The 72,089-nt window shown below is 34.7% G+C and overlaps 1 protein-coding gene across 3 annotated transcripts; it reads right to left on the bottom strand.

Moving 5' to 3' along the window:
• Nucleotides 1-15,544: 15,544 nt before the first annotated feature.
• Nucleotides 15,545-58,474, bottom strand: LOC149578303 (uncharacterized). Of its 3 annotated transcripts, XR_016364273.1 has the most exons (13): nucleotides 58,050-58,450; nucleotides 51,033-51,492; nucleotides 50,609-50,775; nucleotides 47,425-47,562; nucleotides 47,239-47,328; nucleotides 35,505-35,588; nucleotides 35,062-35,124; nucleotides 33,990-34,025; nucleotides 33,138-33,212; nucleotides 32,945-33,022; nucleotides 16,925-16,984; nucleotides 16,531-16,805; nucleotides 15,545-15,918 (listed from the first exon to the last, which is right to left on the bottom strand). XR_016364273.1 is itself a non-coding variant. In XM_089828158.1 (12 exons), exons 2-12 carry the CDS (start codon nucleotides 51,445-51,447, stop codon nucleotides 16,596-16,598), a joined length of 1,416 nt encoding a protein of 471 aa, XP_089684284.1. In that variant the 5' UTR covers nucleotides 51,448-51,492; nucleotides 58,050-58,474; the 3' UTR covers nucleotides 15,545-16,595. The 3 variants fall into 3 exon arrangements, 2 of the variants coding, with proteins under 2 accessions (XP_089684284.1, XP_089684291.1); XM_089828158.1 differs by having other exon boundaries at nucleotides 15,545-16,805; nucleotides 58,050-58,474; XM_089828165.1 differs by lacking the exon at nucleotides 58,050-58,450 and having other exon boundaries at nucleotides 15,545-16,805; nucleotides 50,609-50,777; nucleotides 51,034-51,246.
• Between the last annotated feature and the right edge of the window lie 13,615 nt (nucleotides 58,475-72,089).

The following is a 72,089-nucleotide window of genomic DNA, read 5'->3' as shown; positions in this document are numbered from 1 at the left end:
TTTGGTGATTGGATTCGATACTCCTCGATGAGAGCTTTTCGATGAGCTATCACTCGCATTATTCGGAGTCCGATTGCTAATACATTTTAATGCCTGAAGTTTTATTAAAGTAACGTCTAATTTAATTGTAAAATATTAAAGTGTTACTTTAATATTTATTTTATGGTGATGTGTACCCAAGGGAGACATAAGGGGTATTTTAATATATGTTTTATATTACACATCTTTTATCCCACATTGCCCATATGAGTTGAGCGGACCCGTGGGAATAGAATAAAAGGAAGCATTTGTGGCTTCATTAGACAGGTGGAATATAAGAAGAAATTGGTGTGTGAGTTGCAGCTTTGTTCTTGGCATTTGAGGACGTCTATCCTCTCTTGTAACATTCTAGACGTCATTCCCTTGGGGTTTGGCCTTTGGAATTCTTTCTTGTTGGCTTCATTATCAAACAGTTTAGTTGCATTTCCGGCTACAGGCAGATTTGATATTTTGCTCATATCTTCTTCACTACTTGTCTGACGCTTATGCCGCTTGGAGGGAATGGTATTATGAAGGTAGTGGACTGATTGGAGGACAAAGTATTGTAGCAGCAAGTTCGTAAGCATGGGCTGGAGTATTATGACAATATTTCTGAAGTAATTAGTGAGTTGATAAATCTGCCATGTATTTGGTTTTATGAATTCTGAAAATAACATTTTATTAGCAGCAGTTCATTTCCACTTTGCATATTATGTAGTTTCTTTCTTGTTTATGTTGTATGATACCAATTCCATGCACGAAACACAACAAACAAATAAACGTTTGATTTCCGGAGTTATAAGGGGTTTTAAGAAGTTGAATGCAAACTGTTTGACATAATTCCTTTCAGCAATTTGGTTTAGTTTTTGGGACATCCAGGGGTGCCCATTACATAATATCACGACTCAAATAAAGATTGTGTTAGCATGTTGCATACTACACAATTTCATTACAATAGAGGATGGTGTTCCACCTGATGTGAAAATTGAAGAGGATTAATCGTGATGGGATAAATGTTCCAAATCTTGAGACTTTTGGGATGACTCAACAAGATAGAGATGATTGGAAAAAATTTCGAGATGAAATAGTAGAGAGGATGTGGGAGGACTATAGATCTCGACATTAGTTGTTCATTTTACTCGTATTGACACTTTCTACTTCAATTTTGAATATCTAGAATACTACATTGAAACTTTATATATAATGTTCATTCATTCTGATATATGATTCGATTATTTTTGGATTAAGTAAATTGTTGACTGTAGTTTTGAATTTTGTATTATGCATATTGGATTATCTCCATCCATTATGTTTTTCATCAGTTTTTCTTATTTTGATCACTGTTATAGACCTGTCATGTTTTAGGAGATCAATTCTACTGTATTTTTATTAGTTTGCAAGTTTATGTTTATCTTCATTCTTATCTCACTGCTTATGGCCTTAAAATTATTCTTAATAGACTATCATATTTGTCCATGTCACTTTGTAGATCACCTTTTAAAAGTTCAAGTTATCCCTTCCAAGGCTGCCAAATATTGTCTCGATCAAACATTCAACATAATAGGGTGGCTAGTGGTAGCTTAGTATTATACAAATACGAGTAAAAATGCATGACTAGTTGCTACACCTATCTTGGCATCTCATGGTCAAAATTCTACTTTCTTAAGGCCCTCCTTTTTGGCTTGTTCTTCATTCACAATCTGAAGTACATTTTCAATCTGATCAACCTTACCAAGCTTCAAAAAAAAAAAAACTCTTTCCCACATCGAGATTCTCCATAGACTTATAGTAAGGTCTGATGTGGGTCTTAAAGAGGCCCAGCAGAGCATCATTGGCAGCCTCAATATCAGGCAGGAGTAAATGACTGCTTCCTCTTACAGGTTTGTTTGAAAGCAATTTATTGAGGGAGGAATTAAGATTGCTCGTAAAATCATGTAGCAAGGTAGGAATACTTCCTATAGTCTGGTCCAGAAAGTTCTTAGAACCCTTGGGAATTAGTGCAGGCAAATCAAATTCTTTTGACCATGGGATCCTGGGCCTTTTCTACTATCTATGGTGGGGAATTAGTGAGTTTTTAATGGAACTTATGAATGATCCAATCATGTCCTGTGTTGCTTCTGAAACAAGCATATGTCAGGTTGGTCCCTTGTAGCGGATTTTGGAATAGTAGCAGTATATTGTGTTTGCGTTTCTGGCTATGGAGGAATTGGGTGTGTTCTTGTTGTGAATCAGATTGGACACACCAATTGAATGAGAAGAATGGAGAAATGATGATGTTGTTTCCGATGGTTGAATTATTGAACACAAGTTACTCACTGATAATCACATGTCAACTGTCATAGGTTTTTCCACATCAACTTTCTATAAATCATTTCCAATTAGATGACATCCTGGGGTCATTAATTCGGTCAAACGGATTCATATCTGCATCTAAATATCACTGGAGTGCATCCTAATTCTTCACGGGCAAACATGACAGGTCTCTGCTCATGGAAAAGGGGCTTTATACCTGCCACTTATATTTTTCCCTCATAAGATGATGTCTCTCACGTTTTGAAATCTGCAACAACGTCCACATCATCCATACTTCTATCCATCAACCACTTTGGAGTTACTTAGAATCTTGATGATACACGGTGTAGAAGTATTGGAGACTATAACACTATATTTAAGCGAAGCATTCAAACAAACAATTGCCCTGCAACTTTGCTCTGTTTTCACACTATATTGAAACCTCCCATTTTGTCCCGAGGCTTCTCAAGGCACATACATCTTCAACCATATACATTATTTTAAGCTTCCTTAGGTTACCAATATATACATTTCATAGCAATCTAGAATTTTGTTTCATTTGAATGATTATAACATGTTTGGAGGCAATCAACATTTTCAGAGCTTGACGATACTTGGTCAATCATCTCATGCGCCCACTGTTGATCATACCTGTCCGCGCAGAGCATCCACTCTGTCTTTTACGAGGAAATATGCGCATCATTGTTTGATATTTTATTAACACAAAATCTTAGCCACCTTTAATCTTACAATATGAATTCATAAAGTGCTAATCTGGTTGCTTGCGCAACCCTTTCTCTATGTCATTTCCAGTTTGGCATTCTGTCAAACAATTGTTACACAACCTCGGATGGCATTTGGATTAACATTTCATGTTTTATCTCTGTACAAGGGAAATAAAATTTTCCCTTCCATGTTGTTTTTCTAGATAAGAAAACAAGCAGCGTCCTTTCGAAACATCTATCAGCCTCTCTGCTTTGTGTTGTAGGTATCTAGCCTACTCCGATTTTAAAATGTATGTTATCTCAAATGCATACACAGAACGTATGCTGATGAAGACCATCAAATTATCCTTGCAAATCGCACTCCCCGAATTTCATGCTTCACCACGGCATTTCCTTGTGGCATTTGACCAAATGGTTTACTTGCATAGTCTATAGCATTTTGTTAAATAAATTACAAGCCATCTTTGTTCTTCCACATTTTCTATGTAGATCGGTTTGTGCCTCTATAATTTGATGTGTATGGTTGTATTAAATGATTCCCATACTTTGTTCGAGGCGCCAACATCTTGAAACATTTTGTATTCCCAAATTGAGAGGTATAAGGGTAGGCCATTAAGCACTCCTAGGACAGGAAGAACATCAATCTAAGAAAAGAATTTGTTCAGTCGTCAGACATGTAACTGGGAAGTCAAGGAAGGTGTAAAGTTTTCCCTTATTGTTTTTGAAAACACCATTGCATTGGCCCACACCCTAACCCTGTTCAATATCTTTGAATTAACCGAGAATCAACATATTTTCTGTTGTTGCCTGCAAAAACAATGATTCGGCATTTTGTAAAACCGTGACAGTGGATATGTATTCTACTGAATTACATCTAATTCATCCCACTTTGATGGAATAGGTGACCCCTCCATTGTCATTTATTTGCCAGCGCTTTGATTGTTGACATCTTGATCACCATTTCCCCATTTCCACTAGTGCAATTCATTATTTCTGATGTTCTGCACCTTTTTATTTGATCAATACCATATTTGATTTTGTTTGTAATGTTGCGATGGATTCCCATAGGGAACACATTTCTTTTAGCCACAATGACAAATGATTCCCATAGTGTTAGTGTTTCATATATTTAGTATGGTACAATATTTTTAGTTCCTATCAACAATATTTACTATGCACTTTTATTTATTGGAAGTTTTCCAGCAATATGTCTTTCACAAATCTTTTGACGAGCATAGATGAGGAGGCTAATATGCCCCCCATTGCTAACCCCATTGCTACACATGTTGCTACTCCTACTACTTCTTCTAGAAATCCAAAAGTAGTATGGACTAGAGAAATGGAGAGAAAACTCCTAGATTTGCTCCTTGAGAAAATCAATCTGAGGAAAGGTGAAGGAGGTTTTCAGAGAGAAGCATGGCCTGTTATTGAGAGGAGATACAATCCAAAGTTGAAATGGAACCTTGGAAAGGAAATTTTCAAAAACAAGTTGAAAATGTGGAAGATGGGGTATAGAATAATGGAGTTACAAAATACAAGTGGATTTGCTTGAAATGAGATAACTCAATGTGTGGATGCTTAGGACAGCGTATCGAATGAACTTTTGAAGGTAATGTCCTCTTCAAAGTTTTTTTCAATACTAATGTCAGAAAAATATCTAATTATTAAATTTTAGCAACGTGTAGAGAAAATAATTTAGGACCGCAAAAGTGTATAGGAGGTAGTCATTCAACTATTTTAATGATCTAGTAGTCATTGTGGGGAATGACACCACGAGATGTTGAAGATGGTAACCTTTTTAATGAGGTTGTTGATCTGGATGATGATGATGATTTGAATACACCTGTGAACAGTGTTGTTGATTTGGATGAAGATTTCTTTTAGTCAAATCAGTCCACTGCATCCACTAGAAACAATCCTTCAACACCAACGATAAGGAGGCCAAAGAAGAGGAAGGCAAGCATGGTTGCTTCTTTGGATGTAATATCTGAAAGCATCCATGAGATATGGGAGGGAATCAATAAGTCGCACACCATCAAATTTGATAAAGAGGATACTAAGAAAGATGCTGCAAATTTATTTGCTGTCTTGAAAGTTATCCTTGGAATCAGTTGAGAGACTATGACTATCGCATCTGATAATTTTATGCAAGAACCAACCAGAGTTATTTGGTTCTTAAAGATGGATGACTCGGGGAGGGAAGATTATATTAGATATAAATCTAGAGGATTGTAATGGTTATATTCGAAACAAACATTTAAATGTTAGTTTTTTCCTCTTTCAAGTTGAAAGACGTTGTCATACTTTTGTATTGAACTGCTGATCCAAATAGGATATTGTAATTTATTTTTGAAATCTATTTATGTTTCATGTCATTTTGATATTGTAATAGTTGTGTCAAACTGCTATGATGAACTGTGAAATCAAATGGCTTCATTTATGTAGATGTTGAACATATGTATGGCATTGTCCATTGTCCAAAAACAAAGCAACAACACTAACCTACAGTATCTTGTAGCTTACCCTGTATAATCATAACAACACTACAAATGAACTCACATTTATGCTTGAATTGTAAAGGCATCTCAATAGTAGAGTAGTATGATATTTTTATTTAATCTTTCAGATTATGCGAACAACTTTATTAGGTGTATTGTATTAAACTAGACTGTTCAAACTTATATATCATTTATCCTCTCGCTGGATGGACTTTGTATATTTTTGGGGAATGTATGATGGCCAGTATTTTCTATTGCTTCTAATACTTATTGTCTTTATTTTTGATCTATTCCTTTGACCCCGACTAGAAAATAGTATGGATTCCATTAAGAGGGGTGCCTTTCTTGTGATGTCTGTTGAAATATAGAAAAACACGATAAAACCAAAAGTCCGTCATTTTCGCCAGTTAGTCCTCAATTTCCAACTGCTAGAGAACATAGACACAATATTATAAGTGTGTGATGTTTAAGGGTGGCCCATCACTACACTGTCATGGAGCTTCAAAGATTTGAGATTGAGAGACCTTAGATGAATTTAATGATTCATTTATGATATTGATATTTGGATCTTCTGATTTCTCTCCAAGTATGGTAGGCTATATGATAGATATTAAACATGGAATATCTAAAATCTTTTCCACATCTTTGAGTTCTGGATCACTAGCCATGCATGGAAGGGTGGAATGTACCAAAGGAAACACTTGAAGAAGATTTGGTATGAAGTGACATTGCACGCAATAGGTAATATACAAGAACATAAAGTAATAATTGAAGTGGTCCTTAACAACATATTAACAGTTAGCATTTTCAAATTTGGAGCATTATCATAGTGCCACTTTAAAGATGTAGTTTACCATTGAGTATCACAGATACAATAATAATAGTCTATGTCATTACAAAATTATTAACACTCATACCATGATGACTATGGATGCACCTTCATAATGCTAGATTTAGTAGATCATAGGGCTTATAGTCACCCAATATTTGTTGATAGACGTAAGAGATATGGAGTGTACATAACCAATTTCTTGATCTCCCATAATTTATTTGCTTCATGACTCTAAGCTCAAAAGAAAATCACAAGTTGTTTTATTATTTTTGTCACCCCATGAAGCCTTGATGTATCTACAGTAAGAATTTAAGCCTGGAGTGGGGTCATGGCTCCAAGGTTGCTTTATGTCCTCTACATGAAATTTCAGCACACTTATCATCTAAATTCTCCCTTATTTTTTTCTCCTTTTTAAAGTTTGAATACAATCCTCTCTAGCTCAATGGTTTATGTTTCAACAAGAAATTTACAAGGAAAATGTAGGAAGCCTTCACCAACTCACACACTTTGGTTGTCTCATTTTTCAATTTAGGGCATGATAGGTCTATTAACAATGAACAACACTACCCTATAGAGTCATAACAACACTACCTTGTAGCTTACAAGAGTGACCAAAATTGTAAAATGAAATGCTTGAAATCATTAGAGACAAACAGTAGATGTCAACTCAACACTTGTTAGAATCAGAATAGCATCAAAGCCTAGAGTATTTACTACTAAACTATAACACACTAGGAAAACTTCAAATGATCATATAAAAGATTTAGTTGATTTCATTATCATTTTATAAATTGAATTCTTCTATAATGAATATATATAAAATAATATATCTTGCTAATTGAATGTTTCATTTTATTTGTATTTGTTCATATTTTATATAGGGTTCGCGCACAACAAATAATCCAAAACGTAAAAAAAATTATTGTCCAAATGGAAGAAAGGTTATTACTAAGTTTTGTTGTATGTTTAAATTTTTTGTATCAACTAATTGTTGTGGACACTACTAATTTAGATTTCGTATTGCAAAGGGATAGTGGTTGTAATTTCTTTCAGTGGGTCGATAATGTCCCACCCACATCTACTGTAGCTAAATCCTTAGCACATGAAAGTACTGATTGCAAGTTGTGCAGGGTCCGAGAGAGTGGAAACATATTTCTTTGAGACGTGTTGGGAATTATAATTGTTTCAATCTTACTAGTCTTTTGGGACCATATACATAAATGCAGTTAAAAGTCAAAGCAACTATTGTATATTGTAATGTATTTTATGATTTTGAATAGAAATTGTGGACATATTTAATAATGATTTATCTATTTTGTTATTTGGAACTTGCTTCTTATCATATTGTGGTGACTATTTCTATTAAAATGATGAATAAATTATAGTAGCTTCATTACTATTTCAATTGATTGTGTCTAACTTATTTATTTTTAAATTACAAAATTTAACTTCACTCTAAAAAATGAAAAATGAAAAAATAATCTATAAAAGTAATCCAACTCATTCAAATGTATAATGAAAAAAAATTAAATAATAATAAAAAATAATCTTATTCCAATTCCACTTTTGCACAACCAAACAAAGACTATACATATTTCCTATCAAATTTTGAGTGAACCAAACAAAAAAGAAGAATATGTATTCCAATTTTGTATTCCCGGAATAACAAACCCATAATAAATATTCATATTCTTGTATTCCTATTCTACTTGCCAAACAGGCCTAACTAAAATATATTAAATATTAATTTTATTTAAATTAAATTTTAAAAAGAAAACAAAATAAATGGATAAGAACATAACAGGATAAAAAATAAAAGACAAAATACAAGTTTTACATGTTTCAAATCTAAGGATTAAAAAATATAAGAGTTGCATGTTTAAAATTAAAATTAAAAAATAGCATAATTATATGAGTAAGCAATTCAAGTCATTGTCTATACTAATAAAAAAAAAATAATGTCGATGATGGAAAGTGGAGATGTTGAAACAATTATATTTATTTATATTTTTTAGTGTATTATAACAAAGAACTGGGGTGATCGGTTCTACTTTTGTTTGTTGTATCTTTGTTTCTGATTTATTGAATATCTTTAGTCTTGTACAGGGTTCCACGCACCCTTCAAAATCTATTTATCTAATAAAAAACAAATAGTTTGTTATAATCATTGGAAAATACTTTTATTAATCTGAAATTTGAAACATTTAAAAATAATAGTCTTTTGTGAAAAAAATGTTAGTATTGATTATACAAGTAGTTGTATTTTTTTACTTTCATTTTTATCGAACAAATATGAAACCAACATCAACTAAATATCTACAACATAGCTATGTCATTCTACAACATCACTAGTAAGATCCAAAAAAAGGAAAAAAATACATAAAAATTTCTTCACTTTATTTTCCACATGATAACTTATTAGAAGAAAAAAAGGTTAGGCATATTGATTTTGATATAATATTATAAAATAAAATTTTATATTATAAAAAATATATCTAAATACTCTTTAATTGTTATAAATACTTATGATAGTTATATTTGTTAATTAAATTTTATTATATAGTATAGCTTTTTAGATACATTTCAAAATAGAATACTATAAAATCTAAGTTTAATTTAAAAATTTACATATATGTTTAATTTATATATAAAATACTCATTTATGAAAACCTATATAAGGTAATTGAATTTTATTATATAGTATAGCTTATTAGATACATTTCAAAATAGAATACTATAAAATCTAAGCTTACTTAAAAAATTTGCATATATATTTCATTTATAAAATCTATAAGGTCTAGGTTTAAGATTCAAAGGGAGCATTGAGGTTGAAGGTTCAAATCTTATAACTCCTAATTACTTGGACCTTTGGTCTATTTGTGAAGTTGAATGGTTCCCAAATTAGCTTATGGAGGATGAAGTCTTGTTGAGTGCAAAGGCTTTGACATCATAAGAGTTGAGGTCAAGATCATACATCAACAAATTTTGATAGAATGATTACTAAGGTAATGATGGCGAGGATGATGGAGAAGCTTTTTGGATAGGGCTTTTTGTGGATCTAGCTTTTTGGTTGTTGGGTCTTTTGTGTTTTTGGAGATTGCAGTTTAGCATGTGGTCAGTTTGAGGTTGGACTCTATGATGTAGGGGACTTTATGTGCAAGTAGAAGAAGGTATTTCTTCTGTTGGGACATCAAGTGGAGCAAGGTTATTTTGTGTTGCATGACACCATTATTTTGAGGTCCCCCGCTCGATGATGGAGCTAAGGTGTCATGCAACGTGTTTGGAAGGTTTCTTTGCACCTTGTATTTCCTCTCAACCCACATTGGATATAGTGCATCTATTATAATGTGTGTGACTATTGTGGCTTGTACTAGATGAGAGGTTGGGGCTATGTATTGGGTTCTCTTGGAAAGGTGTTTTCTCATAAGGATTTGGTTGTTCAAGTTTGAGCTTCTATTGTAGAACCATGTTGTGGGGTCTTTTTTGAGCTGCTATGTTGGGATTAATGGTGTATTTTTGGAGAACTTTCTATCTTTTTCCAAGCCCTTTTAGGATCCATTTTATTTCTTGTGATTTCATGATGGTTTGTTTTAGGCTTATGTTTGCTATCTCTCTTCCGTCCCTCAATTGAATCCTATAAAGGTGGAGTCCTCTCCTATTGAGGGTAGTTTTCTTTTGATTGTGGGCAAGGCTCGACTCTCAGTTCTTCTTTCCCTTTCTTCTACTTTTCCAATTGCGGTGGATGCTTCTACTTTAGTTGAGGTGGAGGTATGGTGTTGGAGAGGTTGAAAGTATTTATTTGAGGCCTTTGCTCTTCCTTGGTTACTTGATTTGGGGGTGGGTTTATTCTTTCTCGATGTATATGTCTCCTTAGCCCCTTTAAGGTGAGTATTTTTTCTTTTGAGGTGGAGAGGACTTTTGTATGAGTGTTCAGGATGTAAAAATAAAGAACCTTTGTTGACAACCTTCTTTTGGTTTTGGATACCAATTCAAAATCCAATCTTATGGTTAAGGGATCCTTCCAAAACCTCGATGTAAATTCTTTGTTAATGATTCTAGCAAATGTTAATACTATCATTTGGAGGTTGGTGAGACTAGGTTATGGGAGTCTAAACAAAACCCATATGGCAAAACGGGGGATTATGTCAAAACCCCAAGATCCTCTTCTCAATTATTATTTATTAGAAGATTTGGCTTGGTTTCGACATCCCCTCATGGTTGATGATTATGCTCTACACGTAGTTTTTTAAGGTTAGGGGAGCTTGCCAAAACCCCTTACGGTTTCGCTCAGGTTATGGGTGTTTGGTTAAACCCATAGTTTGTTGTTTTGTAAGGTTTAGGAAGCCTTAGAAAACCTTGTTTGATGATTAGTTAGGCTTAGACATATATTTTAGCTGGTGTTTTTTTGTTGATATCAATTTAGGGTTTTTTTTTTTGGTTGATGTTCAATTGATGTTATGAAATGTAATATCTGAAACAATTGTTGGATTTTGGTGAATTCCATATCCCTCTCAAAATTTGGTTCTTAATGGGTCTTAGGGTTACATGAAAATATGTTTTTGTCCTTGGTATTATTAAATGCAAGATGTAATGACTAATTTTGATTTCTAGATTATACTATATAATCATTATATTTCTTACCAATAAAAGAAGAGGAAATTACGAATAGAATATGTAGTCAATTGCACCCATCAATAGGTGAAAGCTGATTTTCATTCTAATCTAAAAGAAGAGGTGAAGTGGATGGAACCCAAAGAAGTATGGATAAAGACCAATTTCAATAGGGCTTTAGGAAGGAATGTACACCCAAGTGGATGGTTAGAGATCATAGGAAAAATAAACTATTTGTAAGATTTTGATGGTTCTCCTCATGCTTAGGAAAATCAAACTTCCAACATAATCCTCCATAAGGATGATGATATCCTATGCCATCTCTAGTGTGTTGGAATGGAGGATTTATAGGGACCTTGATAGTTCTATTTTTTCCCATTATCTTCAATACAAGCCTATATCTCAATTTCTAGGTTAAATTATATACAAATGTTGGGTCATTTCATTATATTTTCAAAGTTAATTCCTAAACAACAAAATGCAATGGAATGAGAACAATATGAAGTGAAAGAATCCATCATCTAACATGTGATTTTTATAAATATAGCTGATAAGAAATCCAATCATGTGTAAAGTTACAAAACAATAGCTCCTATAAATTCAACGAAAAAACATATCCAACAATTTCCAATTATAATAATGCGAGAAATAAACACATTGGTTTCACTAAAATAAATTGAATAGATTTGGAATATGATCTAATTGTGTAAATTAAATATCAAATATACTCCTATTCCACTTTATTCCACTTTCATTAGGGAGGTTGGCATTTGATTCAACTTCTAGCCAATGAAGGTAGGAAAGAGTTGAATAGAAAGTGGTTTAGGAGGATATACCCACTTTTTTGTTTATTTGAAATGATTTATTAAACCTATGAAAATTGGCAATGATCAAAATAAAAAATGACTTATAGGTCTGTTGGAATAACATAGAATGTGGATCTAAAAGAGAGAGTAATTGAAAATCCATCACTAAAATGTGGGCTCAAAATCAATGGACTAAAGTTCCTAGTAGCATCACCTTAATCAACCTAAAAATGATATCATTTGCAAATTTGAAACAAGAACATTTTCCTGATGCACCCATTGAACTAATTCTATAAGAACAAAATATGATGCACCCACTTAACTAATTCTATAAGAACAAAATATGATGCACCCGCTGAACTAATTCTATAAGAACAAAATATGTGTGGAATATGAGAAGTGTTCCAATCTATGTTAGTCGTAGCCTACCATTTCCTAATCAATAACGCTTTACCCTTGGATATCTAAACTTACACGAGAGAAAAAATGGTGTTTCTATTGTATAGGGCCTGAACTCAAACAAATCTAGGGAGGATTCAACCTTCCAACAATGATGGTGATAAAAAAAAGATTGAAGAACAATAATGAATAGCACAAGATTATACCTCAATCTTGATGATATTTTTTAATTTTAATGGTGTCTTGAGAAGAACTCCAAGTGTTGACGCTACAATGACACCTCAAAACAAGATTGAATATAAAAATTCCTTAACATGAAGCATATTGAAACTTCTTGTTCCTTAATTTTTAAATTTAGAGTGCTTATTCTAGGAGGCTAGTGTGTGAATGAGGATATTTGAAAATACATGAGAGGATGCTCTTTTATAGAGTTACCAATATATTTCAAAAAGTAAGCCACTCTTCCAATGGTCATATATAAATATTGAGATCAAGCTACAACTAGCAAGAACCAACACATTACCATGTTTAAATGTGGGCTCATTTTGGGCCAACTATGGTGCATAGTGCTTTCATTCACAAATGGGTTGAAAACATAAAACGTGAAAAGGATTAGTCCTGCAATTTGATATCCAAATTGTATAGAAAATAGTTTGACGATGGAGGTACTAGAAATAAGCTTTAAAAGACCAAGGAGGAGACATATTGGCCCGTGGCTATACAGCCACGAAAATGCACTTCCTTTACATTGTTTTTTCTAACTTTTTAAAAAATTAACTAAGTCCTCTCCTTCGTATGGAAGTGCATTTTCGTGACTGTATAGACGTTGCCAACATATTGAGGCATGGGCACAAAAAGCGGAGTGAAAATAATAAAGGGTTAAAATTTACAATACTACGAATGAGGGGAAAAACAAAACTAAAGTATAAATATTTTAATATTGCTATTGACACTCATAGAGGATATATATTTAATAAGGGAATAATAGATTCACATATGACAAATTACAATGACAAGAAATGATATAAGAGGACATGTATAAAGTTTTACATGCTATCTAATATCAAGCATGGAACTAGTGATGATGATCCTTTTATAGCCAAGAAAAAGGCTATGCATATGTCATACTTAGAAAGATAATAGGATGATGATGGGATGAAAATTGGACTTGAATTCTTTATGGGGCAAAAAAAAAAAAATCAAGTAATGCGGAAGATAGTGAGTTACACGAAACTCTTAACAAAATCAAAGAATTAGAAGACTCAACTTTTCAGCCAATCTAGATTTTCATATATTGTTGCATTTGGCTCTATTTGTGGAACTTGCAAAAGTGTGCACTAGCGTCGTTAAGGCCCTTAAGGCCTCGTGAATGAAAAATCAAACTCTTTTTTTTATTGCAAAAAGGTATACATATTGATGCAGAAGCATCTTGCATGGAAAAATTATTGAAAAAAAAAAATTGGAAAATTTAAATTTTAAAAAAAAAAATTCTAGAGGAGAGAGAAAGTGACGAAAATTAGAGGAGAAATAATAAAAAAATAAAAAAGAGAAAAGAAAGGAAAAGAGGATTTTTATTTTCAAGGTGCATAGGTGGCATAAATAGAAAAATAAGAAAAATAGTTGTCATTACATTAATCGAAGTGTGTAGGTGGCATCTTAGAAGCTTGTGGAAAGTTTCTTAAATCTTGCATTTAATATTTGTTGTGATCCATAAAGGAAATGCAATTTTCTAATTGGGCCACATGGTGGTGCTTAGTTGTAATTCTAAAAAATTATGGAAGTTTTAGAAGATTGTGGATATTGTGTAGAAGGTTGTGGATAAGTCATGCATGAGGTGGTAAGTGCCTATTTAAGCAAGGCATATGAGCATATCTAATGAAGCTTGGAGAAGCTCAAGGAGTAGCTTGGGAAGTAGAAGCTTTGAAACGAAAGCTTGGAAAGGTGAAGCTTGGAAAGCTTGGAAGGCTTCAAGGTGTGAAAGAGAAAAAGGAGGAAGTGAAGAGTGAGTTTTCTTGAGTCTGTGAACAGAGCGCCGAATGTGAGTCAGTTTACAGCAGGATTATGGTGGAGTTGTGAGTGTGTAGACAGAGCGCCGAATGTGAGGCAGTTTACACTTGGATCTTAGATAGAGCTTGTGAGAAGAGCTAGTGACTGCATTTTAGAAACAAGGAGGTTGCTTGGTGGCTTGCGAGCACAAGTTGAGATCTCAGAGTTTCTACCAGAGTGTGGATCTAGACTAGCTTAAGCTTGGATTGGATCTTGAGAGATCTTGGAAAAATGTCAATGTAATTGGTATTGGATTTTCAAGTATAATAAAATTGTCTTCATATTGTTGCATTCTTGGTTGTGAGTTGGTAAGGGTGGTGTGGCCCTTCGTCAGTGGTATCAGAGCGTACCTTCATCAGTGGTATCAGAGCAGTACTTACATTACACATATATATATATAGAGAGAGAGAGAGAGAGAGCTCTACTCATGCCAAGAGGTTTTTTAAGTGCCAACTTCCATTCCCTTTTGAAAAAGGATCTAATAGGGGATTGTAGGTTGTGGTTATGAGACGAGCATTTTAGGACTCAAAAACAGTTGTCCAAAGGAGGAAGAAAGGACTCCCAATTTTGACAATAGATGTTGGATCTTTGATTATCAAAATTGAGTTTGCAGTTATTTGTGCTTTACAACTTGGCTATAGTTGTGTCTTACTCCACTAAGGGTTGTCCCCATATTTTTCTCTACCCACAGAACTGCATTGTAATAGACTACGACCTTTGTTTCTCAGTTTATCCATTAAAAACAACTACCAATTTGGCTCTTAACCACATTCTTGAAAAACAAACCTCGATACAGGTGCTCTTGTCTAGAAGTCCACTTCAATCCTACTAACATCCACCCATAATGAAAGCAAGTATAGTTTTTGTTGTCGGCATCACCATTCAATAAAAGGTTACCCCAAAGTAGGTACCTCTTTGAAGATTACCAAAATCATAGATTTGTTGCGCTGTCAAAACATTGTCAACAATAGTAGAATTTTATTTCCTGTACAACTACTTCACAGAACCTGCAAACATAGATTACAGACATTCTTTAAAAGGCTCCTTTTCCTGATTCAACTTGGTGTCCACAAGCTTTTTCCATTTTCTTGATTCCACTGGTAGTTCAAAACTAGACACCCACAACCTCTAATATCACAACATAAAGATCAAATCAAAAGCCTTGAGATTAGGCTCACTGTATGCATTTCAATATCTATAGTAATTCCTTAAGAAAATCAAGAACATAAAGATATTTATGTGTGAGTTCTTACAATAAGCTAAGCCATGTTTAAAGAAAAATGTTTAATTGGTTGCCAAGGAATTAAACGAGCAAGAGAAAATAAGAACTGCATTATATATTTCTTTCTCAATAACATATACAATAGCAGATCAATCTCAAAAGATATAACAAAAAGCTGTCATGGATCATTCATTTACAGTTGCACTTTTTCCAAGACAGACACATAACAGTAGGCTTACATTCTGCCATAATTCAGTATAAATATTTAACAACTAGATAATATGGGAGCACTGTTATGTACGACACAAGTATATCATTCAGATTTATCCTTCTTTTGCCATTTACTTGTACACAACTTTCAATTTCACATTCCAACAGTATAAAAAATATGAACTTGTCGAAGGTGTTATCGCAATGGCTTAATTTTCAGTAAGGTCCAATCCATAACACAATTTGCCAGTGTTCCAACCTGCAATACACGGCACCATTCCATATGTTAATGATCTCATCATTTTGTTTAAAAAGTCAGTCCATTCAGAAACCCCAGTCCTTTCTCACAAAGGTCTATACATAAAAGATGGTGGATATAACACCAGGTAGACACGAGTGCATAATATATGCTTACTCTACATGATTATTGGCACTGAACTTCCCAATAACCCTAATGCCAGAGTCTCTTGCTATGTCAAAGGCCCCACCCTTGCAGAACTCCGAACTCCTAGGGACACTAAACATGTTCATTTCCACCCCACAGGTTAACTTTCTTAATAGAATACCCAACCATTTAATTCTTATACCAACAATGTTCTATGGACACATGTCTGTGCAGATCCTCTGTATCACAAGATTTTGACTATCGTATTTACAACCTTCAAAGAAAATAATTGATATATTAACCCTTCAATAATACGAGGGTCAGCCTTTTTTCTATTTGGAAGACCATTATTTTTACAGCAAAAGGAAAGAAGGATAATTACTATATACTTGAATCTTGCTTTAATCCCACTGTTCTTCTTACCATACATATCTTCTCAATGAAATAAATGCAAAGAACACTTCCTTTCTTTCTAGATTGTCAAACCTGCAACTGTAAATTCAAAGATGATCCCTAAAAGATTCAGGCAATGAACAACGGTTCCGGCTTTATTATATGCCACGTTCAACCCTTGACTTCACCCGTTCAACCCAAGAAAGTATTTTATGCTTGACTGGTGCAAACTGTGGGTCCCTCTTTATAGTTTTTTTTTGTTTTCCAATAGGAGGTCCAATGCTCTTCCTGAGCAACTTGGGTTCCTTTTTTGCCAACTCCTCTAATGCTTTCTCTCTTGCAGCCATAGCCACATCATCTTCCAGCTCCTAAACAAAAACAGTAACAAAAGAGAATTACAAAGGTAAAATCTATGGAGAGAAAAAAGCACAAAAAGCACTATTTCAGGAACACTATTAAACACTGAATGTTTTATATAAGAAGTTACCGTTTCCCACAACCCACACTTCCCACACTTTTGGCATGGCTTTCCTGGCACTCGTACATGCTACTCATCATGCAAAAACAAGGTTAGCATGGATATTAAAGATTGTGACAAATATACACCCACTTGATGGAAAATAAATGGGCTTAACACTGGAGACAGAACCCAATAAGGAAGCATAATAATAGCAAGTCAGCTTTCTAGCCCTAAGCCAAACAATGTAAGAAATAGCCACATAATTGTGTTCACAGAGACGAATAAAATTCAGCATACTTATATATTCCGTATAAAATCATTGTTATTCAAAGGCACTAACAATTGTGGAACAAAGTTAAATAGAAACATTTATCAGAGCAACACTGCATCTGAAAATCCATCTCATTCAAGAGAGAACAAAAAATAAACTAGGCACATTCTGAAATTCGAGATTAAACCAATCCAACAGCCCATAGTAGTATTAAATAAGCCTCTCACTGAACACATGTTCCTCAGTATTGTTTATGTCGGAAAAGAAAAACCAGTGTAACACCAGTACTAGGGTACGTCGCAACAGCAGGACATTGGGATGAGTTTCTGGAACAAGAGGAAATGGGCCTCATTTTTGGGATGGCGGGGGAACGGCCAGAGAAGGATGGAGAAGGGAGGGGTGTTATACAGTATACATATAGAGCTTGAAATGCTAGTTATGAAATTATGTGTTGGTAGAACATACCAAATTAAAATACTTGAACATGGTAAAATTGCAACATGAACTAGAACCATTAAACATTCAACATAGTAACCTATTACATACTCAATAGTAACATTCAAAAATCAAAATTCAAATAGAAATTTAAGTACCCATCCCAACGGCGGCATGGTTGCAGAATGACAGAGGTGAGGGTACTTGGGTACTCAAGCACCCACTACAGAAACATCTGGGGGATGGGTACTTCAAGGTTTGGGAGGAGGGTGTGAGTCCCGGTGTTACATTGAAAAAACAAAGAAACATTTTCATAAAACTCGGAAGCAAATTCTTCAAACATTGCACTTCGATATTTGATAGTAACAAGGTACAATATATGTACAACTTGGAAGTATATTCTAATTGGATATGTTTGAGGGAAACAAGCTTGACAACCTCATAAAAAGTCATAAACCCTGCGAACCACTTGTTCTGATAGACATGAAAAACCATTCGGAATTTTAAACCCAATGTTAAAAAATTTGCAGCAGATTGTGCTCCCAACATATGATTGCTAGCTGTGATGTATGATTGGACTACCTGTGAATGATCTCATCAAGAGTCCTATTCTATCAAATACATTCCTGAACAAGAAGGAAAAAAATTCTAATAAACAAGTGTAATAACTAGGCACATGTTAAATTCTGCAAGGAACAAGGATAGTTGAGGAGGAAGGGTCATTGTTGCACCTGCTACAGGTACAATATATGTACAACTTGGAAGTATATTCTAATTGGATATGTTTGAGGGAAACAAGCCTGACAATCTCATAAAAGGTCGTAAACCCTGCGAACCACTTGTTCTGATAGACATGAAAAACCATTCGGAATTTTAAACCCAATGTTAAAAAATTTGCAGCAGATTGTGCTCCCAACATATGATTGCTAGCTGTGATGTATGATTGGACTACCTGTGAATGATTTCATCAAGAGTCCTAATTTATCAAATACATTCCTGAACAAGAAGGAAAAAAATTCTAATAAACAAGTGTAATAACTAGGCACATGTTGAATTCTCCAAGGAACAAGGATAGTTGAGGAGCAAGGGTCATTATTGCACCTGCTACAGTAGGTGGCAGCAAATCATCTGGCCAGACTGCACACTTAACTAAATGCCTCAGAAAATTGGCCTCAACCTTCAAAGCAGTGCATAGCCAAGTTTCACATCCACCTTAAATAGCTTCTAGTCTATAGCATATGCATTCTCAATGATGTACAGTTGAAAATTGATTGTGCTGTTTATTAATATTCTGCAATCGTGGCTGTTCCAAGATGAATAAAAAATCATCTAAGCTGGTGCGGGTGTGGAAATGGATGCAGGTGTGCGAACTCGGTATGTGTGTGCATGAAAACATTTTTTAGGGGTTTGGGTGCATATGGGTACATGTGTGTGTGTGTGTATATACACAAAATAAGAGAAATATACATAATCGTAAAACTAAATCATTTTATAGAATGATTCTTGATCGCTGATCAATGCCAAATGATAGTTGAAAAATATTCAAATAACACATATCAATGATATCATATAAATATGCTCATGATTCCAATGAAAATCATTACAAGGATTATAAAAAAAAGTCATCATCTATTGGATTTTCAATGGCTATAATTTCAAGATCATCGTCATCATTTGAACCCAAAGTGGTTCCCCTCACACTAGATACAGCATGTGGTATGTCATCATTAACCCCATCATTCATAGTGGCTCTAGCAAGATCTTGAATGGTTGCATCCAACTCGGCAGACTTGGGTGGTACATCCCAAAGCTTCCCTGTCCCCTACTTATATTGGGGATCCTTATGTCAAAAAAGATGCAAATTGAATGAAAATACACCAAGTCTTCAGCTCTTTTTGCAGCCAACCGGTTACCTTCACAAAGGGAATAAAGGAGTATATACTCCAGTTCCATTCAGTTGCAGAAGAGCTTGCAACCTAAAGAGAAAACCAATTAAATAAGAAAAAGAAAATGCAAGATAAATTCAAGAATACTGTGTTAAATTCTATAATAGAAGTGGTGAAAATAAAATTACTCGTTCGAGGATCTTGATTGCAAGAGGTTGCAGGTACATAAACTCTTGACCATGGAGGTACAACCATGTAATAGTATCCATGCTCAATCAGTTTTCGACAGTACAAGGGATATTATTTTCCCTAAGACAAACAATCCAATTTTTTCCTAACACTTATCTCCACCTCTCTATCTAGGAAAAGTCTACTAAATGCCCGTTTGTACACATGGGCAACTTCGGAATCTGTCTATGGTAGTACTCTCTCTAGGATATAGAGTACTTGTGTGCTATAGTACCTCGAAGATAGGGCATATGCAAGGAGGAGCAATGGCATGGTCATCTTGTTTCAATGATGAAGAACAATTGTTTCCACCCGTTTGTAAAAGGTATCATTAGGATCATTCTCTCTTCTTTGTATTACCACTTTTATTTTCTCCAACATCGCATCCATGATATCATAGACATCCCCCAAGCATGTTTCATCTATTCCAAAAAACCGAAACATGGATATGATAGGTTTGGTGAATTACAATACATATTCCACACGAACCCACCAATTGTCATCCAAGATCAATGACTTGACCTTTTGGGCCCTCTCTTAATTTGATTGCTTCCATATACCCCATTGGCTGCTAATAACCATTTGACCCAATGCCTTTCACCTTCATAAATCCTCTTAGAAAAATTGTGTGAGATACAAACCAAGCCTCAGCAACGTAAGAACATGTTAATAGTAAGTTAAAAACACATTTGAAATATGTAAATAACACAAAAAAAAAAAATTAATCAATTATGTAAAACATGACATTAATGAAACCAAATAAAAATAAATTTACCTTTAACAATTCCAATCTTGAAAAAATTGCTTGTGATATATGGTGGTTTGCCACAAACATGTAGATCTCCTATGCCTCCTAGTATATTTCTTCCACCCACTCTATTTGGGTACCAATTGCTTGTGTCACCAAATTGAGGGAGTGTGTGGTGCATGGTGTCCAAAAAATGTGCTCATATCTTTGCCTCTATCAAAGCATCTGCAGCCCTTCAATTTTTGCATTGCCTGTAATTCCTCAAGCAACATTTTCATTACCCACCATCTGTATGCATTCAATGAAAATTCTAGAAATGAAATCTGCATCTTTCAGTTCCCTTCCATAGTCAACCGCTCTAAAAAACAATGCCCCCTTGGTGGACAACTTAATAACATTGATAAATGGATGGTTTTTGCAATCTTTCTGTCCATCAAAAACAATAGATACAACTATTTCAATCCAAGAGTCCCTAATTGGTTTCAGTTGGGCCTCCATAGATTTCCTCTCTTTTTGTAATAAGGTAGTACACACCTTTTCATACACATAACTTGTGAAACTAGGAGGTGTACTATTTTTTGTTGACATCATGTCCTACCAATATGGTGATCTCACCAAGTTGAATAGAAGACCATTGGCATAGAGGCAACATGCAATTTCTTCTTCAACAATACATCTTGCCTCCATTTGACCTCTCCAATGGACCTCCCTTACGGGTGGAGATTTCTTCTTCATCTTCATCTTACGTAGAAGGCATATGCAAGAAGGAATGTTTGGAGGCCGCAAATGACAAAGAGGGTAATGTCATTGCTTTTTCTTTCCAAAACTATAATCACTTTTGTTTCCTTTTGCAATCAATTCATTAGCATTTTCCTATTCTTTTATATATCCTACTATTTGTACAAGAGACAAAACCCTTGTTATCTCTGCCCTCACAAATATTTATCCCATCCACAACAAAGCCCAAAAAATGAAGTTTCACTCGGTAATAAGAGCTATTATATTGTGCATTACAAAATATACACTTCCAAAAACCATCCCCCACCTCCAAGAACTTTATAAAATTCTTGTGGTATGTCTCCATAAAGGAGATCCTATATCAATTTTAAATTTTTGACTTCCCTCCCCACCACTGAAAATGAGGACATTACACATCCATTTTGATAGACGGAATACTAACAAGCGTGTGAACTCTATACATGAGCATATCTTGGAATGTAGAATCACAAGAAAAATTATCCAGCGCCAACATGAATAGATAAGTAAGATCCTTTGTGCAATCAAATTGTAAGATTGTTTTGCAATAACTTTAAATAAGAGTAAGATAAAACAATCTGAAAATCTAATGTGCTCCAGCCTTTTAAAGAATTTGGAGCTTCCCATGTAGATTCTCAATAAATTGTCACAACTATCCATTTAGAGGTTGTTTAGATGTAAACAAATGCTTTTATATTGAAGACAGAGGAGAGAATGGAAGTGTTTGACAAATCCTAATCATATTCTAAGAACAATGTTGTCATGTTCCCTTTTTAGTGACATTCTATTTTTCAATGAATTTGCCTATCATGGACTCTCGTAGGCAGATGATTTTGGTGAGAGAGTCATTCTGATGATTATTTGGGGATTGGATGGTCTATTTTGCTCCTGGAGAGATGGGGTTTATCATATTTTTATTTTTATGTGTTATGCCGGGCCAAAATATTATAATTTTTAGTTGAGTTGCACTTCTTATTTTATAAAGTTACTTTTTATATAAAAGTGCATTATAAAGGGATTTCATAAGAATATTTTATGGATACTTTTAGAAGTTCTTAGAGGCTTCTTAGAAAAGAAAATAAATAGAGTGCTTGGCCTCTCATTTGGACATCCCATGACTTGAGTTTACACTACTTTTCTCTTTGAGCATTTGTGGCGCCATTTTGGTTTGCAGATTGTCATTTCATCATTAGGAACAGAGTCCCCTAAGGTTTTGCATAATCGAGGAGGTGAAATATCCTTTGAAGGGTTGCACTTTGGAAGTGGTATTCAGCTACTTCAAGTTGGGTTTATTTGGACATTTCCAACAGGGTTTGATTTTCAGCCTGGACATACATTTTTGCTCATATCTCACTGTTGGCTAGGAGTTCTAATTTTATTTTCTAGGAGAATTTTCCTTGGAGCCTGGCGATTATTTCTACACCATTTTCGGCACCTTTCAGCCCAGCATTTATTTTTGCCAGGTTTCGTACCAGTCCGTACATGTATGGTTGTATCTGCAAGCCATACGGTCAGCAAGTTTGAGGGCAGGTTGAAGTTGCATTTTCATCATTTCGTCTTCAGCATTCAGTCTCCAGCATTTGTTCAATCCAAGTTCTTTCATTTCAGTTTGTAGTTGCAAGGATTTCTCAGTTGCATTCAACCAATAAGAGTTTGTTGTTATGTGTCATGTTGTAATGCTTTGAGTTGAGAAAAACGCATATCATATGTAAAAGCACTTGGTTATCTTTAAATGAATATATTGGCACTATTTTACATTAGTTATTTGAGTAGATTTGTTGCACAACAATTTCCTTTATTCAGCATTTTACTTTCAACAGTATATTTAGTTTGAATGCCAAGTGTTTGACAAAATTACACAATTCAGTATTAGTGGTTATTAGTGGTCTATTGGCAAGGGCCATTACAGTGGTATCAGAGCTAAATCCTGCCATCCTAAGGGTTTAGCAATCACATGCAGCCACTTGGGGTTGGCTCTCACAGATTTTACGCTCACAAGCAAACTTTGTTTGACAAGGAACAAGATTTTGACAGGCAGCCAGACACCATGGGTGATAGACGAGCGTAGCCCACCAAGAGACAATAGGAATGAGGACCAGGAAACAAGAGAATTTTTCAAAAGCAATGGTTACAGGACAAGAGCGGATGGCTCAAGATTTGCAGGTACTCACCACCATGGTTGAGCGCATAACCCACAAGACAAACATAATCAGGAACAGGGTAGGGGAACACCAGAGCAAGATAACAAGAGTGTAGCAAGTTCACAGGGTGCTCCTAGGCACCGGTCATGGCCTGCAAACAAGCCTACACGTCCTACATTCCTTAGAGAGGCGACCAAGGAGGCAGTAGAGGATTATATGCCAGAGGACTTTCAGGATGATCTTCGAGTTGCATATGCAGAATGGCAGGCACTTCCTTCACATGTTCATGAGTTGCTGAATTTTGATCGCTACCTGAGTCAAAGAAGAGAGCACATGAGTAGTAGGCAGAACTGGAGGCCTAGAGGAGGTCAAGACAGTGAGTTGCAACAAGCTGCTAGCAAGCTCACCTTACCATCCTTCGATGGCAGTGGACAGATGACAGCACAAGCCTGGATCCATAAGTTAGATACATTCCTAGCATTGAGGCCTGTATCAGAGACGGATGCTATCAGGTATGCCACTTTGCACTTGGAGGGCGCAGCACATGATTGGTGGTCACATCATATGGTTACATTGCAGCATAATCAGGTGACATCCTATTACGATTTTGTGGATAGATTGGTAGAGTGCTTTGATAAGAAAGACTCGGAGGTCTTCTTTCGTGATCTTGCACAGCCGAGACAAACAGACAGTTTGGAGGTCTACATCAGTGAGTTTCAGAGATTATCAGCGACGGTGCAGGATGTGTCCAAGAGGAGGTTGGTTATACTATTTACAGAGGAGTTGTCTGAACCTCTAAAGGGGTGGATCAAGGCATTCGATCCCCCTTCATTGCAGGAGGCTATAAGGAAGGCACGGAGCATGGAGCTCACAGCACCCTCCAGCAGGTTCACCTCCAGGAGCTCTTCTTCATTCAAGGACAATAAGAAGTTTGATAAAAACAAGGGCAAAAAAGGTGATACCAAGGGTAAGTCTATTGCACCTTTGGATATGGAGACACTGAATGACTTGCACAGGAAGAAGTTATGTTTTTACTGCAAGGGTCCCTACGACAGAGATCATGATTGTCCTATGAGGCCTAAGGGGAAGGCCAACAAAGTTATGTGGGCTTACTACGAGGGTTCAAATTCTGATAATTTTGGACACGAGGTTGATCATAGTGATGCAGAGCTCGAGGCAAGAGCAGAAGCTCCAAAGACTAAGGAGGAGCCTGAGTTGCACTTCCAAGAGGCACACTTGTCTAGCATTCAACAGGAAGGATCTTTTAGACTGCATGGTGTTCTAGCAGGGTAGAGAGTTATTACTTTGGTTGATACTGGTGCTACACATAATTTCATTGATGCACGTTTTGTTGAACGTCGAGTTATTATGACTGAGGAGTTTGAGGGACTACAAATACAAGTTGCTGATGGTTATACTCTTAAGTGTAACAGGATGATTAGAAATTTGCCCTTACGCGTGAACAACTATGAGTTCAAGGTGGACTACCATGTTGTCAACATGGGTGATCTGGATATTGTTCTTGGGATGGAGTGGTTGTGCTCATTGGAAGAGGTCACCTTCAAATTGAAGGACATGGAGATTAAGTTTGAAATGGATGGCAAGTAACACATTTTGAGGGCCATCAGGAATGGAGATATTAGGACTATTTCCTTCAGATGGCTGGAGAGGTTAACCAGACATGTTGACATTGAGTGGGCAGCCATATGTACTCATGCCTACACAAGAGGGACAGCATAAGACAAAGTATCATCCAAACATATAGAGGTTGAGAGTGAAGTATGACAGAGTCTTCAATGACATTCCACATGGCAGACCACCAGACAGAGGTATTGAGCACATCATTGAGTTGGAGGAGGTTGCTAATCCCGTGATGATTACACCATACAGGCATCCTAAGAGGTACAAGGATGAGATCAAGAAAACCATCAAGGAGCTTCTTGCAATGGGTCACATCAGGCCTAGCAAGTCTCCTTTTTCTTATTCGGTTGTGTTGGTGAAGAAAAAGGATGGTACATTAAGGATGTGCATTGATTACAGGGTGTTGAACAAAAGGGCAATCAAGAACAGGTACCCCATTCCACGGATTGATGAGTTGATTGATAAGCTTCATGGTGCATGTTACTTCACGAAGATTGATTTGAGATCCGGCTACCATCAGATTAGAGTTAGAGAGCAGGATATATAGAAGACTACCTTCAGATGTCATTGTGGGCACTTTGAGTTTGTGGTCATGCCATTTGGGCTGACCAATGTGCCAACTACTTTTCAATCCACCATGAACAGGGTCTTCTGTCACTAGTTGCGGAAGTATGTGTTAGTCTTCTTTGATGATATTATGATTTACAGTCGGACTTGGCAAGAGCACATGGAGCACTTGGAGACAGTTTTGGGGATCCTTCAATCGGAGTCCTTGTACGCCAAGGAGTCCAAATGCGATTTGGGCATGACAAAGCTATTGTATTTGGGTCACATCATTAGTGCAGAGGGAGTAAGGATGGATCCTGATAAGATCCATGCTATTGTAGATTGGCCTACTCCAGAGAACTTGACACAGTTGAGAGGGTTTCTTCGGTTGTGTGGTTTCTATCGCAGATTTGTCAGTGGGTATTCACGTCATGCAGCTCCTATGACAGATTTGCTAAAGAAGGGAGCCTTTGTTTGGACACCTGAGGCATAGGCTTGCTTTGAGAGATTCAAGGAGATCATGACTACATGTCCTGTTTTAGCATTGCCCGAGCTCCAGTGTGATGCATCTAGAGAGGGTATTGGTGTTGTTTTGATGCAAGACAAGCACCCCATTGCATTTGAAAGCAGGAAGCTCTGTGGGCCAGAGAGATCATTTAGTATATATGACAAGGAGATGTTGGCTATTATGCATGCATTGGCTAAATTCAAGCAGTATTTGATGGGTGGTAAGTTTTGCATTAAAACTGACCACAATAGTTTGAGACATTTCCTTGGACAGAGAGATCTCAATGACAGGCAGCAAAAGTGGGTTAGTAAACTGTAGGCTTATGATTTTGACATCTTCTATGTGAAAGGGACTCAAAATGTAGTAGCAGATGCATTGTCACGTAGACCACATCTCAGTGTTATGATTCAGATATCAAAGGATTGGAGGCACTTGATCATTGCTGAGTATGCTAGAGATTCATGGGCATCCGGGATTGTTGATGGGACAATTCTCGATACCCGGTATACACTTGTGGATGATCTAATTATCTACAAGAACAAGATATTCTTAGTCCCAAGATCAAAGATGAAGCATATTGTTATAAGAGCACTTCATGATTCACCTACTGGATACTTCAAAACGTACAAGCAGGTACAGGAGCGGTTCACATGGAAGGGGTTCAAGGCAGATGTGTTGCAATATGTTAGAGTGCCCTATTTGTCAGCAGAACAAACAAGAGCACACCTTTCCAGCAGGGCTCCTACAGCCACTTCCCATTCGTGACAAGAAGTGGGAGTGTATATCCATGGATTTCATTACGGGCTTGCCTAAGGCCCAAGGCCAAGATTGCATCTATGTAGTGGTAAACAAGTTGACAAAGTATGCCCACTTCTTTCCCATCACTACTACTTACACGGTAGCGCATGTGGCTGAAGTCTTTTTCAAGGAGATTTTCAAACTACATGGGATACCTCGGAGCATAGTGAGCGACAGAGACAATAGGTTCTTGAGTCATTTTTGACAGGAGGTGTTCCATTTATGTGGCACTAAGCTCACACCTAGCACCAGTTACCACCCGCAAACTGATGGGCAGACAGAGATAGTAAATAAGTGGGTGGAGGGATATTTGAAGAACTACGTGGCTGGTCAGCAGAAAGCATGGGTTAGATGGATTTATTTATGTGAGTATTGCTATAATACTACCTATCACATGTCTATTCAGATGACTCCTTTCAGAGCATTATATGGCTATAATGCATCGAGCTTTGTTGATTTGCTTATGAGTGATGTTAGAGTTCCTCATGCTGGGGATTTGCTTCAGGAGAGGAAGGACATTGTGGATGCTCTCAAAGATAATATTGCCAGAGCACAGAATCAACATAAGCAGTATGTAGATCAGAAGAGGACAGAGAGGAGTTTTGAGGTTGGTGACATGGTTTACCTCATGCTGCAGCCTTATCGACAGTCTACTCTCAGGAAGAGGGGGTCAGAGAAGCTTATGCCTAGATACTATGGTCCTTTCAGGATTATCAGGCAGATTGGTGAGATGGCTTATGAGCTTGAGCTTCCAACAGACAGCAAGGTGCACAATGTTTTCCATGTGTCACGGCTCAAGAAGGCGTTGGGCCAGCATGTTGTGCCTTCAGCGGTTCTTCCTCCATTAGATGATGAAGGGAAATTGGTTCTTGTTCCTAAGTACATCATTGACAGCAGAGAGAGACAGCTCCGTAGGAGGACTATCAGAGAGTACTCGGTGAAGTGGAGAGATTTACCCGAGGAGGATGCCACATGGGAGGGAGAAGATATTTTGCAGCGTCCAACTTTGAGATTGCTTGAGGGCAAGCAATTTCAGGAGGGGTGTACTGTCATGTTCCCTTTTTAATAACATTCTATTTTTCAATGAATTTGCCTATCATGGACTCTCGTAGGCAGATGATTTTGGTGAGAGAGTCATTCTGATGATTATTTGGGGATTGGATGGTCTATTTTGCTCTTGGAGAGATGGGGTTTATCATATTTTTATTTTTATGTGTAATGCGGGGCCAAAATATTATAATTTTTAATTGAGTTGCACTTTTTATTTTATAAAGTTACTTTTTATATAAAAGTGCATTATAAAGGGATTTCATAAGAATATTTTATGGATACTTCTAGAAGTTCTTAGAGGCTTCTTAGAAAAGTGAATAAATAGAGTGCTTGGCCTCTCATTTGGACATCCCATGACTTGAGTTTACACTACTTTTCTCTTTGAGCATTTGCGGCGCCATCTTGGTCTGCAGATTGTCATTTCATCATTAGGAATGGAGTCTCCTAAGGATTTGCAAAACTGAGGAGGTGAAATATCCTTTGAAGGGTTGCACTTTGGAAGTGGTATTCAACTACTTCAAGTTGGGTTTATTTGGACATCTCCAACAAGGTTCGATTTTCAGCCTGGACATACATTTTTACTCATATCGCACTGTTGGCTGGGAGTTTTAATTTTATTTTTTGGGAGAATTTTCCTTGGAGCCTAGCAATTATTTCTACACCATTTTCGGCACCTTTCAGCCCAGCATTTATTTTGCCAGGTGTCGTACCAGTCCGTACATGTACGGTTGTATCTGCAGGCAGTACGGTTAGCAAGTTTAAGAGCAAGTTGAAGTTGCATTTTCATCATTTCGTCTTCAGCATTCAGTCTCCAGCATTCGCTCAATCCAGGTTCTTTCATTTCAGTTTGTAGTTGCAAAGATTTCTCATTTGCATTCAGCCAGTAAGGGTTTGTTGCAATGTGCCATGTTGTAATGCTTTGAGTTGAGAAAATCGCATATCATATGTAAAAGCATTTGGTTATCTTTGAATGAATATATTGGCACTATTTTACATCAATTATTTGAGTAGATTTGTTGCACAACAATTTCCTTTATTCAGCATTTTACTTTCAGCAGTATATTTAGTTTGCATGCCAAGTGTTTGACGAAATTACACAGTTCAGTATTAGTGGTTATTAGTGGTCTATTGGCAAGGGCCATTACAAATGCATACTTGGTCTCTCTTTTTTGTGGAGATTTTTTCCCGCTAAGGTTTCTTTACATAAATCTGTGACGTGATGATTTTATGTTGCTGATTTGCGCCTCTTTTCTGCTATCTTATGGTCATATTATCTTTTATTATTCCTCTTATAAGCTCACATAAGGTGATGTTGTTCGCTGACTTTTAGCATCACAAAGAAGATAGATCTAGTCATGGTAATCATACTGTAGTAATTCAAACCTAACATCATACTGTAGCATGTTACGTATATTTTGTAACCTCTAATTGGTATGTGCATGCATATATTTGTTGATACATTTTTCAGACTACGTCTCTTTCCTCTTTGTTGTTATGACTCTGTTGCCCAAAGAAGCAGACACAGATCTTTATTGGTTTAAGATCAAACATTTCAATTTAAACAATATCTCTATTCTGATTAGTTGTAGGTTTAGATTAGGTTTTATTCATATGGTTCAGTATTCATTTACAGACCAGAGATATATCTAAAGGAGAATAATTTTATAAAACTAGTGAACCATTACAGAGTCTTAACAGTATGTTTGCACCTTGCCATTGTGTAGAAAATACCAAATGAAACTGTCTTTAACGGGTAGAGTCCATATTGCTATATGTGGGTTGTATGTACAAGGTGTATGATCAACTATATTAAAGTCTTTTTGCAGCCAATTTATCTAGTGAAGCAATTCAAGTCAGGTGCACAATAGGCTACTGCTCTTATTTGTTTTGTACATTGTTATGTTTTAATAGATGTAAAAACCCTATTAAGGGGACTTCTGGGAACACTCTCCTGAGTTTTAGTTGAGCCCAATGAGTAGGGGAGATTACCCACTCTAGTTGTAGACCTTCAACAACCCTCAATCAGTTGATGAGTATTTGTTTCAACCTCCCAAAGGCATGCCTAGCCTTGATGGTGTTGCAAACATGATCTAAGATTATAGACCTGCAGTTTAGGGACTTAACAAAGCTGATATAAACTATAAATGTGTCATTTACAATTATATTGTAATGAGAGTTGATGTCAAACTTGTACTACAAAATTTGTCATTCAAGTTCACTCAGATTAAATTGTTTGTGCTTTTGGTTAAAAAATATAAAATTGAAGCTTGCTTATACTACCAAAATTTTCATTCCAATCCAAGGTCGTGTAATTGTTACAAGATGCAATTAATGAGTATCAATGTTAACTTTGAGTGACTTGAGTGTTCAAAAACATAAAGCGACTTTGGATGTTTTGTGATAATTGAATTATTAATTGACTTCATCCATTCTTCTTCTAAGTTGTTATTTCCAAGTATTCCTTCAACAGAAAATCAATTATTGTTTCTAAAAATCTTTCTTTTAATTGATGGATCATATGTTTGTTTACATTTTGTATTTGTCATAAATTGAGAAAACTAATTAGTGAGAATATGAATTCTTCAAAATCTCATGCTCTAGCCTCTGGGATCACAAAATCCAATAGGTCAAGTTTTCTTACTTATTTTATCTTTATACAAAAGCCCATATAACAAATTGCACAATGTTGGGGGTAACCCTTTGGTAAAATGATGGGGCTTCTTGCTTGTAGTGCCTACAACCAAGGTCCAAACCTCACAAGCTTACTCTCTACTGCGTCAACAATTGAGAGGCCCCCAAGATCTTGTATCTTGATTTAATCGTGGGATGTGGAGTGGGGCATTTGCATTCCACCTAGGGTGTACATCCCTAGCTTAAATTCTTAGTTACCAATTCGTGAAACGAATCCGATTTGGGCACGTGAATCGGATTTGTGGATTCGTAATTATTTTTTCCCAATTATGATTCATGGAGGATTCATGTATATATATACTAAAAAATGAGAGAAATATACATAATTCTAAAACTAAATCATTTCAAAGTATGAATCTATGATTCTAAATCATTTCATAGTATGAATCTATGATTCTGGTATGAATCTGTGGATCAGATCCACTATGATTATAAGAAAAAAATCAGAATTTTTTTTTTTTTAAATCTGGAAGAATCCTGACGAATCCAGCCACATATCTGGATCCGGATCCGGATCCAGCCTCTAGGGCACGAATCCAGTAACTGAACTTAAATTTTAGCCTGCATGGGTAGCACAATCAGCTTGAGGCTGTGGGTAGTTCCTCATGGTCTCAGGTTCGAAACTGCTCTCAGGTTAAAGAGGTGGGCCGGCTGGCACGCAGAGGATCTCACCCAGAGGGACTAGTCTCACCCTTGCTCACACAGGTTGCTGGTTGCTAGGCAAAGTTGTGGGGATACCTCCTCATATTGAAAAAATAAATTTCATAATGTTGATATTAGCAGGCTTGTTATTGTCAAAGATCTTAAATTAGATCAAAATCAGGGAGCTTCACCTGAGAATTTGAAGAAAGGTTTTCCTCCATTGTTTTTTTGTGTTGTCATTAAAGTGAGGAGCTATTAAAACAAAATCAGTTGCAATCAAGGTCAGTGGCCAACTGGTTCAGTTCCATAAAGATAGACAGTTGACAGTTCATATTCCATAGGATCAGGATGGCACATAATCCCTGGCTTGTGCTGATGCACAATATGGTCCTGCTTTACAATGATTCATCACACATTCTGGAATAGAGCAGACCTTGAATGGCATCGACTTTGGTTACACCAGCCAGGGTGGTGCCAAGTGGCACTATGCTTCACTGCTGATATAATTGTCAGTGACTATGTTATGCACAAAAGATATTCCGTCTTCTCACCCAAGAAAAGCCCATCATGGAGGCATCAACCTGTGACGACCAATAAGTGAGTGTTAATATTCCTTTCATTGATCTGTAGTGAGGCAATTGTAAGTGGTGCCAACATATGGAATCGAAGGGACACTAATCTGTCAGAATGTTGCTGACCTGAGGAGGACCAGCTGCATTGCTAATTCAAGTATCCAAGAGTTGTCATTTGGAATTCAGTGGTCTGAATTCAAGTTGGCTAGAGATAAGGCACCCAAGAGTCTAGCTATCTGAAGCAAAATTTCATGGTTTTCCCTAGTTTAGAGTTACAGGTGCCCTAAATGGCACTCGTATCATAGGATGTCTGAAAATAAGAAACAGATCAGAATTTTACACTTCCTCAAGTATGGCATTTATTAATTTTTCAAAGCCAAATTCTATGTACTCTGGCATTATCTGGTGTAGCACACATGATGAGCACATAGATATAAAGTTGTTCAAGCACACAATTGTGAAGTTGTTCATTCTCAGATCTCTCACTGTAGAAGGCTTCCTGCCTGTAGAGCATTGCAGCATCTAAACGATGACAAGAATGCCACTCTAAGATAGATTCAAACCACCCATCCAGGAGTCATATTATAAGATATTACCATAATTTACTCAATTCCAGGGTTTCATAAATCAGATGATTTTTTCAAAGTTCTAACTTGGAAACAACCTTGAACATCCAATGCCCCAGTATGTCATTCCCTTCCAAGCCTACCAAACAAAAGATTGAATGCACAGATTTGAACCAGAAATGATGTTAAGAAATCTAAGAGAATCCTGAGAAAAATTAAAAATCACTTGAATCCATGTACAAATATCTGTATGCAGTTTCTTGAGGCACTCACAAAGTACAGGAATGCTTGAAAATCAAGCCCAAGAGCCAGACAGTCTTGTATAAATTATGACTAGACAACTTTTAAGCTTATGCTATGAATTGAACTATTTCCATAATGTTTTGATTTTTTTGAACATGGTTAAAATTGGAGCAATAATTTTAATTTAGCAGATTCTGCATTTACTAGAATGCTATTTGGAATTCCAGCACAGATTGGATATTGATGTCCAGACCTTACTCTCAAATGAGCAAAATAAAACTACTGAGAAAAAACCACCTATAAGCATCTTAATCAAGTAACACACCTCACAAAAATGTGAATAGTTCTTTGAAATAGTCTTCCGACATGCATAACACATTGTAATTCCACACTTGCAAGTCACCTGTTGAGTGCAAAGTTTGGTGCATAAGAGTTATTAAACAAGCAAGATAAATCAGATCTGCCAATTAAAGGCACCAGGTCTAGAGTAGAAGTTTACCCCTCCTCTTGTTACATACCTTGTTGCAGCCATCCACCTTGACTAGCTCTGCTTTGCAAGAATTGCAAACTCTTATAACAGCTTTTGCCATCACCTGTCTCACATAGATAAGATATCTAAGTAAAATCTCAAAAATAATAAACCTATGTATGTCTGGAAACAATTGGCAATAACAAAACATAACTACAGTCTACAGCAGACAAATGTCGAAACAATGAAAAGGAGTATTTCATTTTGTGATATCCCTATCAAAATAAATATAATTAAAATATAGAGAAATAATAAATCAATAAAATAATAATAATATAAATAAAGATATAGTTATAATTTATTATCATACTATAATATTATATTGCTATTAAAATATGATAATTAAATTTAAATTAATAATATATAAAGTAAATATATTAGGCAATAATATTAAAAATAATACTATTAAATATTGCTAATAAGAAATATAATTTAATCTATATTATTAATATAATATATGTTATTAATTAAAAAATATATAATTAATTTAATTATATTCTTTACATAATATAAATACTATTCATGAAAGAAAATGACTCTAGGTATGAGAAACTATATATATAGAATATTATCATTGAGAAATTATCATGGAGAAATATGGAGAAATATGAAGAAAATATGTGCAACTGATCTGCAATCGGAAAAATGAAAAAAATTAATTGAGGTCCCAGTAGGGGACATTACACATTTGAAGTATACAACCATAAATGTTTTAAATTAAAAAAGGCATATTTCCTAAATTCTAAATGATAAATGATGGAAAAAATTCCAAGTGAAACATATTTCTCAGAGAAGACAGAAAATTTAGCATGCCAAACCATTATGCCATCTATGCTCTTACCTCTTCAATTATCCTGCGGAAAGTAGTCTCGGATTTCTGCATGACATCCATTTTTTCAAACCCTTTAGAATCACTCTCAAATTCAAAAGCAGCGAATTTGAGATGGCACACTATATTTCAAATGGTTTAAACTCAAGAAACAAAATGATTCAAATTACTTGAACAATTTGTTGTATAACTGACAGCTATTTAATGGATTAAGTATACTTGTAAGAGAATAAACTGCACAAGAACTCTATTAAAAGTTTGAATTTTTTTAACTGTAAAATATGAAATAACAAAGTAGTAATTTGAAAGCAATTTTTTTTAATAAAAGAAACAACACTTCATCTATTCTGTATTGGGCTTCAATTTTGTATACAGAAGGTAAAAAATATTGATCTTTTTTTAGAAGCTTTATACTGCAAGGTTGCATGTGGATGGGGGTACTTGGGTACTTCAATCTTTCGTCAATAGAATTTAATATTTATAGAGAATTTAAAATCATGAGTCATGACAATTGTTTTTCAAAAAGAACAGAGATAAAGTTTGTAAATGTAATGTAGTGTTTTCCATTTCAGATTTGCAATATGTTTGTAAGAATAATATATGATAAATATTTCAATGCATAACAGAGAAGGCAAACTTTAAACATGAACAAGAAGATATAAATCATATAACAATGACATAATGCAAATGATAACTTCTGACTTGAACAGTGATAAAGTGTACTGTTAATCAGTATTGTATCAAAGTTTCAAACTGATTACATATTGAATTAACCTCGATAAACAACAAGCTGATACACAAACAAAAAACCGAAACAAAAATCTGAAATCCTAATCAAGGTCCTTAGCTATGATGGTCTCCACTAAGTACGCGGTACTTGGATACACGTCCCATGTGTGTGGGTACGCGTACCTGTGCAACCTAGCTTTATAGTTGATTTTATCTGGTCAAAGAGGTGCATAGCAAAAAGCAACTTGATTCGTGAGAAATAATGAAGATTGTTCAGCAAACCTTCCATATTTAGTTTTACCCAACCAGGTACATGCTATTATTTCAAATAAAAATGAAGAAAAAATTTCCATACCTTTTCTACCTCTTCACAACGGAAAGGTATGTGACTGGGCTCCTTACATTTGATACAAGAATCCTACAAGAATACATATAAGTACACAAGGTAAAAATTATATTTCAAAACTCCCTACATTTTTCCATTTTTAAAAAAGGCAAATTAAGTAGGTGGAAATAATAGTTCAATCCTATAACTCAAAGATCAGTAACATGATGACAAAATCAGACCCTCCTTTCAAACAGGCAAAGTTTACAAAATTAAGGTTTGGGAAGCTTAAAAGAAACATATATAAAATTCAAATCTATAACACTCATGTCAAACCGAGGATAGATGATTAAAAACTTTCATGCACATGAGATTTAAAAAGTGAATGGAGAAATGCAAAAATAGCAGTGTTACATTCTACAATTTAAAATATAACCAGATACAAAGGTACCCAAAGCAATATTCCCCCAAACCTTCAAACATTTACTGTTTGGGCATTCCAAAACACGTGCATCCTTCTCCACCTGACAGGGGAAGTTACAGAAAGGACAGTAGACCTGCAACAATATAGGCATTAAAATGATCATGAATTGTTTACCACCAATCAAATGTCAATGTACATCAAATCCTTTAAAAAAATCTTCTCAATGTTTAGAACAAGAACAGTAGAAAATTAATAATTCCCAAAAGCAGGATACTGAAGAGGCTCTCAATTTTATATGCAAGGCAGAAATAAACAAAATTTACGATTCTAGGTCACTTACTATGACAAGAAGTCATTGTACAACAGAATATGTTTGGTAAACTTAAATATGTTGCATGCTTTCTACACACAATATCTCATTCCATTCGGACCACATACCGGGCCGACAGGGCATATGTATCTTACAATGTCTCCTCAGAATTGCCTCTAGCTTCATCTCTTTTATTCGCACATCATTTGATAGAATTTTTTCCTTTCTTGGGAAGTTGATTGGAACAACCCCGTGTGAATTCCACCACAAATAGAGTTCCATTCAGCCTTGCATCCAGCATCCAGCATCCAGCCCTTCTCCTCTTATGTTCATACATTGTTTGAGTGTGGCAGACTTAGCTAGATTTGGGCTCTTGAGGTGATATGGAAATCCAATGTACTTACTATTTGGATCCATGAGAAGATTTATAGGTTTTACATCGAATATTGTTGGCTGCCCATGCATACTTCAGACAAATTTATTTTCTTTTGCAATACAACTATTTGGTAGTTGATGATACTACAGTTCAAGAGTCTATTACTAGAGTCTAGATCAGACACATATACAACAAAGGTCTAAAATACTTTAATAGGCAGGATTTCCATTTTTAATAGTCAGTGCTGCTTATCTATCAAATACTTGAGCAAAGCCCATTGAAGTGAAAAATGGGAGTGGTACTTACCAATAACTTTCAAACCCATGTTTATATGAATACAAACTATTAATAGAGACTACAATCATTGATAGAATACATAATTTATATTGATGTGTTGTAAAATGATGTTACAAATACAAATGCATTATTGCTTGACATAATAAAGAAAGAAAGTGAGAATGAAATAGATTACATCAATGTCTGAAAATAGCAATAATAGGTCAATGGGACTCAAATTATCATTAATTGCCTGGAGACTAGTACACTAAACCTTGTTAATCATTTGCAGTATCATAGATTGTCTAAGATACACATATGGGGATGACTCCAAATATCAGGACGCTTCAGATGAAACATCCCCGTCTCAAATACACATATGAGGATATCCAAATGTCATTACAATTCAGACAAAGCATCTCCGTCTCAGATACAAAAATAGGGGTGTTTCCAAATGTCAAGACACTTCTGAGAAAGTTTCTTTCAATATCTATACATCTCTTGGAAGTTCTAATTGAATCCCCCTCCCTTCCTCCCTCCAATATATACATACAAATATATACACACACATCTATACATATATACACAAACACATATATATAAATATATATATACACACATGTATAAATATATATGTATATGCGTGTGTAAATATATACATATACATACATACACATATATATACTCAAAGCCAAAATTCAGGGGACAGCGAATAACAACATAGGGAATTTTTTATATATATATACATATCCTAACATTGATAAACCATTCACCATAGACATTTTAGAAGATCAATACATGGAAAATTATCAAATGACAAATACTAAGGACTTCCATTATAACAATATTGCATACATATAGCAAAAAAGAATTGTCTATAGGCTCCAAGTATCACACATGAAATCACAATGAAACAAAGAGAAGCCCAACTATCATAGTAAATACTAAATATTAAATGCAATCTTTCCGTGCTGCCACTACAGCTCTATGTTTTTTTCTTCCTCTTAGCAAGTATGGAAAAGAAGAGTTAGTGTTCTAGTGTTTTAATGGACCAAATAGGGTTTGCATATTTTTATTATGACTTTAAGACCACTAGGGGCCTGCGCAGACAGAATTTTTTTTTTTAAATGATTTTTGGGGGTGTTTTGACACTACCCTTCTGGCTGGAAAAAAAGGGATAGCCAGCAGCATCGGGGACGAATGAGGAACAAAAAAGCCATCCCCAGTACTGCTGGTCATCCCCAAGTTTCTCACAAAAAAAATAATTGGCAGTTTCGGAGACATTTCTAAATTTGGAGAAAATGGGACGACTTTGGGATGGGTACGACCCCAAAATCGTACGACACGCATCCCCATAGAACACTGATATATACATATGTAATATATATGTGCGATACATATATACATGTATGTATATTGAAACACAGTGAAAATTACAATTTTATATTTTTGAATGAAAATGTACATGTTTTTATCTAGCTAAAAGATTTGTATTGAAGTGTATTGGCATTTAATGCCACCCTTGTGGTCCATAAACTATACACGACATAAGAAATATAGAATGGACCATATGCCTCAGCCCTTTTTCCATCTGAAAAATTCCAAAATGTTGGCTGAGTGATTGTTGTCAGATTTCAAGCTTTCAATATTCCCTTTACTTTTCTTCCACTCACTACTCTTTTACTTCCCTGATCACCAAAGACTTCCCAAAATTCAAAGAACCTAAGACCTTGTTAGTGGTCAACTTTTGGCCCTTCCACTTAACTCTTTCCATTTGGATAGAGATAAAGGGAAGGTCCAAAGGCTGACCCTAAGCCATCTTGGAAAGATCTCGATTGATATGACAATAGCAGTGGTCAATCTACTAGGCTTTTGAGATAAGCCCTTCAAAATAAGTCAAAAGGTTAAAGACTAACACCATTCATTTTTGAAAGCTTTTGATCTCCTACGGCATTCAAGATTCAAATTTCTCCCTATCTCTTACCTTTGGCAAGGAGGTGAGGCATAAGCCTAATGCCTAATCCTATAGTTCCATCATGAAATCACTACGTTGTTCCTATCGATGGTTGGGCTTTGGCCCTTCCACTTACCTCTTTCCATTTGGAAGGACATAAGTCGGAAGCCCAACACCAACCTTTGACAAACCATTCTATTTTTTCACACCTTCCTGTCTGGTCCTCAATCCTCATCAATTCTATTTTCACCCTTTCTCCCTTCCTCCAAATGTGATAGGCTTGAAGCCAAACCCCCAAAAGAGCTTGATATGATGTGTTTAGATGCAGGAATGTCATTACTACTTGATTGACCCCTACAACTATTAGATCTTGATCCCTAGAGCTATAATAGATGTATTAAATTGACCTTTGTATTGTTGTGGTCCCTCTCTTTTGACAAATGTCCATTCCTAATCAAGATTATTGCAAACAACTTTTCTCCATTTCAAGCAAGGTTAGAGAGTATCATTAGTGTTGAAAGGTGTCAACATTCTGCTCCTTTGGTCACTCGAGGACTGAATGATCTCCTTTTGTCTTCTTTTGGAGGTTGATGCATTTTAGGGATTCTATGAAGGTTTTCATCCTCACAATGTTCTTTGGTTGAACCAAGACCAAACCAACAAAAACCTTTCATCAATCTCTACAACATGCATGACGAAATGAGCTCAAGAGGTGGTATTTATCCTCCTCCAAGCCCCACACTACCATTTAAGGTTTACGATATTTTATTTTATTTTAACATCTCCTTACGTTCCCATCTACATGCCCACCCCTAGGGCACTTTAATTAAGATTTTAATATAACACCTCTTATACACTAGGCACCCACAAAATAATATCTTTGGACATCATCAAATGCAATCATTAACCAACCCAAAGTAGTATCAATACCCATTGACTAAGTGTCATAATGCAAATCTAACCAACCGAAATCAAAGCAAAACTTGTAACACAAAATTAGTAGACTGAATGATCACCAAACTCTAGGAGTTCCCTAACCTTAATAAATTAGCCTACAAAACCCATCAAATAGGCCAATAGTCATCATGTTGTCAATACTCAGGGTAGAGGGCATTACATAATGGCACCTAATTATTTGGTTGGAGCACAAAATGAAAAAATCATTGAGATAGAGAACTTCAAGCTCACTAGGAGATATGTGAGAGAAATCTATTAGCATAGTAGCCAAGTAATTCTATTAAACGCATATATTAAAATTCAAAGTTGGACAGTTAGATTAATCTTCATTCTCATTTCAAATGCATGGTGAGAAAGGTTTGACGCTAAGGTGTCAAGCTTTATGGGACTACAAGTTGCAGCTTGAACCAAACATGTCACAATTCATTCTATACACATGATTTGTTGTATATTTGATCCCATATGTTACATCCCGAATTTTTGATCTTTTAAAATAATATTATAGCCGTTGTAATGGTTAGTAAAGACTCACATGTCATGATCTTGTGAAATGGACGTTATGGTTAACTATTTTTTTTATTCATGTAAAAATGACTTGTTAGTTGTTCGTTGCTATTTTAGCTATAAAAAATCAATGCTTATGTTTTAAGATGAATTTTAGTGGTAATGGCAGTTAGCCATTATGATGGTTTATGAATAATAATTGTTATGGTAATTATAGTTATATTGAGGAATATGACATTATCCTAGAGAATTTCTTCCCTGCAGTGAAGGGGGGAAGCATTGCCAGAGAGGAGTTGGGCACGAGGGGCATCACCTACCATTGAGGAAATAGGGGGGAGTCCTAAACCACCATAACCAAGGATGAAACGACTACACAAGCAAAAAGAATAAAGGATGACCATGAGCTATTCCGATAAAAAAATAAAAAGAAACATTATAAGAAACTTAGGTAAGAACATTACCTTCTTTGTATACCATTTTTTGCTCACTATGCAAGTTATCTTACCTTGATATAATAACATCTTGACTATACTCATACTTGTGTGGGTATAAAATGTGTGTATACACATATACATCTACATATATGTATGTATGTGTGTGTGCGTAACTTATCACTAGCACATACATATAAATGTATGTATATATATATACACGTACATATCATAAGACTCATACAAGCACGAATATATGGGAAGTGATAATCTTATACCAAAATAAGTGATGATCATTTTCTTTTTTTCCTAGTTTCTATATTCTTCCTTGGCAGGGCATGATCATCTACTATTTTAGCCTGATCAACTTTATTTCATCCACCACCTTGTGGCATTGGACATTCATATTTGAACATGCATATTTCTTTTGAATTTTTAAATATCTTTGCAACATTCATGCCACCTCAATCTTGGTAACCAAAGCATGCTACGGAAGGCCATATTTCCATCTTGGTCAATACTTGTCTTAGTAATGCCTTATATGTATGTCGTGAAGGTCGCTTTGGGACTCTCTTCTACCATTTTTTCTCTTTCCTTCCAAACCTTTAATAAATCCGTACACCACAGTGTAATGATATCATCCAATATTTATTGCTGGAGTCGAAGCCCATGGTCGGGCAGTGGTTATTCATCAATTAATTTTGAGTGGTGGTGCGATATTCTATTGCGATTCCATAATTACAGATCATTACCAGAGAGCAAGTCATGTTTTGTGAAACCCTTTGCAAATTACAATGTCTTTCTTTTATATTGACTGATTATATGAGCTTTGCTATTGAGTTTTACTTACTGTCTGTAAGTTCAGAGCCAAACACCTTTGGATTCTTTATAACCCCTTTTTGTTTCATCAGTATACTTTGCTTGTGTGATATTGGGTTATATTCCTTTCATATCTTTTGTTTTGAGTCAAAGAACACCATACAAGGGCATAGTTGATATGTCCTTGAGATGGAAGTCTCTCTCTTATGTGGTAAAAATATCCAAACCTAAAACTTCTTGTCTTATGATGCCATAGGCTGTTATAGGCAAGATCTAAGGCAAAGAAATATGAGACCATGAATTCCTGTGATTAATAGTAAATTTCCTCCAAGTATCAAGGACCATCATGGTCGAGCTAAAGGAGGAAGAAGTGGGAAAAGCCTGCAATGTAAAAAGGAAATAAAATCGGTATAAACATTTGGAAAAACAAATATAAAAATAGCTCACGAAAATCCTTGTAAGGATTCTTGCTGCCAAGTCGAGCGATGGTTCGTTACTTTGACATAAGGTTGCTCAATGGTTGGTCAGTTGTGTCCTAGGCCTAATTCCATTCATCTATTTCTACTTCAATTCAACATAAATGAAATCCTACTCTAAGTGAGGAAATGTAGAAACCATGCAATATTCCAAAACAATACAAGTAATCCATTGTCGAAACAATAATTAATTTGCAATCACTCAAACAATATCATAGCAAAAATCTCTCCAAGACTCTCCTTCACAAATGAGCAAGGCTTATATGGTTGCTTCAAGTACAATGAATGGCTGAGATCGATCTAAAGATCATGGGCAAAGTTTATGCCAACAAATCTCTAATGTAACTGTAACAAACAGATTTGCATAACAAAATAAAGGTGATCTAGAAAGAGTTTTCCACAACTAATTATTGAAACAAAATATCTTGAATTCCTTTTCATGAAACATTAACTGATTTCAACTACTAACAAGATAACAAAACCCAACTAAAATGACTGTAATAACATTCAACTAAAATAATTGTAATAATGATTAACTGAAATAACTATGATAACGATCAACTGAAATAACTGTAACAATGATCAACTGAAATAACTGAAATAACGATTTACTATCTTTCCTTGCATACACATAAAGTAAATGCATAACATGAAATAGAAAGAAGAACACACGAGAAGTAACTAGTGAGTCTTTAATTGGTTGTGCAAGCCTCGGCTTTCGGTAAGAGGAGAAGCATTGAATTAGGCTTAACCTCCCAACCTCGGACCATATTCATCCCCACACAATCCATTGAATAGAAAGGCCCTCCCTACCCTGGGATCAAGCTTGGGATACTTTTAGTCCAGCCACCTGAGCATTCTGATGTTTAGAATATCCGCACAGTTAAGGACGGACATGTCTGAATAACTGGCACTACTGACATCAAGTGATCATAGATGGAAAAGATGCCTTTAACGACCTTGGCCAAGGTTTTTTTATGGGTTCAATGACCCAATCACCACCGCTCGACTTGACAACAAAATAACAATAAGTATGAACATGCATGAGCTATTAAATGAAAATAATTTAGAATTGTTATGTCATGTCTAACTTTTATTTCCATGTTCTTGTAGATTCTCATCTCACCTCTTCACCTTTTCCATGGCTATACAGACGATGAGTCCCAAGTGTTTGAATCTCAAAGCAATCGACTTTGTGTGTTGATCCTCAACTTGATATAAGAATTTTACATGTTTTCAACATATCACATATTTGTGAGCTGAGAAAGATAATCTTTGCAAAATAAATATTATGACATTCAGCAATAAAATAAAGATGTGAAAGCATATCACGAATAATTGGTATTGACCTATCATAAGAAGTTCTAACTTAAGGAGGAACTATCTGATGATATCAAACAAGGATGATGTACAACATTTCAAGAATTTGTAGCTCGATGTTGTAATTACTAATTACAATGTAGTGATGTCTGATAAAAAGAATATATTATAAATCAATTTTATATGGTAAGTCAGCCACATAACCTGGTCAGTTCAAAAGTATAGGAGCCTTGGTTGGACGCTAATAGTTTGTTCCTTCACAGAATTTACTTTAGGTGCAAATCTCTGTGTGATTAGCAATCACGTCTTCAACAAAAATAGTAATGAAATGGCAAATCGTTGCAAGGAAAAATGTAGAGTTATCAGGTTTATATTGCAGAGATATCAGGTGATATATTGTAGAGATATCAGGTGTTGTATTGTAGAGATAAGGAATATAAGGAATTTAATTACTAACCATAATTCCAAAATCAAGCAACTGCTAATCATCACATGACAAACAATGGATAACGACCATCATCATTAAACAGTTAACATAATGAATACAACGGATATATTTAACCACTCTCTTCACATGATTATGAAAGAAAATCCATTCAATCCAATGGCTATAAATAAATTTAAATTAGGTCAAAATTTGGTATGTAATAGTAACTAACAACTACAAGCATTAAATGTTTTTTCAATTACAATGAACCTGAACCACCGTCTTGTGGGCCAATAAGAAAATTGCATAGCTTTCATTGATCAGTGAGAAAAAAAGCTATAGATGGAAACATTGAGTGGACTCCACATGTACACTTGGAATGATTTGATTGGATGAATCTGAGCATGTGGAATTGGAATATTTTGATTGGTTGAAGATGAATGGACGCCACCTCAATATGCTTATCTTGTACGCTTCATCAATATCTCTCGATACTCAATATTTTCCAGCCTTGGATTGATGGTTATGGCTCATATTTCCAAATACTTCATCTTTGTGAAATCTTTCATCTTCTTGGCTTTAAAAATCTTCCCATTGACATTCTCTTGTAGAAATCCACATTTGTGATGTTATCCCTCATTTCTAGACTTGATCATGATGTTGTTACTTACATCATTTGTTGAACTCTATCTTGGTAACTTTAAATTGGTCTGGTGTCTTGACTGATCCTCAACTTGGAAGCACCTCACTCGCTTGATGAATAACTTGTGGTTTGACAATACTTGAGATCTCCATGTTTTGCTCAATATTGAAGCTATGCTTGCACTTTTGCCACTTAGCTACTTGCCACCTTCAATCTACAATGCAACACTATTTGTTAAACATTTGAATTTAATTCTACAACTCAAGTTAAAACTAGTGCCAAGAAATCAAAGCTCTTTAACAAGCATTCTCCCTCAGATGATTCCCATGAGCATTGCCTTAACATCAAAATCTAATTACACCTGGGCAAAATGAAGAGATTAGATTAAAACAATACAATAACCAATTCTATCAACTTTAGAAGCATTCACACTCTTTTATCATTTATGGATCATCACGTAAAACTTCCCACACCTCGCCAATTGTAATCAAATTCTGGCCTTGTATTTCAGATCTGAAAGTGTTTGATCCCCCTAAAAGCCCTGATTTCCTTCAATAGGTCTGAGTTCAATGTTTTCAACTTGCACAAGGCTTGGTGTTGTTATTAAGCCAGATTTCAAATGTTTCAATGTTATCTCCAAATTCGAGTCATTAATATGCAATTCTCTGCATTGCATAGTAAAGCTGCTCTGCTCTTGATCGAATTGAGTTTAAAGTGGTTGAAAGGAAGTCTTTGGTTGCCTCTATATGGATGTTGGTTTGAAAGAGCATGTCTACTTTGAGAGACGTCAGCCACTTCCTTAGTCCATTCAAGTTCATTTCTCCCTCTAATATGGAGGACTCAAGTTCATTTGAAGCCAGATTTCAAATGCTTCAATATTATCTCCAAATTCAAGTCGTTAATATGCAATTCTCTGCATTGCATAGTAAATCTGCTCTACTCCTGATCGAATTGAGTTTAAGAGTAGTTGAAAGGAAGTCTTCGGTTGCCTCTATATAGATGTTGGTTTGAAAGGGCATGTCTACTTTGAGAGAGGTCAGCCACTTCCTTAGTCCATTCAAGTTCATTTCTCCCTCTAATATGGAGGACTTGCAAACTAATTTAACAGATTCATACTCCAATCTGATCTCCTTTTCTGCTGCCTTCTCTCTCAAAACATGATACTTAATAGATATATGCTTAGTCTTAGAATGCAATACAGGATTCTTAGACATACTTACTGTACTTGTGTTATCACAGTATATGATAACAGGTTCTCAAAATTCTATCCTAATATCTTTCAGCATCTGCTTCATCCACATCACTTGATTACTATTATTTGTCACTGCTACATACTCTGCCTCAGCTGTACTCTATGAAATACAATCTTGTTTCTTGTTCAGCAAATGCAAACTAATTTTAAAGGTGGAAGATTAAATTGACAAGAGGAGTTTGAATGGATTTCAGTTTGGCCCTTGATAGAGTCTAAGGAAAAACAGAATTTCAACATCACTTGGGCTGAAGCACTCCTAGGAAGGTCAAAATCTCTCCAGTCCTTGAGCTCTTGTCCAAGGTGAAGTACAACATTGCTTTTCAGTCTACGCTTAAACAACTAGGCTCCAATGCTTTTTCTATTCAATTTAACTTTCAAACTTCCATCACCCCTTGCAATTTCACTTCAAAATTGCACTTCATTTCACCATTTTGATGCAACAGAACAAAAATCTTATCTTAGTCCTTTTCATTATCTCGCTTTTCCAATCGCAATCCTTGAACCCCAAGAGAGGTCAAAATCCAACCTCTACTTGGGTTCACCTGATTGGGGTTTTTTAGGTGTTGCTTTAGATTTTCATGCTTACAACTGATTACAACAAGACTTGATTTCCATAGCACCTTCATCCACAACATTTGGTTATTTCATCGCTTTTCTTAGCCAAACTCTTCAACTTCCCTCATGTCTTGATAAGCTTCGAACTACCTCAAGGATCGAATAACAAGTGCTGAGTATGCAAGAATAGGGAGGTTGTCAATGAACATTACTGGTATGAAGCCCCAAAGCAGATCAGAATCAAACCTTTTGTTGGCCTCCTGAGGCCTAAGAGATTGGTTTCCAACCTCTTCTTGGGCTCAGCCACGTGTCAAATAATTTCTAAAGTGTTTAATTCTACATTTTTCTCATCCAAACTTGCATTCATTGTGACCTTTTTGCCTTGTGATTTGTTCATTGTTAGCAACTCTTTTTCTCATTCTTACAACTCGAAGGCTTGAATTTGTAATTTGTTCATTGTTAGCAACTCGTTTTCTCATTCTTGCAACTCAAACTTGAAGGCTTTAATTTTCTCTCTTCTACTTTCTACATCAAACTTATTGGTCACACTTGCAACCCAGATACCACTGATCACACTGACTCAAATTGAACTCCGTTCTTAATTGTATCACACCTCACCATTCTCCAAATGGTCGCACTTCATATTTTCTCAAAGTGGAAGATTTAAACTTCCATCAAGCACTTGACTTCATGACTAAGGCTTGCCATGGAGGATCTTAAGTGCTGGCTGGCCGGTTCAACTCTACCTCATGGCCATGACTCCTAAATAGACAAGAGGCTTGCACCCATAGCCTGTTCAAACTTAGCCCAAGGACTTGAAGACACTAAACTGCCACCAATCAAAGACTACTCGAGGCAAATACTCTAATGCAAAGCAAAAAAGAGGGTGTCCCCATTTGCATTAGGAAGATGGTGTGGAAAATTCACAATGTGATAAATCATGAAGACCAATACAAAAGATACTTACAAACCAAGAGCATTGTTTGCAATCTGTTTCAAAATATTTAAGTCAATCATAGGCAGAAAAAAGTTAATTATGTTATTGACAAATTCCATCAAAAATAAGCTGAGCCAGAAAATGAGAAGAATTTAAAAGCTTGATGATTGACAATTGTTTCTTTGATTTAAATTGCACCCTTAAATAGCCCATGAATTTTTCCTAGTAGACATTCAACTCGATGCCAACATCATAATCATATTTTATATACCCAATTCTTTGTTGCGAATAAGAGATGTCACTAACTTACAATCACATAGAGACTCAAAACCTTGCATAATGTTGCAAGTATTGTAACATAAAATTCAGAAACAACAATTGCTAAAACCATACCCTGTTTTTCCGATAATCAAAAACAATTGTTAAAACCAGAAAGGACTTCCAAATAAAATTTAACATTTTGAAAAAATGGATACGTAGCATTCAACAAACCAAGCAGTACCTGGTGCTGAGAGTGCTTTGCACAAGATATTCTAAAAAACTCACCAGATCTTCAAGATTGGCTTTCTCAATGTCTGCTTGAGCCTGACGCTGTTCATATCTTTCAAGAACATCACATGGAAGTGTTCTTTCTACCTATACGAAGTTACTATCAAATTCAATAACTCCATAATCCCTCATGATTTCCCTTTTCAATTAAAAACAATCAATGTCTACATAGTAGATACAGACCTCTGACAAAGGAATTGACTCCTTACATCCATCAGTATCCATGCACGGCAATGAATTACAAGATTGGAAACCTCCAAATGTGGACTCTTCTACATGTTTCCTTAAGCACTGAAAGCAAAACAGGTGCCCATCTGCACACTGATAGAAAATTCAACTTTTGGATTTTCGTACTAGGAAGGAAATAAAAGCATATTAGCAAGCATGGTTAAATTGAATTAACCTAAAAAAATCAGAACATCACGTCCTGTTACAAGACATTCTTTGTAGTCCACTTGGTAGCTCAAAAGGTATTAAACAATTTCACCATTGCAAAGATATATAACCTACAAGATTTTCCAAATATAATAAAGCAAACATGGAGAATGCTTCATAGAAATTTGCTAAAACATGAGTAATCATTCAACATCAAATCTTATTTCACTTGAAAGGGCACAAAATTTGTTATATAGAAAAAAAAACAAATTTAAAAACTTACCACGAATAGCAAAATAGAGGGATAAGAATAGTCAACAAGTGGGAAGGAATTCTGCTATAGTTTCACCTGCCAGCACCATTTATACTCCCAGAACCTTTGCTTCAGCTCTCCTTTGACCTTTGATTATGGTGGCTTCAGCCTTCGCTCTCTTTCAGTCATAACCAACTCACTTTTGCAGGTATTTTCTTGAGATATCCAACAGCTTAAAGTTGAAACTCAGTCTGTATTTCTTGTTTAGCAGCATGTTCTTAAGATTTCAGCATAAGGAAAGACTGATTAGAAGGCAGGCATTAGATAAATTAAAACGTTGTCCTCCATTATTATCCTTGTAAGCCTCTATTCTTCATGTTTGTTAGGTATCTATGGTCAATCAGTTTTGTATTCATTAGTGATCTTCAGTCATTTTTATATTTTTGTATTTGTTTGCATTATTTTAGCTGGCAGGCTTTTTTATCTTGGAATAGTGACTTTTTGGTTGCTGCATCCTTTTTAATCTCAAAAGCTTCTGCAATTAATTTGTGGGGTATGGAGGTTCGGCTTGGCAGTACCCAGTTACTATGATATGGGACATGATGAGGTTGGTAAAAGCATTGGTTATAGTAAAAATTTCTAACTAGTTGCAGATTTTTTTGTGCAGAATGGAGGGGCCAATTCAAGCACAGGACCAAGATGCAGGCTCAGAAGGTGAGAGTGCAGTTACTTTGTCCCTAGTTACTGACAAGGAAATGGTTGCTCTTCTGAAAAAAGAGGAGCTAAGGCAAATCTTCCAGTATTTCTTTGTCTACTTAGCTCCTGATGTTTTTCCTTTGCAGGATTTCCTCGGTGATTGATTATCTTTAATTTGGAGCAAGAAAGTGGGATATTTAAATTTGATGTAACGCTTTGCACAATGCTGCAAACATCACCTTTTTTATTTGTCTTACAAGTAAAGGAATGCAAAAAATAATTCTTAACTGGAACTTTTGGAATGTTGGCAAATCTATTTTTGAGCCTTTGCATGAAACCTTGTTGTAAATCTAGATGATGTGCTTTTAAAGTCTTCACCAAAATGGGTGGAATATTCAGTCATCCCTCTGTGGTTTTTATTGCACCATGTTCTTAAACCATTGGGTGAAACTATAAAATTAGAGGAGACAAAAGCATCTCTCTATTGTATGAATACAAGAATTTTAATCCCCTTGAAGCATGATGCTCGTTTTCTAGATTCTATTTTTGTTCCTTTACATGGTTCTGTGCAGAACTTCTAGGTTACTAGCTTAAGAAGTTTAAATACTTGTTTTTATTAATAATAAATTAGAACTGTGAGGTTAGCTTGCCCTTCGCTAAATAGTTATCTGACTAGTAATTCTAATATAAGTCCAGTTCATACCTCTGGTGATATTATAATGTGTATTGAGAAGATGAGGTTTTGCCTCCTGAAATTGGTGAGGAAAGCTATCAAAATCATATTTGTGTTCTTGCAGCTTCTGTGGTATCCTCTCGTCTGGATAAGTGTCCCATTGCATATAAATTGTCTTCTCAGGTGTCTGATGTTAATGGAGACAATAAAAGGGCTTTAGATGGTTTGGATAATTCACTGCCTTTAGTTAGCTCCATCAAACAAAAGATGTTCAAAATAGTGGCAAGGGAATTGTCGATAAATCAAAAAAAACACATTAAGTAGTCTTCTAAAAAATGAAAAACAATCTTGTTTGATGGAGCATCTGAGTGTCTCAGTTGATTTATGCTGATAACAATGTCGGAGATGTGTCAATGGAAGAAGGGCAGCTTTATCAGGGTTGAAAAATAATACTATATCCATGTATTTTGAAATGTTGAAAAGGGGGGTTATGTTGCCCCCGCTACCTTATTCTCTGCCCTCTCTTTAATTTGTTTTGATGAATATTTAGAGATGGAAAATTCTAGATTTTAACTTGCCATAGCATTACAGACCACTACCAGTTTGTCTTATCATACATGGACGACATACCTGCAGACCTCTGGTCAATAGAAAGTTTTCACACCTGCATGGACTCCTAAAGTTTCATTTAGCATTACTTTCTGTACTCTTACCATGGCTCCTGTCCTGCTCTTGGTTGACAGGGGAAGATAAACTTTATATATGTTTTGCTCCTAAGGCTTAATCTCATTGCTTCTTTACTGCACTGTGTTAAAGCTTAAGCCTTTTGATTATTCAACATATGAAAATTGAAAGGAAATATATAGAAGCTATTATGTCCTTTCAACTGACTCTGATGTCATGTTATGTTTATAAGATATCCTGACTTTGGCGTCTTCCTTCCTGGGTGGAGGACGTGATTGCAGCTTGCTTTAGTTCTAGGCCCTGACCTGAATTTTTTGAGTCTAAACTCTAAAGTCTGTTGGGTCAGTTGTTCCTTCTATATTTCTCACAAAAACAAAAGAGTTTTCAGTAAGGGAAGAGTTAAAATACTGCATTTAGAAATGCGCAGTCTCATTAACAAGTATTTTTAACGTTCAACTTGTTCACTTTTACAGTTCAAAAAACTATGCAAATATATTTCTCCTCATCACTTTGCTACACACTTCAAGGCTTCAAGCAATATTTTATATGCAACAAATTTGAATAAACACAGGGCCAAAGGACTTGGAAAAGAACTTTATCACTTCAATGAAAAATGTCCACCAACTAAACATTCCCACAAAGTCAAAAAATCTACTACTCCCAATACTAGTCAATAAACCACATACCTGTACCATCATTTGAAATTGAAATTCATTATAGCAACACCCACATTCAATACCCCCATCTAGGGAATGGCATTCCTCATTTGAATTTGTCTTGATTCTCAAATGACTCTTACGAATCCATTTTGCATTGAAAAAATGACTGTTAGGAATCCATTTTGAGCTGATTTCTGCAAAAAGACAAGTGACAGAACACATTGGAAACTAGAATTGGACTCGAGCATAAAAAGAGAGGAACACGTTGATTCCTGTTGCTAAACCAGATCAATCAAAAAATTGAAAAAAAAAATAGTAGTTGAATAAATCTACAAACTTCCATTACAACAAATATATCATTACAAGTTAGTCATGTAGATAAATTATAGGAATTTCAAAATAAACAGTCAAGCAAAATTAAAGACATTCCAAAATAATCTGAGAGCAATACCTTTTTTGGATTTTTGCTTTCCGGAATTGTTAATATCTTGTACTTCATCTTGTACCTGCTCTGGAATCCCATGTTGCAGAAAATGGTCAATGGTAGATTGCAATACAATTTCCCATGAAAACTGGCCCCATGATTTCAGAAGTTGTAACAATGCCTCCTCTGGAGCAAGTTGTGGGAAAATACCAAGAAGCTTCACTATCATTCCATCAATTTCAAGATTATCACCCGACCTTTCCCTTGAATTACCATTTTCCTGCAAATCTGTTTGGATAATATGGATTTCTCCCTTGTAAGAACTTTCCGCTTGATTATCTGTGGATCCCATATTATCAGTGCAATCCAAAGGAACAATTTGGTTGTCCATGGAACTAGAGGAGGCTTGACTGGAGGACAAGAAGCGTATGAAGGGTGCCATTTTTGTTAGAGGAAAAGACTAACAGTTATCAAAGCCACCTTCGCTCTGTAGAAACATATGAAGTAAAAATTAAAAACTCAAAAAAATATTCATTTCTAATAGATATGTCTGACTCACACAACTACTGAATTGCACTAATAACAAAAAGAAACATTAAACCATTACAACCTGAGTGAGCTGTAGGATAAATATATAATTGAGTACAAATTCACAAAACAATGTTTCAAGTTGTATTGAAATGCAAAACTCTACTCAGGTTCAGCAGGCAAAGCCACAAAGTCCATATAAGTACATCATAAGAAGAATCATCTCAAAGATCTAGATATATAGATCATATTTTGTGCCACAAACACTGACAGAATAGAAGCCAAACAATTCAAAGGTTCATAATGACCAAGATGGTCCGAGTAAGCTGCTGACATTACAAAAAATTCAAGAATAAAAACAAAAGTTTGATTTGCAGATTAAAATCACTTTCATGTTCTGTCAGAGTCAGGCAAAAAGAAAGTGAAGCAAACTATATGATATGCTCATAGAATCAGAAGAATGAATTGAACATAAGCTAATATTGTTCAAAGATACCCCACTCAAACAAATCATACATAAACTTAACTCAGCCAAGACAGTTAACCCTCTATTTTTAGCCAAACAAACCTCTCAAAAGAAAAATCTTCCTTAGAGCAGTCTAGAGATTGACCATGAACCAGTTCCTCAAGGCAGCCCATTCAAGTTTGAATAAATTTGGACTTCCATCCATCTCTGGAAAAAGATGCAAAGCTGGTGGACAGAACCTTTCCAAACAGAGGGTTTGAAGGCATTCAATGATCCATCATAACTACAAAACCATGATTGTGTAAATATGTGGTCGAACATCTTTTCATTCTTAGCATGCTAAATGAATTTCCATTAAAATGACAGTGTGACTACTTACAAGTTAGTGTTAAGAACATGCACTATAATTTCTAAATAAACACAACCATAAAGAGACGTGGATTTGAATGAAGTTGGTGTCCCCCAGCCTTTGTGCAAGTATTGATGCCAATTGCCAACACTTGATTAGATGGGTTGAGGCTGCCTCAATAAGAATGTCTGGTGCTAGTAATATAGTTGTATGAGACAAGTTGTAAAAATTCAAGAGTATCAAAAAAATACACTTCTAAGCACCGTTGGATTCTCAAATTAATGAGAGATTATGCTAGAGTGAAAACATTGTGCAGGCAAGAGGGATCAGGTTCATAGACTGCAACTAATTTCATCATATCACAAAATATTTTGCAGTTCTGACACCCTTGCAAAAAACGTTTGAGAGTCAAGCAAGGCTAAATTTAATGCATTCAATAAGGTTGATGGATTATAGACCATGAAGATTTATGACATAATTGCAAAGAAAGCTACAAAATTCATCAAGGTTTTTTAATTTTTTAAACATTTACTTTAATTGTAACTTAAATGTCTTTGTAGGTTTCAAAGTGGTCAGCTTGGGGATTTGTGTTTGGTGGATGGAGAGCAAAATCCAATGCGACAAATTTATAAAATTATAAGGCCATGGATAGGGCCAAAAATGCTACTGAAAACTATTACACTAGAGATAAAGACAACATTGCCAAAACTTTTGCCATTTAGGAATAATTGATCAAAGGCTTAGCAATTAACTTTACTAACAAATTCATATAACAGAACACTACCTCAAATTCAAGTTTTTTCTCTAGTGACTTCATATGTATTATAGGAAAGGTTATGAATGGCCTTTCGATGTACCTTTAAACCTACGTTAATAATTTAGTTTGAGATAAGGAACCTGATTGTTTCAAAGATCCACACAAACTCTATGAATAGCTCTTTACTTGGCCAATAGCTATTCAAGGGAGATCCACCCAAACACCAAGTAATGAGAATTGGAGTGTATTTTCATCTTAAAATTATTATTTTTTATAGGCAAAATAGCACTTATACGAGGCCATACGAAATATATTATAATATCCAAAAACAATACAATACATCATCTATTGAATCAACTATCTATGCAATATAGTTTTCTACCAATGACCTTAAAACATAGAACCTATACCAATGACCTTAAGACATAGAACCTATACACCCCCTATACAGATGTCATTGACCCCAGACAACATCCGTACAAACATCATTAACCCCTAATACCCAGCATAGCCTCCTACTACAAAATAGAGCAACATAGCTTTAACAAGCTCATACCACCAAATGAAGTGATCTAAAACAAAAAACTGAACAATTTCTATAAAAAACACATATCTTCCTTTCCTAGTCCAAACCCCATTATTTTAGCTTTTCCTTACTCATTTTGTTGGCAGTAGTCATGCCTTGAAGACACACTCGAGGCTGCAATTGGTATGGCCCTTAGGATCGTCCTCCAATGCATGTCCCTCTCCAAAAGTAGTTGCACCAACCTCTTCTTTCTCCCCTCTATCTTCCTTTGAATACTAGGTCTTTCTATTGTATCACATCCAACCCTAATCCGAGATGTATTTCTGCAATCAACACCTACTTTCCTCTTGCTCCAAACCCAACATTAATTTCAGAAATGACACACTTTAGTTCACTAACTATCTCCTTCAAGGAATCACGAGTGGGTTAATGTAATGTATTACCAGATACCTTGCCAAATCATTTCTACTACGCTGGAGGACATAGTAGTCTTTTAGGAGAGGAATGCTCAAGTCTTCATCCACATTCTCAAGCACATCATTTAGCTCCCCAAGAAAACTATCTCTAACTAGTCTCTTGCAAATTGCCTCTGCCATCTCCTTCGTCTCTCTAGTATCAAGCATGGCTGCCAAAATCATGGTGCAAATATCTGATATCACCCTCTGGTGATGGTCCATCCTCGACACTACTCATATGGCATGCATTATCATGCAATGGTCCAACATAAAAATATTTGTCAATCACTTAAGCAAAAATCTCCTCCATAAACAACATTTGTCTTCTCTTGCCATGCCGCCTTGCCAATGTGTTGATAGCTAGTAATTCCTTGAAAAATTCACCAAACTATAGCCATAGTGTCAATTCCCGATGCTTTTCACCACACTAAAAACTAAGGTCCTTGAGCTTTTATCTCCATAGTATCTCTCAAGAAATTAATAACCCATACATCCAAACCCTAAAACATTTCCCATCTCATTTAAACTTAATTTACACTCATGATGATATCTGAAAATTCTATTTCAATAATGTACAATCTAGCTTTGATGTATTGAGGTGGTGAGGGAATGACCAAAGTTCATGCCACGTGAACCATAGGACCCACACACCTACCACACCTTCTCTGGCAACCAAACAATCCACCTCATGAAAACGTCTTGTGTAATCCATTATCTAAGAGCAATTTTGCAATTCCAATGCCAACAAATAACTACCAATCTTATCACTTGTCCTTCATCAAAACACCTAAATCTCAACCAAAATTTAAACACCGTCATTACTCATATTTGCATCACGCAACTATACCCTAAAACAGTCCACTTGATTTCAGATTGTCTCGCCAACAATTCAGCCATCTCATTGCCCTCTCTATAAACATGGCCAACAAATCTTCAAATTTGTCCATTAAATCACACTATCAAATTGAGTCGTTTCTGTGATTTCCAATTAGGCATGGCATGGTTCTCATCCCAAAAGGAGCTTCTTCACTTCAATTCAATACGACACTTCACACACATGACATCCACTCTGAATTCAGCATTGTTTTTTGTCGTTATTCCTAGGGGAATTGACTTCCTTTTGAGTCTGAGCAACACATCCGACTCCACTCAAACTTGGGTTACATTGAAATGCACGATCAAAACTTACCTTTACCCAACCAACTTTTGGAGCTTCCCATTTTGCAAAAGATTAGCCTTTCAAATCCCATTAATAGGATTTCAATTATTTCTTGCTTATAAACTTTTGAATATTTTACTCACATGTTCTTAGTAAGAAGATTGGGTTGAAAATACACCAAATCTTCAAACATTAGCCCTTTTATATTTCATCTTGACTTTGTGTGCCTCTAGATGTAAGCACAAATGAAGTTTGTCTAATACCACTCATATAAAAAGAGCAAAATAATTTGACCCAACAAGGCCTCAATGACCTATTATTTGTGCAATACAACCTTAGTCTTTACACATAATGTGGATAAGGTTAAAAACACACTCAAAAACATCCATTGTCTACAAAAAGATTTGTTGATTTCAAAATGGAAGCTATGGAGAGTATAGGTACAATAAAAATAGAAAATGTCAAATTGAATGGCATTATGTAGATGATGTCAAAAATAAGACAAAGATGAGTCATTGCCATGAAGAGTATAGGTACAATAAAAATAGAAAATATCAAATTGAATGGCATTATTGTAGATGATGTCAAAAATAAGGCAAAGACAAGTCATTGCCATCAAGTTCTGAGGCAACATAGAGTCATTGCCATTGGGTTCTAGTTTGGAGCTGCAGCCTTCTAGCATGAGAGAGAAGTTGCAATCAACTGAAAAGGGTAGGATATCACCTCAATTTTTCACAAAAATATAGAACAGTAAATTATAGTTTTTTTAACTTCCATGGATATCCTATTTATGATGATTAATTTCAATGAAAAAAATCTGATTCATAATATGTAACATAGTTATTGGTTGGGCATTGTATTTGCATGCTTAATGCAATATTGTATTCTTCTTTTATTTAAATCTAATATATAATGATTTCCCAATGTTTCGCAGACTTATTTGATTCGTTTTCTAACTATAAATTGCATAAAATTTATTTCTTTAAGGAATTTTTGTGTTTTTTAAGATGATGAGTTTTTGCCTGGACAAATATCTGAAGCAGGAGCAAACAATTTTTTTCCTGTGCTGTTTTGGCAGTATATGCAAAATAAGGGGGTCTAAAACTTAACAACCACTAAGAAGTGTTTATCATTTTTCGGGATTCAATTGTTTGATAATTTTTTAGCATCAACACTTCGGCTCACACTACATGATCCGACATCAGGATGCAATGCAAGAGAGCAAAGAAGAGGGAAATTGTAGATTGCAGACCTAGAGATGGATACAAAGAGGGAAAGAGAAGATGAGAAACTCCCAAATCAAGTTTCAGTGATTCTCATCCTCTCTCCCTCCCTCCTTTCCCTCTTGTTATCCATCTCAAGGTCTGCAATCTACAACATTTCCTCTCCTTTGCTCTCTTGCATTGTATCCTGATGATGGACCATGTAATGTGATCCAAAACATTGATGCTAAAAAAATTATGATACAATCAAATCCACAAAAAAGATAAACATTTAGATGGATTGTGGAAATCTGATAGCTTTAACCAATAAGAATTTTTGAAGGAATTTTATTACCAATGGCAAATAACATTTGATGACAATCTTCTCAATAATTGTTTTTCTAATACAAAATCCTAAAAAATTGGATCCTATACATTATCCTATTGGACTATTTCACTGAAAAATAGTTTCATACCTTGCTTAGCAGCATCCCGTGAGACATTTTACGGCCCACGCTACATGAAGCCACTGGCCAGAAGCATTGTTCCATGTAGCTGTATATGGCTTAATATTTTACGGTTCAGATGATCACATATTATTCTTTAATTGGTAAAATATATATTCTGGAAACTTCTCCTAGAGTAGTGGAGCAAGTATAGTTGCACTCCAACGTTGAGTTGTAGGTGGAGAGGGGCAGATAAAGTTAAGTGACAAATGCTTAACCAGAAATTTGGCACGTAAATCCACATTTTGTCTTCCCACCCCTTTGTCATTTACTTATAGATTTTAACTGAAAACATTTACTAGATTAATTAAAATTTATTACAATTTTATAATTGCTTAACATAAGCAGAAAAAAGAATAATTAGACTGATTATCAAAATAATATCCTGAAAATTTTTGAGGAATACTTTCTTTTAAAAAACGAGCTAAATTGTTGCGTGGATACATATGAAAACAGAAAATGAGAAATATATAATCTCTGAGCGGGTCGTACAGAGGGGAGGCAAAAACAATTTCCAGCACCGACATAAATAAGGAAGATCTTTCTAAAGGAATTTATTGAGAAAATCGCAAAAGATAAGTTTCAAAAAAAAATCTTGAAGTACTGCAGGGCGGATAGGAACATGTTATGTTTCAGGTGATCGTGTTAGCCAAAAATTTTCTGAGATTTTCTCAAAAGCTTCAACTGAGAACAAAACATGGGACGACTCCAGAAACCCCTCTACACCACTCACTCAAAACTGAAACCAGAAGACTCCATAAACCCCCAATCTACCACCACCGATTCATGCTTGTAATTTTCTCACCGACCACGTACAAAAACAAACAAAAGAACAGAGAACCCTGGAAAGATCATAAAAGTTAAACATAATACTGCGAATCTGCTCCTAAACATTAGTTAAAAGCATACACTGCTGTAATTAAAAATGTCTAAATTCCTAGGATGACTTGCTGACAAAAAGATTGGCAAAGGCAAAACACAATGCAGCGTGAATCTTCAAACAAAAACTTTGTTCAGCAGAGATGGAAATACTTCATAATTACACACAGCGAAGCTTTAAAATGCGAATTATCTTCCTCAAAAGATCCACACTTACAAAGTATATGTGAAGTCTCCAATAAAGACTGATGTTATTATTGTGAACTCAAAACAAACTAAGTAGCCCCGCCAACAATTTCAACAGCAAAATCCGCTTACTTAAGTAGACAGAGATCATCGTCTGCGAAATTCAAATTCAAGCAGACGTCAAAATGATAAAGTACGACATCTCTGAAGGCCGTTCATGGCAGTTCTGGAGGGTTTTGGTTCCGCTAACTTACCAGGAGACTGTTTTATAGTCCATTGAACATTGAACATTAAAAAATTCAAGATAAAGTACATTTGATGCCCACATTTACGTAAATATATGTATTACTCCAAAACAGATTACGGTATCAATATTTGTACACAAAAAAAACCAAGATTATCCAACAATACCATTGGAATGCTAAAAGTGGTATCTTAAATGTCATGTTAAATTGTCATATGTATAAGCAGTCTTTTCCATGTTTTATAGATATTTATTGATCTTTATTTATTGTTATTATTAATTTTAATATTTTTATTATTTATTTATCATTTTTTTTTTCTAAATTTTCATTTAATTTTAATATTATTGTTCTTTTATAATGCTTTTGAATTTAATTTGTTCGATTATATGATGTATGAGAATGAATGTGAAATTTAAATTTTAAATTTTAAATTCAAATTTAAATTTTTATGTTCTTTTTTACTAATATTTATAAGTTAATTTAGTATATGTTTTTTTGTAACATGTTGATATATGGTGATATTTTAAAGATATTTAGTGTGTGATTAATTGATGAGTGGAGGATTAATTATCATTATATGTTTAATTTTAGTGACTTTGATTCTAAAAGAGAGAAAATATCATCAACAAATGATAGGTCAATGATCCTTTGGACTAAAGATTGAAATCGAGTCAAACTAGAAGTGATCACTATTGATATATTGATTGTTTTGTTTAATACCAACTAGATAGAATTGTGATGGATCTATGAGTTTTGTGTTTTTAGTGATGTTGAGTGGTCTTTTTAATTCTTTTGTCTCCTCCAAAAATTTTAGGATGATTTCCTTAAAAGCATTGCTCTAAACACAAATTTTGAAACTTTTTAATGTGTATGTTGTAGACTCGCCTCCAATCTCTAATCACATGGAATGATTCATAATTTTCTCGATGTTGGTTGACACATGTCAAACCATTGGAGTTTATGATCACTTCTTAGAGGATGCACCTCCCAAAAGTTCCAAGAGCTAGTCATGTGTCCCCTTGACACCCTCACTTCAATAGGATTAATCGATGCATTTTAGGGAATATTCTTTCTAAGAAGGAACTTCACAACTAATTGTTCTTCTAGAAAATTGTTCACCTTTTGATGCACAGATTGGCATGTGCAATCATGGCATCTCTTATTAGGTTGTCATGGTTTTGTGGGTGAACGCAACTAGCAGGCATGTTGCAATAGACCAATCAACTCTAAGCACTTCCCCCAACACAATGAATTGAGCAATCCATGTTGGATTCTTTGACATGTCAATTGATTATAACGAATTTGTAATCATTTTAAGATCATCTTGACTGAGGATTGTTAGATATAAAGCCTCAAATATAATTTCAAAGGGGTGGGAAATATTCAACTTTAGTTCAATAAGTAAAGAAATAAACTTCATTCGCAAATATTATATTTTTCTAAGAACGAGACCTTATGGCTTGTAGTCTAGGGGCATATTCTATAGCATATGCTTTTGGGGGGCATTATCTCTTGCCTTGGCATGTTTTCTCTCAATAGAACATGGGGAATGTGTACTCGGTATTTTTTCCTTTTTATTAGTCACTGTGTCATGTGTTGAACTCTTATAGGTCTCATCATGTTTGTTTATGTTTTCTACAATGTTCTCCTCAAGAAGGCATTTTTTAGGAAGTGAGTTCTTCTCTTTCAGCCCTTATGAGAACTATTTATGTCTATTAATAAATAGGGTCTTATACCATGTCCTTTATTGAGGAGAATTGCACTTTCTTTAGGAGTGATGTGTGTTAATTAAGACCCTTGCAAATTCATCCCATGGCAAAATATGAATGTTTAAGCCCTATGTTTGGTGACTTTGGCTTCTCATTCTCCCATCAACAATGAAGGAATCATGGTGCACCATGTTAAGAGTGAATGACGACATAAAAATCTAACCCAAAAAGTTAAAATCGCTATACATACCACTTGACAAATTTCTAGCTCATCCAACACATCTTTGATTCATAACTTTGCCTCCCTTAGCTTAGGTTGTTTGATTAAACGTGGTTTTTCTCCCTTTCCCCAAACACCAATCATAACGATATGGCTTCTTAAATCTCAGAGGTTGTAATGCAAGATGCACCACTATCTCACCCATGCAACACTTCCAAAATTGTCCCTCAAAGAGGGCGAGAGTTGATTTAGGGAATGAACAATTTTTCCTAGAATACTCAATGGATTGAGCTAAACGTAATCACCAGAGTCAATGCATGCTTTGTACAAGAGATATCAATTGAGGTTCAGTTAAGGCATGGACCCAAATTACTACAACCATGTCGATTGGGTTACTCCTCAATTTGGTCATATAGACTCTATTCTTGGTGTTTGGGAGAAGTTGCTTGATCTTGGACACTAGTTTAGGATTCTTGAACTTGAAAGATAGTAGAGTGTCATCTAGCATTCCTTAGCTATGATTGAGGCCTCTACCAAGGAATGTTATTTGGAAGAAATTTTTTCTAGAGAACCATGTCATGCACAAAGAGGTTTAAGAAGTTTCATGTTTGGTGGGAGATAAACCTATTTGGAGAGATTTTTTGGAGTTCTCTTTTTAGTCACTAATTTTAGATATGATTCACTTTCCAAAGATGGTATGGTGGTTTGATTTTCCAAGCAGTTAATGACAAGGTTAGTAGGATCCATAGCTGACACAAATGAGTGAAGTTTAAAAAAAGGATAGCTTTCTCCTATTGCATCCAAAGGCTAGAAATATGAGTTTTGTCTTTTCTAAGACCTCATGTTTTATCAAAGATAGTGAGGTTCCTACTTTGAGAGATTTGTAGGTTAAAAAGATTCCTTCGTAGGAAGTTTCACCGCAAGGATTTCTCCCTGAACCCCTTAGTGAGCCAAAAGGAGACAATGACATGTGATTCTAGAATGAGCTAGAAGTGTATTGTACTTCACTCAACAAATGTACTCCAACTATTTAGACAAAGTCATCCCCTACATCTTAGGAGGTAGAACCGCCAATTGCCCGACCACAAGAATGCATTGATCATTTCATATTGAAACTCTTTTGATAGAGGCTCGCAAATGCCCAATCAAATATTTTCCAATGTCATTTTTTGTGTCAATTTATCAGGCTTATGTCAAATCATGAAAAGGGTATTGTCAAATATTTCAAGATACCATCTCATGTGGCATTAAAGGAAGTACCCAAGTTGAGTCATAATGTCATCACCTCTAACACATCATGCCTAACTAAGATAATACCCATAATTCCCTTCTTCTAACACAATTCCCTAGAGTTGTTGATTGAAAAGCAAAAATTAGGTCATAAGGGTGGGTATTTCCCAAGCCAAGTAATTGCTTTCTTGTAAAAATATCGGATGTTAGTAATGAGTAGCTAGGTTTTGGCTTATCTTGGCATGTTTACATTTTAGTATGTGGTATTGTGCAAGGTGACATGTTTATGGTGTCCCATGTATAGTCATTAGTCCCCTATTAGTTGCAATTTGGCTTTTATGGTTATCATAGTTTTTTTGTCAAGGTCTTAATTTTAAATAGTGATTGTATTTTTATACTGCACTAATCCTTTTATTTCTTAAGAGCAAGTGTGCCAATGTGGTAGTTTTTTCCCATTTTTTGTGTGCATTCTTAGAAAGGTACCCTCTACCTCATCATGATTATATGCATGATAATGAGGACTTGTGCTATAATATTTCAATTCTTTGTGATAAAGAATTAAAGGTCCATTTTTTAAAAAAATAGAGAATTGAGCACTTCAAAGCAATAAAATGACAAAATAAAATAACATGTAGACGCAAAGATAGAGTGGGCACAATATTCAAATATTATACTTATTGGTAGTACTAATATACATTTAAAAGCATTACAAAAACTAATAGATTCTTCTTTGTCATTTACACATTATATCACAACATTTTATTTAAATTCACAAGAAAAATATTATTTCAAGGTGTAAGTCAAGCATCTCTAGAGGAAGGTCCATTTTTCCTCAATCATCTTCTCCTTCCCTTGAGCTTTTTTCTCGCTTGAAACCTTCTTTTTTATGTGATTGAGTAGGTGTCCTATACTACAAAAACATGACCCTCAAGTAAAATTATTTTATCACCTCCTTAGCCATTTCAACATCTAGGTCTAGGTACTTCTTCAAAAAATTGACTCCATGTCATGCATAGCAATAATGAATGTCAAGAGGTCAATAACAAAAATTTATAACAAATGAAATGAATTTTACATCCACCTCTAACTCCAATTAAATTTTTAAATCAATTGTTGACAACAACTTGATATTAGCGTGAGCCATAGACAACATTATGTTGAGTCCCTTGCAATGAATTCTGCCAAACATCTTGTAATGTGTAATTTACCCCTCATTTTCTATCATTGTAGACCTAGTTGTTAAAGTTATATATAACTCTTCTATAGATGTGTTAGCCCTTTTTTCATATTTGAAAATCAATACTTTGATATGTTGAGTAATTGATTGTCTTATATAGTAATGATTGCCTATGCACAATGACGATGTTTTAATTTCTCTTAGTTAGTTAATGAAATTAATTTCATGATGATGTCATATGACATGTCTTCAAAAGATGTTAATTATATCCTCATGATGATGAGATGTTCATGTTAGAATATGATATTATTTATATTTATGATTTACTATTTACTTACCCCATACTTGCTTATGTATGATGTGTGTGTATATTTTATATTTCTATTTGGTGTGTCAGATGTGGTTAAGGGAGGGAGTTGTAGTTACCTACTAGTTAGTATCTACACAATGTACCACTCCCTATCATTGTCTATTTTGTTTAGATATATGAATGCACATGTGCATGCTTGTCTTTTATGCAGATTGTTGGTACTGAACATCAACTTCTCTAAATTACTAGGATGAGCATGCCCTATCACAATAACTCAATAGTAAGAATGGGGAGATAATGTCCAGGTCCAATCCTAACCATAGCCTAATTACTTGTTCTAAGAAGGACTTGTATCTGATTGTCTACCCTTTTTAAACCCATGAGTTTATCTTTGCATGTGTTGTTCAATTTTGAATTTTGGTCAGTTTTGGTAATGTTTATTTTATATGAATTTGGCTATGTGATTTATTTGGTACATGATTTAATTATAATATTTGGGTTAATCATATAATATTGAGAATTATTAAATATTATTTGATTAAAAAGAAAATATTAAAATATGAAAATATTTAATTAATTAAAAACTAATTAAATAGGTGCTTTATTTTAAAAGACTTTACTTGAAAGTCTAATTTTGAAAATTGGTTAAAGAGAAATTAAAATATAATGATATTTAAATAATTAAAAATATGCACTTTAGTTTAAAATTAAGTATATGCTTTAGTTTAAAATAAAAGTCTACATTAAAAATTAATAAGAAATGATAAACTCATTTGGACAACATCAAATGATGGTAGGTATAGCATTAAAAATGGGTATAGAGTACTCTCTCACTCTCATAAGTGGGAAGAAGTTAATGCTCCACTTAAACTTTGTTGAGACCCTTCCTGTCTACCAAAGGTAGGCTTCTTTTTGTGGACTGCCTCCCAGAATAGGATTCTTACTGCGAACAAACTTAGAAAAATGGGCATCAAGGGTTCCTCTAGATGTGTGCTCTGTAAGCATAACATTGAAGATATGAACCATCTTTTATTTAGCTGTCCTTTTACATAATATTGTTGGGAATGACTCTGACATGTGTTGGGTTGATTTGCTCCCTTCCAGATTCCCTGGATAACCTTCTTAAGGGATGGCCAACTTATCACTATAAAGGTATATATGGCAAAATTTGAAATAAATGTCCATCCATCCTTGTATGGGAAGTATGGAAAGAGAGAAACAAAATAATATTTCATGATTAGAATATGTTTGTATTTGAGCTTATTAATAAAATTGAGGCCTGTATTGTTGAAAACTTAAACATGTACCTTAGGAAAGTTCCAAAAGAGGAAGGATCTTTTTTGGAATGGGATGGTCTTATGAAAAAGAGCTGGAAACACCTTATTAATCCCCCACTCATGTACAAAAAAAAGAACAAAGAGGCAAAGGATAGTTGTATTTGGACTCCCCCCCCTAAGTAGCTAGACCAAATTAAATTTTGATGGTGCCTCAAGAGGCAATCCTAGTAAGGCTGGTATAGGATGCATCATTAACAATGATTCTGGCAAATGGATAGTGAAAATGGCCAAATCTATTGGATCTACCACTAATAACCTTGCTGAATTAGAAGCCCTCCAAGTAGGCCTCCAAATTTGCCTAAAGCTAAGTATCTCCAAACTTATAATTGAAGGAGATTCACAGATCATCCTAAATGCCATTAGAAAAAGGGAAACACCAAATTGGGTTTTAAACTTTAAACTAGAAGAAGTTCTAAATCCCTTAGACCTCTTCAAAGATATTCAGATTCTACATATTTTTCAAGAAGGTAATAAAGTGAAACATCAATTAGGAACTTTGGGTGCTAACAGTGAAAATATCCTAACATATAATCATAACTAACTTATCCATAGATTGGAAAGTCTCAGTCTAAACCGAAATGGGATAATGTAACTTACATTCGTAGTAGCTTAATTAGATTCGATTGGTAAACTTTGTGAATAAGGGGATTAACAGACTTAACTTTTAGTGGCACCATAACTTTTAGATATCTTTGTACATATATGCTTTATATATATATATAGGCTCACATATATATTACCAGACACTTTTCACATATGTTTACTGAATTCTCTTCCGGATTTATAAATATTGTTATGCATTTTGTTATATATATATATATATATATATATATATGTATGTATGTATGTATGTATGTATGTATGTATGTATGTATGCATGTATGTATGTATGTATGTATGTATAGGTATATTTAGACATATGTAGACATGTCTATACATGGATATATATGTGTGTATTTATATTTATACATATACATATATATATATATATATATATATATATATATATATATATATATATATATATATATATATATATATATATATGAATGTTTACATAGCTATACGTTTATATCTTCATCGTTTTCATTTTAATTATTCTCTCTTTAGATTGTTAGGATCTTTTTGGTTAGCAGAGAATGGCTAAGGTAAGTTGTGTTGCATCAAAATCAAGGCATGAGGCAGTTTAGAAGCCGATCTGCTAGCTAACGTTAGGGCTGATGGTAATGATATCCCACTAAGTATCCCTATAACTGACTTCTTTACATGGAGTTAAAATCACTACATTTATCCCTAACTATATCTACTGACCTATCACTTGACATTAAACTTTGGTGCTCTGCCTTCCTAACTTCAGAAAATCCAACAAGAAAAAGACTTCTTTCGAGTTTCCTCTGAACTTCCAATCAGATAACCCTAAGGAGGTTTCTAAGATCATGATGGTTTTTAGATTAGTGGAGGGGTAAGTGTCTATATAATTTTTTTGTGTGTAGTTTTACTAGATATTGATCCTCTCGGTTAGTGTTCCCTCCATTTTGACATTTTGTACTATAGCTTCCTGTTCTCGGGCCTATTTATTCTTTTAGTTGTTCTTGGTCTGCTAGGGTCCTATATGTATATGTTTGGGATTTTTTGTTACCTACCACCTTTATTGGGCTTGTTTGGTGCTTTTCTCTGTGCTCTAGTCTCCTCCAATATTAGTCTTAGTATCACTGATTTAAGCTCTTTTTATTTTCACTTGCTAATAGACTATGGTTATATCTTTTTTTTACAATAATGTTGTGACTAATCTGATAAATTTATTAATCCAATGATATTTGCAGATTATATCTTTAAATAGCTTAGTAAGGTGAATGTTGGTCTTAATTGTTTATGATGATGGAGCCCCTGACTATGCTCAATTATGAAGTTTTTATTCATCTCTTTCTGTACTTATTAGATAGCTAGTTGTATTAGTTGCTTGTTTCTTATTTATCTGATATGGTTTTTACATTCATATTGATTCTGCAAATACTAATCTTAAGATTGAGTGTGCTTTGGGAAACTTCGCAGGAACCCTAACTACTCCATCAAAACATGAATTACTTGTTGCAATCTTTCTAAGAAGTCAGACCTTTGTAATATTTGATATTTTTATTATTCTCTGTCTTAATCTCCTAACCCTATCTACTTTTTATCTCTCTTGGTACCTTTTATTGTGTCTTTGTTTAGATGTATATTCCATCTTTTCCCTCCCTTTACCTTTCTCCTTTACTACTATCTTGGCTAGAAGCTTTTGTTCCTCTGGTTTTTTGTGTGCTTTGGTTTCTTTGTCTTTTGATGCAGGGCTATGCACATCCAAATATGTCAATGTGGAGGCTCATATCTATCCTACCACATCTGCCATATTCTCATCCAGAAAGCTTATAAGGATCATCTGATGAATTTGTATATGTAAAATGTTAAATCGTAGTTATGACAATGATATCAAGTCCTTGCTAAAGTTAAGATGTAATTAAAAAACTAGGGTATGCCCCTTTGCAAATTGTATAATATAGAACTATGTCCCAAGCAAGACTAGAGGTTTTCTTACCCGTTCTTTCCTACCAGTACTTGTTTGAATGGAGGATCTATAAAATATTCTTTCATTAATAAAATATATTCTAAGGCTCTAGTCATCTATCGATTAAAAAAAAACAAAATCTAAATTAAAAAATTGGATAAAAAGAGATTAAAATATTACAAGATTAAATATTTATATTGCTTTACTATAATTATTTAATTAATAAATAGGCAAGAGCCTACAATGCATTGGTAAATTGCAAGCCTCTCATCGAAGAGGTCTTGGGTTCGAATCTACTCGCGATTAACACATAATAATAATAATAAATAATCTAGGCTTCGGCCGTTTACCTATATAAAAAAATATTAAAATAAAAATATTTAATTAATAATAATTAAATTAGAGTTTCATTTAAATAATGAGCTTTAATGATTATTATTAATTTAAAAATAATAAATTACACTTTAAATAGTGCTTGCACTAACTAATAAAGTGGAGGAAAATAATTAAAATAATATTTTAATTAGAAAGTTCTTTAAGTGTGCATGAAATGATTAAATAATTAGAGTAATTATTATTTAATAAAGTTAGTGGCTTTTGGTAATTGGGGAATATAAACCCTAGTTAGAGTTATGGTTCTTTATTAGGGGGTTTGTAGTTCATTTTCACACACAGAGGTTTTGGGGAGCAAATTTTGGAATGAGAGCAAAAGAATTATTGGAAGCTTCGAGGGTTTTGGATTAGTAAGGGTTTCACCAAATTGTCTAGATTAATAGAAACATATTAAGGTATGGTTTGAAACTCATGGTAGTAAATTCATTTGAAAAGATCTATATTCTTTGTGTTCTCTTGAGTGCTTGCAATTTGGTCATTGTATTTACTGTAGTAACATGGATCTATGCAAATGGTAGGAAATTTCATATCTAAATTGGACAAATTGGAAAACTTGTTATTATCAAACCCTTGATTAAAACTTCACAGAAGAAAAAAATTGAAGGAAAAAAAATACATTCAAGATGGAAAATGAAGTATATTATACTTGTGTGTTTTCAGAAGATTAAAGGCATGTGAAAATAATAATTGCATGTTTATTTTTATTTTATAAAAATATAATTTAATGTTTGAATTTATTTATCATTTTTTTATGATTATTATTAATATCATAAATTTTTTATTTATTTTTTAAATATGTATTATTTATTTATTTTGAAAATTAAATAAATAAATACTACTTATTTTCTTATAAGTGGTTTTTTCAATATTAATTCTTTTTAAAACTCTTAATTGGTTATAACTTGTTATATATTTATTAATACAAGTGGAGTTATATGTTAATAAATATATATTTGTGACGTAGTTATATTTAAAGAAAAGTTACAGTGGAGTTCACTATACTATCTAGAAATGAATATTTAAATATTATGAGAGAAATTGTAAATAACTTAGTTAAAATTATTGTTTGAAGTTTGAGTTATCTCTTTGTATTATGAATTAAAAGAAAAGTAAATATTAATACTTAAATAGAAGTCATATTAATATTTTACAAAACGAATTGATATCAATGTTTAAATTTTTTTATTTTTTTGGATCGGTAAGAGATCGAAGCCAAGATTTATTTATTTATTTTTGATAGGTAATTGGCGAAGGCCTTGATTATTTTATTAATAGAAAGATAATAAATACATCAGCTATCTCCGTTCAAATGGGCACTGGTAAGAAAGAACGAAGAAGAAAACCTCCAGTCTTGCCCAAGACAAACGTCTTATATTATTACAGCTTAAAAGGGGGATACCCTAGTCAAATTCATCAAATTAAAATAACTCAAATTTGATTAGCAGTTTAGGGGAGGGACCCCATATCAATTACATCATTCATAATTCAATAAAACATATGCTATGGTAGGAGCTGCTACGTTGCTTCAAATAGATACACATCCACCTTGTGCTACCATTCATCCCACTCTAATAAAAGCATACAATCTTCTCTATAGTACTCAATGAACATGGTTAGTGATAAATAATAACTATATAAATAATAGCATCCTTTTCGCATCGCCAAATTATCCTAGTCTAAAACCTTCCAGAAACAAAACAAAGCCATCTAACAACCATGCCAAATAGTAATTGAGATATTTAAAATTATCTATCAACAAGGAATAATTACTCTATTGATTAAAGCATATATCCACTATTGTCAAGATAAGCAAATTAATAATACGCTAATATTTTGCCTTGTGATAAAGAGATTAATATACATGCATGTGAACAAGGAAATACCCGACATGGTCACAAGTCTATTTAATTAAGAAAGGGAAGACACACTTTGGAAGCTTAATCAGATCTTAAACCAAAGCATCACAAAAGATAATTACAATGTCACAATACAACAAACTTAAATTCTATCATAGACATCACATCTTAATTTCAACTCACCCAAACATACATAGATGTTGAAACACTGAGAATGCACATCACTCAGATGTCTCTGGCTCATTGAATAAAAAAACACATATTAATTGAACTGAATAGCTAATTAAAGGGCTCAAGTCAAAACACCAACCTTAGCTGTAGAATGCTAATCTAAGGCAGCCCCAAACTAGTCAGCATAATTACTAAAAATTCAATCTATATTTGTGGGTTGAACTTATCCAAACTAGAGGCAGATGGAAAACTCAACTTATGAAGAGTCTCCTCGATACAATAAGGATCAAAGATCAAAACTATCATCATATAGCCAACTACCATTTCCAACTCTCAAGTAAATCATCATAGCAATCATTCCTATGAAATTACAAAGTAAAACAGGGGGCCCTAACCACAGAGCTTACTTCAACAGGATTATTATCACTCATCAAAATAAAGTAATAATAAAATGTAACTAGCCTAATAAACCATTAGTTGGAAACATAACAAACGAGAGCTTACGATGTAATTAGAACATAGCCAATCATCGGCTATCCAAATACCAAACAAACTAATCTATCTATAATTAGATGATATGCTTTTGTGGGATGAAGCTGAAACCCTACTTTAAATGAGCTTGAAGTCACCAACTCTTATCTCAACCAATTACACTTACATTCCAAAGCACTTGCCTACCCTACTTAGAAATACTATCATGTGACAAAGGCTTGAAGTGTCTGAATTCTAAACCCATCACAAGGATCTAATCAGAGAAAAAGACATCAACATGTAATGCTAGTAAAATTTTAGAAATTATCTTAAATTCAAATTCAAAAGACCATATAGATGTAAAGAATGTATCACTGTGAGAAATACCCATTGAAACAGAGGATCAAAACACCATACATTCCAAACATTCAAGTGAAGATGAGCATACAAACCCATTTATATAAACTTACTTCATATATAGCAAGGTTTTAGGTACATCTTAGAAGAGAGTATATCTACTATAATTACAATCCAGAACTATATACATCTGCGCCTATATAGAAGAAAGTATATATAGTCCTATGTCAGACATCTTAATAGATTTGAAATAGACTATAGTTGTTATCTTATACAGCTTTCCTAATATATACGCTAATTGCCAAACCCTAACTGTGTATAACCAAAACCTACAAAAACTGGGGACCACACCTCATCTCCAAACCACCATGATGACTTCAGTAATGTCATCTGGATTCTTGATCTGACATTCGGGAGGAAATTCAAAACTAGTCTTAGCCCTGCTAGTTTTCTTGGAGTTTGGTGTGCAGAAGTCAAGAGCCTCCAAGTTGTCAAAGTTTACTCCTGGTTGTATATATGCCTTGGACAAGGTGAGATAATTCATTAGCCATTCCCTATTTTCTTTAGCTATGATTCCTCGCCAGTAGAGCAAAAACTGAATACTAGCCTCCATTTTTGACCTTTCGCGATAAAAGGCCACACTCTCTCGAATAATTAGAGACGACCACCGAAATGCAGTTGCCAATTCAGGGTCACCCAATGGTAGTCTCATATACTTCTCCAATAGCGGGAGACAAAGTTTATCATCAATACTCCTAATAGCTTTCTCCAAGCCTTTCCTCCAAGTTGGAACGGAAATATTAGAGCAAAGCCTTATAATGGCCTCAATTTACACCTTTTCCCTTATCATGCAACCAATGAAGGAGCCTATGATGTCGCTATTGGTCCTCTAGGTGAATTCATAATCAAAGACCCCTTCTCCAATGGCTCTACTAATGGCCAATCAAGAAATGTCATCAACTGGGTAAAGTATCATGTTCCAGTGTTCCAGTTTTACATTTTTGTAAAAGGCCATAGTTCGATTTTTGGTTGCATGAAAGAGACAGATGTTTGTTTTCATTTTTAAACGAAAAGGCAAAAATTGATAAAGAGATCCAAAGAACCCATATAAAGACAAAAGAAGCCTCTAGAAGGGGAATATGATGATGTCATCCAGTGATGTAGCCTGCTTTAAATTAGCATTATCTTGCCTTGGTTCTATTATGATGAATACACCATTAAATAAACCAAAGCCAGCTACGCATGTAAAAGGCAGATTGAGGACCATCCCAATTCATGATGGGGAAATAATTTGCAAGAGGACTCGTGTATGGTGTGAGTTACTATGAACGTTATAAGCTATTTGAGATCCGCCCCTTGATCGTTAATTGGTCCATTGACATCCCTACTACGAACCTAACCCGAGGAGAGGAGAAAAGACACATATATCTAGAAAAGTATTTTGACTATCTATACCTACAAATAAATATGTGTATCAGTAGAAATGTATGAGATAAGAACCTATATCAATTAGCATGCTACAAACTTATGCCTATAAGCAGTAACAATAAAAACAATATCTAAGAGCTCAAGAGAATTATATATATAAGAAGGACAGTTTATATAAGATGGTGTATTTTGGACAAGAGAACGTAGCATTAGATATTAACAAAGAAAGAATATATATATAAAGCCAAGATTAATTATTATGTGTTGTAATTAATTTTTTATTATTATTTATTAAGTACAATCGTGAATAGATTCAAACCCAATACCTCTTCGATAAGAGGCTTACAATTTACCATTGTGTTGTAGGCTCTTGCCTAATATTTAAATCTAATAATATACATTTATGTTATTAATTAAATCATTTATGATTTAAGATTATTTAAATTAATTAGATCATAATATTGCATGATATTTTACATACACAAAGAGATTTAACATTTAAATACATATTCATTTAAATAAGTATATTAACATAACAATTTACATTAACATGTATATTCTTACCTTATTATTCAACACATCTTTATGACCAAACTAAACAAGAGAAAATGATGGAATTAAATCA

This window comes from Cupressus sempervirens, chromosome 1 (genome assembly GCF_028749045.1).
Source record: "Cupressus sempervirens isolate cs-2001-9-10 chromosome 1, ASM2874904v1, whole genome shotgun sequence".
Classification (NCBI taxonomy): Eukaryota; Viridiplantae; Streptophyta; class Pinopsida; order Cupressales; family Cupressaceae; genus Cupressus; species Cupressus sempervirens.
Note: the sequence above shows the minus strand (reverse complement) of the source record. Positions and strands in the feature narration are given on the sequence as shown.

What these genes read in the sequence shown, in the direction of transcription:
- LOC149578303 (XM_089828158.1), bottom strand. Translation starts at nt 51,447, where the DNA reads ATGGCACCCTTCATACGCTTCTTGTCCTCCAGTCAAGCCTCCTCTAGT. An exon ending in AGTCAATTCCTTTGTCAGAG is followed by an intron (nt 47,329 to 47,424) that starts GTCTGTATCTAC and finishes AACTTCGTATAG; the next exon opens with GTAGAAAGAACACTTCCATG. An exon ending in TCCGCAGGATAATTGAAGAG is followed by an intron (nt 33,213 to 33,989) that starts GTAAGAGCATAG and finishes TATGTGAGACAG; the next exon opens with GTGATGGCAAAAGCTGTTAT.